The sequence below is a fragment of the Lithobates pipiens genome, unplaced genomic scaffold, assembly GCF_037356315.1.
Source record: "Lithobates pipiens isolate NorthernLeopardFrog02 unplaced genomic scaffold, aLitPip1_a1.2 Scaffold_16, whole genome shotgun sequence".
Lineage (NCBI taxonomy): Eukaryota > Metazoa > Chordata > Amphibia > Anura > Ranidae > Lithobates > Lithobates pipiens.
Window position 1 is genome coordinate 487,935,057 of NW_027507748.1, and position 72,089 is coordinate 488,007,145.

Here is a 72,089-nt window from a genome sequence, read left to right on the forward strand (position 1 = left end):
AGTTACATTTGCACTATTGAAGAAAATGGCAAAGTAAGCTTTTACTTCCATGGGCTTGACTGACTCTGGGATGACTCTAATCTTAACTTCCAAATCTTCCAAATCTGCCACTTTAGCCAGGTAATTTTATCCTCGCATATATTATGGGCATCAACTAGGTCATTAAAAGTTGCAAATTCCCCCATTTTATCCTCAATATGTGTGACTATCTCTTACTTCATGTACTTCAGCTTTAAACTGTTTCATCTGTTGTAACATGTCAGAGTGGATATTGCTCCTTAGTGACACCAGCATGTCTTTAAGCAAAGTATCAATAACGGGCTGATTGTTGGTATCAATAACAGGCTGGTTGATGTTCAATTCTATGGAGTATTGAAACTCTAAAGTATCATCCAGAGATTTGCATGTGCCACTCACCTTTCCTGCTGGTGAAGCCTGGTGTGGCAGCTTTTGCTTGGTCTTTACTGGGCTGTTAGTACTGGAGGAAGCTTGGGATTAAGCATTGGAAGCCCTCTTGAGATTTGTGGAACCGGCTTGTCCTATCCCCCACTGCTCGCCTTCTAAGGAGGATTGACTGGAGCAGGATCCCGGGGAGCTGCCAGCACCATTTTGGTTGCTGTGTTGGTGTGGTAGAGGGAAGAAGTCAGTAATTTTACCTGCCACTCCCCCATCTTTTCACTTATGGGATGATCATCCAGCAGGTAAAACTGCTGCTCTGGCGTGTCCTGCCTCACTGTAAAGAGCTCTGGTGGGTCTGGGTACTGGATAGCTCTATGTTTAAATGTCGATCTGCCTCACTCACCGGCCACATCCACTGTATCTTTTAACAACAGGGCCTAAAATCTTAACATTAGTCTTTATTCAGAAAGTTCAATATTCAGACTGGAGCATCAGGAGTTAAAAGTCTTCTTCCTATTACTCTGGCTGCAGCTCCTCTCTGAGATTATGTAATATGAAAAATACATACCAGATGGTGCAAAGCTAAGAGTAGCATTAAAAGTACATTTAATAAAATAAAAGACAAATGGCCACTCACAAGCCTAAGGAATGAGAGAACACGTATTAAGATAGTTAGGGCTGACTTTGTGGTATTCTTCACTGCCTACTTTCACTGTCAAGATGTGGAGGAAGATTGCCCCCAGGAGCTGCTCAAGCTTACATGTGTAGATCAAGATTACATTGGGGAACTCAGCAGATGACATCACATGCTGGGAGAAGATGAGAGGGTGTGGCTACTTGATTCGAAAATGCTGGCTTCTTTTTCAAGCCTTTCTTATGGGAGTGGTGCAAAACAATTAAGGAACTACAAGGCTCTGAAAAATCAAAACAAAGCTTTATTGTAAATGAAACCTACATTATAATAACATTGTACATTGAACGCAGTTTCTGATAATGGGAGTTGTTTTATATAATGTTACACATGCATTTACTATAAAATTTTATGTGTGGTCTCTAACAACCTTTTGCCTAACTACTACTTGTCTTGCTTTGAGAAAAGCCTTAACTGAATGTCTATACTTCTGGCTTTCTGGATGTCATGGAATGAGATGACTCTGCATTATGACACAATAAACTTCATCCATCCCTCCTTTTGCTTGATAAGCAACCTGCATTATCTCTAATCACTGACTATATTTATTTTTAATGAGAAAACTCAGGGAGAGAAATGTTATTTCAAAGGAGTCTGTGTTCACACCCATTAACCCTTTTCCTGGCTCCTCTTCCTGAACTCATCATTCATGTTCCTTCTCTATCCATTCACTCTCTCTCTCCTTCCCCTCTTACCTTCCATAACCCCCCCCCCCCCCCCCCCCCCACACACACCTCCAGGGACAGTTACAGGCAAAGTAATCTTAGCACTGATATTTTGTCAGGGGTGTGCCATTTTGGGCATCGGCTACATTGGTTAGGTTACCGTTTTACCTTTTCAATGGTTGTGTTGATATGCATTTATACATGCCTTAGAGTCAAGGAGAATAGCAATGAGTCCAAGGTCTATTACCATTTTTATTTCCAACCATGCTGATCAATTTCATATCATAAATAGTCAAATTGTGGAGGTAGACCCACTTTGCAGGCCAATTCTTATTAAATGAATTCCAACCTAATTATACATTAGATTTTGGACAGAAAACAACCTAATTTTGACCCCCATCAGTGCCCTTGAACCTTGTATAGAGAACATTTTCTAAATTACTTAAAATGTACGTGTTGGCGGATGCTTGGCAGGAGATTCACCCAAAGTCTCAAGATTACGCATAATATTACCATCCTCACCAAACATGCATGTTTCCTAGTTTCCTACTAGATCCAGCCAGCACCCTGGTGAGATCATGATGCAATATGGTTATTTTTATTCTCTATACATGAAAGACCAAAGGCTAGTAGATGGCCCTTCATAGACTATCTTTTGAGTGATCCAGATCTTGTTTCAAAGAGTCAAAAAGCTCTACAGGAGTACTTTAAACGTAATGCTAATCCAGTGCCTGGAGCAGACATGATCTGGAGTGAACATAAGGCAGTAATATGGGGCACCCTTATTCAAATAGCCTCTCAGAGGAAAAAAGCAAGGATTGCCCAAATCTAGAGACCCTGTACCAACAACTTGTGATCCAACATACAAAAAAAAATTATTCCCTCATCTAAACATCAATTGGAATGCATGGAACCCGATCTGCTGGTCCAAAAGAAATCTTTAACTCAAGGATAATAATCGTGTCTCAATGATAGCCATTTAAGAAACCCTGAGACTATACCAAAACCTATTTGCCTCAACGTTGGAAATAGGGGACCTACTAATAACACTAGTAGCACCTATGTACACTTTATGGAGACCTAATTTTAGTCAATCTCAATTGGACACATTCCTTTCTAAAATGTATCTCACTACACTCAACCGCACATAGATGCAGTGTAAGCTCTGATCATGGGCACATAATAAAAAAAAGCAATAAAACAACTCAAAGTCAACAAACGCCCAGGACCGGATGGCCTCATTGCATCCTACTACATATAATTTTGTGATATCCTTGCACCACATTTTGACCTTTCTTTTGAACTGCAGACTAAAGGTGGGTACACTAAGTTTGCCACCAGTATCTGCATTAGAAAAAAGTTAGCGCTCCATGGGTTAATAATTTGATGAGACCCAAAATGAATAAAAGCAGATTTTTTCAGTGCATGAAAGCTTGTAAAAAAGTACCAGGTCACATGGCAGTTAGAAGCCAACAACATCCGGAATGCCAGTAGTGGGGCAAGGGGGGCAGCAATAACTGTGCTGTCCCAGATATAATCCAAGAGGGAGTATATGGGACCCACTTGTTGGAGATGGAACTACAGGCTGACACAGAGATGGAGCTGTCACAGGATGCTAACAGCCTGGAAAGGCATGCTACTATAGTGTCTCCTTCACTGATCCTGCAATGGACCGATCAGTTGCCCCAGCGGCCTGAGCCTGGAGCTGGAAGCCAATGGAGCCATACAGTGGACAGAGCATGCTCATCTGGATGTCGGGCGGAAGCTGCCAAAGATGGAGGTGCAAAAAAAACAAAACCAGCGTGGAACGCAGGCTCAGTGGTTGCCGTGACTATGCATTTCACATGCATGCACTTTATCAAAGTCCTGCATGATGCTGAAACTAAACTCAGATCACACGTCATGGGCAAACTTCAGGCCTCTTTTGCCTTTTCCCTCCAAGTCCTTAGATCTATTCAAAGGGTCTGCCAATGGTTTACTTGATCTAATTTAAAACCAAGGGTATCCAAAAAATTCTTATTCAATCCACATATTTGTATCTCTAAGCCCCTGTACACACGGTCGGAGAATCTGTCGGAATGCGTCGGACCGTGTCGTCAGATAATCCGACTGTGTGTGGTATGCATCGGACTGATTCCGTCTGAATCTCCGTCCGACCCAATTTTCCAACATGTTGGAAATATTTCCCGACCAATTGGGCCGGTCGGACCTAATCCGATCAGGTGTATAGCATTTTGATCGGACCAAGTGCCACGCATGCTCAGATCAAATTCCTACATCAAAGCTATTGGCTACTAGCCTGAATGTAGTCCCATCGTAACGAAATTAGGTCATCACGTTCTGAAAGATCGGATTTTTCGCCAACTTGGCCCGACCGTGTGTATGCAACAGTTTCGGACACAATCCGTCAGACTAAATCCGACGGACAAAATCCGACGGATTTGGTTGGCAAAATTTCCAACCGTGTGTACAGGGGCTAAGAGTGTCCTGCTCTCTCCCAGGGGATTTTCGTTATAACATCATATCTTCATCTATCCTGGATGACAACAGCTTAGATCTGCATCCACTATACCCGATATATAGGCAAACCTCTATTCTGTGGCTGCCTCTGACTGAGGGATCTCTATATCTTTGATACTAATGATTTATGGTTGTATCCTGTCTCCTATAAGAATCTATTTTGATACATTATCCCCTGTCTGAAAATATCACACTTAGACACTCGTGATCACTAGCCTACAGGTGGTTCCTATGTGTCCTCGCCTTTTGATTTGCTCTGACTTTTGAGCCCCTCCCCGTTTTTTCCTTTATTGGAAACTACTTTTTTGATCACTGATTGACTAATCCGTGACTCCTTTGCAAGATAGTGAGACCCCTTTCTCTTCCTTGCAACCACTGAACCCCAAATGTGTCCTGAAGAAGTGTACAATGAAACGCGTAGACGCATTAGGCCTCACATCATATATAGACTGCTTTTTGTATATATGATTTTTATTTATATTTTTTCATGTCTCTGTTCTTTGTATTACATGTATATTTCAATAAATGCAAATTTTTTTGTATATTTTCACTGTTTGTTGTGCCTTTAAAGTCCGACCATAGGTTTTCCTCTTTTAGAATCCTTTTTCTTTATTTAGGTAGGCTGCTTTCATTGCACTTACACCTAGCTACTATAGTTTATAATCCTGAACACTGATTAATATAATCCAGGGAGATTCCTATGGTGGGACAGAGCAGGATTTTACAGGGTATACAATATGCTAACATTACAAGTCATGTTGAGCTTTAATGCCCCAACAAACAACACATAATATTCCCTCCACAGAGATATGATGTTATCTTCAGATTCACAATTTTGTGAAATTGATATTGAAAAACATGGGCATGGACCTTTAACTCTCACCCCTTTGCACATACCTCTTGCAGTTACCCACTACCTAAAGTTATGCTGTCCCTGACTGAGAACAATAATTCTGAAATTTTGATGCTCTTATCTACAGTATATTTGACAATGGGAAAAATATATTTTCAACAAAGCCACAGTAGCTGGCTCAGATATGGTACAACATAGTTCATGGCTCAGTGAACTCCCCTTTTCTAGAGGCTAACTATAAACTGCTCCTTAGGCGGTACATTGGTACATTGTACCCTTCAGGGTAGCCATATTTGCACAGAGTGTATCAATTGATTTATACTGTCTTGGGAGACAGTCTTCCCAAAAACCCTTTTGAAGCCTTATTGAATCTTAAGCCACCAGCATGCACCTTCAATCAATTCAAATTAATATCCTTCATTTTCACTGGAGCTAAGCAAACTCTGGCGAAAGTATGGAAATCAGGTACCGCAAGTACTATCACGCAGGTGATACAAAAATATCAAGGTACTTGTTCAATAAAAAAAAACAGCTGCTATATTACATGCCAATCTCAAAAAAGCTTAAAAACATGTAATTATTATGTCAATATTTCTATATGTACTCTTCAACTTTTTTACGTTTCTGGATCAGGGTTTAATCTCATATACAGAGATCTGTCTTGGCTCATTTTCCAACTCCCCATCCCGCCCCTTCCCTTCTGCTTTCCTATCGTCTTACTCTCTTTGCTTTCTTTTCTAATCTTTTTAACCTATATTTTGGTCTCACAATCAATATTCTTATAAGCCCACGTACACACGGTCGGAGATTTTGGCAACCAAATCCGTCAGATTTTGCCTGCCGGATTTAGTCCGACGGATTGTGTCCGAAACTGTTGCATACACACGGTCGGGCCAAGTTGGCGAAAAATCCGATCTTTCAGAACGTGATGACCTCATTTCGTTACGATGGGACTACATTCAGGCTAGTAGCCAATAGCTTTGATGTAGGAATTTGATCTGAGCATGCGTGGCACTTGGTCAGATCAAAATTCTCTACACATGATCGGAATATGTCTGACCGGCCCAGTTGGTCGGGAAATATTTCCAACATGTTGGAAAATTGGGTCCGACGGAGATTCGGACGGAATCAATCTGATGCATACCACACACAGTCGGATTATCTGACGACACGGTCCGATAAGACGCATTCCGACAGATTATCCGACCGTGTGTACGTGGGCTAAGAGGTGTCCCCTGATAATGATTTATTATTTATATAAATTCACCCCATGTTTGGAAGCAACCAAGATGCTGCATACTCATTATTATAGAAGCTAACAACGACACACCAGAGGGAGATATTCCCCACCCACACTGTTCCACACACTAGAATTATATAGTATATATCTACATTATATTTTATTATTAAGAATTACTATTTATATTATAATTTTGAATATCTCCCCAATAATTCAGAAGCCACCTGCTCCATCATACACCTCTATGAGACTGAAAAATGGCATGCTCTTGTAATTGTGTTTTCTATTTTGCTAGTCAATATGAATTTATTGAAACAACAAATAGTTTATTTACATTATGCAGTCATACATCTCACCAATTAAATTAATACTTTTACTTAACACTCAGCTGAAACCATGTGAGCTACAGGACTTTATGTTGGTAACAAAATAACAGTTTACAGCTCTGCAACAGCAGCGGGATGTGCAATTGCTATTTCTAAATGAAGTACAAGATGTACTCTACTGCTAGAGAGCAGTCATCTCCCGAATCAATGTAGGTGTTAGCAGTTTGGATTTCAGACTCTAGTAAGTGCTGTCAGTTCAGCAAGTTATGTTGCCTTTCAGTCTCAGCTTCTAGAACATCAGTATCATTTACTATGGCTTAGCTAGCTCTTAAATTTCACCTAGGACATCAGACAAATCAGTAAGTAAAACAGAAAGGCTTGAGTGTTTTCTAAGTAGTCATGTTCAGTAGTTTTAATGTCATTTGGCCCTGGAGACAATTTGCAATGTTAAGCACATTTCACTTAAAGATGCTTGAAAAAAAACAGCAAGTAATACAAACTTAAAATTCAGTTATGGCTGTTAAATGTTTTTAAATAAGTAATAAAGCCATATCATTTAGGAAAAGTACACAGATGGGGTGTGCTAGAACAAAATCAGCAGAATTTGCAGATCATTATTGCTATAAATTCCACTGGTCTTTGGAAAACTGGCTCTCCCAAAAATATAAAGGGTGCTCTAACAAAGGTAAAGGTAACTTTTGGACAAAGTGTACTTGTCCTCCCTGTTTGGCCCCTTGATTTAAACTAAATTTTAGTTCCTTAACCACTTACAGACCGGACCATTTTGCTGGTCAAAGACCAGACCACTTTTTGCGATTCGGCACTGCGTCGCTTTAACTGACAATTGCGCGGTCATGCGACGTAGCTGCCAAACAAAATTGACGTCCTTTTTTCCCCACAAATAGAGCTTTCTTTTGGTGGTATTTGATCACCCCTGCGGTTTTTATTTTTTGCGCTATAAACAAAAATAGAGCGACAATTTTGAAAAAACGCATTATTTTTTCCTTTTGTTATAATAAATATCCCCAAAAATATATAAAAAAACATTTTTTTTCCCTCAGTTTAGGCCGATATGTATTCTTCTAAATATTTTTGGTAAAAAAAATCGCGATAAGCGATTATTGATTGGTTTGTGCAAAAGTTATAGCGTTTACAAAATAGGGATAGTTTTATGGCATTTTTATTAATAATTTTTTATTATTTTTTTTTAACTAGTAATGGCAGCGATCAGCAATTTTTATTGTGACTGCGACATTGTGGCGGACACATCGGACATTTTTGACAAATTTTTGGGACTATTGTCATTTATACAATAATCACTGCTATATAAATGCAGTGATTCCTGTGTAAATTACACTGGCAGTGAAGGGGTTAACCAGTGGGTGGCAGTGTAGGGGTTAAGTTTTCCTAGGGGTGTGTTACTAACTGTGGGGGGGGTTGGGCTTTCATTTAGTGAACACTGATCCCTGCTCCAATCACATGGAGCAGAGATCATCGTCCCTAGTTGCTAGGCAGAATGGAGAAATGCTGTTTACATGGCATTTCCTCCATTCAGCCGTCCCGTGAGACGATCGAGGGTATGCCCGCGGCGATCGAGTCCGCGGGACCTGCGACCAGACTCACGGGGGTCCCGACCGGCACGTGAGCGCGCCGGCGGCGGCGCACTCGCGATAGCAGGGCGGCATGAAAGATTGAACGTACCTGTACGCCAATATGTCTGCCCGTGTCATTCTGCCAACGTACATCGGCGTGCGCTGGTCGGGAACCAGTTAAAGTGAAGGGGCACCCAAACAAAAAAATGCATTAATAAAAAAAAAAACAGGTACGTTTCCTTATTAAAAGTCAGCAGCTACAGTGTTTGTAGCTGCTGACTTTAAAAAAAAAAAAATTATTGGACGGAATGCCCCTTTAAGAAATCCCTAACTAACTGTTTCTTAAGCGCCTTAAGAAATGTTAATTGTTTTTATTTTTTATGAAGCATAAACCATGATACATAACTACATGACCAGTGACAAGCTGAAATGTGTGTGATATATGCTTATATGCAATTAATTGGCCATAAAAGTGGTATGGGGGTCTGGGTACTGCCCTGTGGGACATGTATCAATGCAAATAAATATTTTTTCTTCAGCAGCAGTGATTTTAATAATGCTTAAAGTGCAACAATAAAAACAAAAAATGTCTGTAGCATGCATAGATAGATAGATAGACTTTATTGTCATTGTATACATACAAAATTTATCCGGATACTCATTACAGCAGTAATAAAACACTTCTCAACAAAAACCACACATGCATACTCCTAGAACATGCCCTCATATGTGTTTAAATATAACAAAAACAAAATATAAAATATTATTTAAAAAACTAAATTGAATTCCACATAAAATTCCTAAAACACTGTACCTGATGGGGTTATGGACAATACAGCCCTAGGGAAAAAAACTATACATAGAACATGCTTCGGAAAAAGAAATGACTCACGGTTGCTATTGTCAGCATCCATCTATTGAGAAAAATAAGTGACAAGTGTCCCTTCCCCACAACCCTAGCTGGTCTGTAGGCAGGGGGCCCCAGATCCTGCCCTCTGCATGTGAATGAATATGGTCACCCATTCACCAAAAAAAGTGTCAAAAAGTAATAAAAACACAGAGACAGTTTTTGACAATCCCTTTATTAAAAATAAAAAAATAAATGTCCACTGATGTAAATCCATTGTCAATCACGCCGACCGCTGCACCCCCCCAAAAAAAAACCTCTCCCACAATCCATGAAGGCTGGCTACCTACAGCAGGCTCCGCTATTTGACCGTTCTCATATAGGTAAGGTTGGGGCCACCTGGCGACATCACCTGGTGGCACCACTCTCCTTGTGATGTCATGGACCAGTGCATGCTGGTTTGGTGATGTCACAAGGGGGCAGTGCCACCAAGTGATGTCGCTAGTTGGCTCTGCCCCTTACCTATATAAGAACTATCAAACAGAGAAGCCTGCAGTAGGTGACAATCAGCCTTCATGGGCGGTGGCCGGCGTGATTGACAATGGATTTACTTCGGGAGACACTGTTTTTTTTCTTTTTTAATAAAGGAATTGTCAAAAACTCTCTCTGTGGTTTTATTATATTTTGAAACATATTGTGGTGAATGGATAAATGTACTATGTTAAAGGGGGCTTCTAGATTCAGATAAGCCCCCTGTTCACATACCCCCACAACCACAGCCCAGGGTTGTAGGGAAGAGACCCTTGTCCCCATCAACATAGGGTCAAGGTGCTTCGGGGCAGGGATTCAAGCCTCCCCACCCCAAAGCACCCACCCCCCATGTTGAGGGCATGTAGCCTAGTATGGTTCAGAAGGGGGCACTTGTTTGTACCCCCCTTTCCTGACCTGTCATGCTGCATGCTCGGATAAGGGTCTGGTATGGATTTCAAGGCCATTTTTTTCATTATTATTATTATTATTATTATTATTATGGTGTGGGGTTCCTCTTAAAATCCATACCAGATCAATCCTTGTACAACTTCCTTTAGATTTACCAAAACTATGGAATAGGATGACACATCAATCTATATATGCAATCTGTATCCAATCAGGCAGGCCCTTGCATCAGGAGTGTCCAACCTGCGGCCTCAGAGAGTTTAGCATGCGACCTGGCCCCCTCTGGAGGGATGCTGGGCAGCTTACACTGACAAGCCATGCAAATGCACATGTGGAAGGATGCCAGGATTCCGTGAAAACCTAGTTGATGGGTGCAGGGTGTGTTCTAATGAGGTCATCTGGTAAACGGCTTTCTGTGTATTACTGGCTTCCAAATCTATACAAAGATGTATCCAAAGTTTTCGAAGAAACACAGCAAGGGCTAAGGTAAGGCCTTGTTCTGAAAATCGAAGAAAACTGGATTTTAGAAAAAATGATGAAGTAGGCATTTAAAGTGGTTATAAAGGCACAAGTTTTTATTTTACCTTCATGCTTTCTATGCATGAAGGTAAAACAAACCTTGTGTGTGCAGCAGCCCCCCAATACTTCCCCGAGGCCCCTCTTCAAATCAGCAATGCCCACAAAAACCTTGGTAGTTCGAGGACTTCCTCTCCTGATTGGCCTTTGGCAGCACCAGGAGCCATTCCCCCCACTACAGTCAACCACAGCCAGTGAGCCAATCAGGAGACAGAGAGGATGGGGCCGCAGATCCATGTGTGAATGGACACACAGAACTGCAGTTCGGGAGCACGACTGCTTGGGTGTTCCCAGAACAAGCTGCTTGCTGTGGGGCATCCGGCAGGAGCACCGGTGTGGGACCCGAGTAGAGGAGGATCCATTCTGCTCTGTGCAAAACCATTGCACAGAGCAACTAAGTATAACATGTTTGTTATTTTAATGTAAAAAAAAGGGGGTTAGTAACACTTTAAACTTTAAGGCAAACTATAAACCAATAACTCCTCTTGGGAAATCTGTTGGGGGAATTCCAATAACCTGAAAGTGGACTGAAGTAAAAACTGCAATGGACATTATTGTCAATACCAGCAATTATGTTGTTGGGGGATATAGTTGCGGCTTGCCCAAATAGGAGAACTTCATTTTGTAGTTTACTTATTCAAAGGTGAATAGCTCCTTTACTTATTTTGGATTTACTCTGCCTGCATGATTTATTAATTCCTATGCTACTCTATACTCTTCTGGGCAGCATGTGTACTGACCAGTCAAACAACTATATAAAGCCTTGGTGTGCATGCCCAGCAGACTGTGAATTTTTATTGTGCAAAGGTATTGTGATGCGGGACCGGACCACACAGTGAAGATGTCCAAAACATAGCTGAAGTGTGTTACACTGAGTGGGAAGCCTAAAAGGATGACTTTACTAAAAGTGAAGCTGTCCTTTAACAGGGAGTACATTTTTTATTATTATAAAGATTCCATTTTGATTCACCTGAACCACTTATTTTGCACTTTAATTGTGTTAACTTTATAGTGTACTTAAATGATGTAATCAACCTATACAGCACCCACGGTTGTGATTGTAACATGTTTAACTATTGTGTATATTAAAGTGAGTACAGACATTTTGGGTTTATTTATTTTTGCGAAAACACATTGGATGTTAAAGTATAACTAAAGACAAAAGACAAATCGTTTTTTTTTTGTTTTGTTTTTTTTGTTTTGGTTAGAGTGATGAAGGATTTGAACACCTGACAGTTATTATGGCTGTCTGTGCCCCTCTTCAGGGAAATTCATCCTCTCTATTAGTCCTGTTTACTGTTATCATCGAAGTGAAAATTCTAAATTTTGAGTTGACTTGACACTAGATCAGTAATAGAGGGGTAATCTTTCAATGGGGACACCAGTTCTGGTGACCCTGGTGACACCCTGGGATTTCCTTATGTCCTGTACACATGGTCGGACATTCTGACTACAAAATCCGTCTGATTTTTTCCAACGTATTTTGATCAAAACTTGTCTTGCATACACACAGTCGCACAAAGTTGTCTGAAAATCCGATCGGTCAGAATGCGGTGACGTAGAACATGTACGACGGGACTATAAAGAGGGCAGCAGCCAATAGCTTACGTCTCGTAATTTATTCTGAGCATGCGTGGCACTTTGTCCGTCGGAATTGTCTACACACGATCAGAATTTAAATGATCAGATTTTGTTGTCTGAAAATTTTAGATCCTGCTTTTAAACTTTGTGTGCCGGAAATTCCGATGGAAAAAGTCAGATTGAGCCCACACATGATCGTTTTTTCCGACAACAAGATCTGATCGCACATTTTCTGTGTGTACAGGGCATATCTTTATAAGGATTTACTCTCACTTCCCATTTTAGCTATGGGACAGGAAGTAAAGAGAAATCTACTCAATGAGGCACAGATGGCAAATAATCTGACAGGGGTTATAACCATTCCTTACTGTCTCCAAATGGAAAAAAGAAAAGAAAAAAAGTTTTGTTTAAATGTAGTTTTACTTTGCTTTTACTAAGATATGTAAACCTTTGCAAATAAACTGATATTAGTAAATGTTCAAGCTGAGGTCTGAGCTAATGAAAATGTTACCCTACAGTGGGACCCCTCTACAACACAAGGGTTAACTGAACATGGTTTCATAAGGCCAGTTCACAACAACCTAACCTATCAACACACTAGTTTCACTGAGCCGTTGGGGTTTATTTACTAAAGGCAAATAGGCTGTTAACATTGAAAGGGACTTTTTTTTTAGATTAATGAATAGGGTAAAATAAAAAATAATTTATATCCAATCACGTGCAAGGAAAAAAACTTTTTTTTTTTTTCTTACTCATGATTTGTTCATGGAAGTCAGCAGAACTTTGTTTCATTAGCTAATTTAAGAGAAAATCTCCCTGAAAATTAAAAGGCATATTTGGCATTAGTAAATCAATCCCAATTTCTCAAATTCATCAAGAATATGGTCTTTTCACAGACCACTCTGCCATCCTGTGCAATTCAGTGTGGTGCGATTTTCAGCTTATTCGTCTGAATGAGCTGAATTTGCACTGGATCGCTCCAAGAGTAGTGCAAGCACTACTTTTCAAAAATGCACTGTGTTTGCAATCTGCGTTTGGGGTGTCCTTAGGAATACATTGACACCCACAGCAGATTGCACAACCAGTGCCTTTTTAACGTGCTGTGTGAAAAGCGAATGGAAAGTAGGTTTCCCTCGCCATGCTCTAGTGTGAACAAGCCCTAAAACAGTACAGATAATCATAAGTGAAATACAAATAGTTAGTTTTCTAAATAAATAGCTCAAGCAATTATGTTGTTTATTATAATGTCATATATTCTTTTCACTTACTCTTGGAACACTAAACCCTAAATGAACAAATATGCATGCCCATATAAAAAATAAAATGTATCTGTATTATATATAAGTTCTAGAACATTAAAGCTTTTTACTGTTAACAGAGGTCTAAGATAAACAGGCACGGAAACACAAGTAGAAGGACTACTCTGGCAGTTGACCAGGACAGTCTCAACTGCAGCCACTGTACTTGACCTGACATTATGTCACTGATTGATATTGATTTTTGTATAACAGCTGTAGGGCTTAGATATTTACCACTATCTGTAATGACTAAAGATTATTTATAGTTAGTAGAGCCCTGTAAATATTCTGCAAGCTTGGTCATGGCATCATAACATTCTATGCACTCTTCAACTGTTTTTATTGAACCACTTACTAATATAACAAGACAAAAAAAAAAGCTGTTCCATGGGGACTTGGAATACCCTAGGAAGATAAATTGGACATGTATATGTCTTTTGCCATGTATATTGCCTCTTGTGCGGGATTTAGGAAATGTACTAGATAGCTTTATCAATTCATATTAACATTGCACTGGCTGCTTATGAAATCATTGATTTTAAACTAACATTGCTGAAGTGGACTGCTGCAGTGATATTAGTTTGTCATCTCATACAGGTGTATTGATGTAGTTGATATGGTCTCTTTGGCCACAGGACATTGAATGTGTCCCCCAGTATGCAGGCTACATATACATCTGCAGAATGAAAGACTAAAGCTGCAAATTAATACAGGCTCCACAAAAATATGAAAATTGTCCAACGTAAAATTTATTTTTGGCTGCATAAAAAGTGAATTAAATAATACTAAACCTTTGCTTGATTAGTTAGATGTTACATTGTTGTGTTTTACAACTAACACATTTTTGTTATCCACAAGGCTTGACTGAGACATGGGTACAAATGATGGATTTTGCCCTGTTCTGCTCCACTCTTAACACACAAGTTATACCACAACACAGCATTAGCTTACAGAGGATGTACAAAAGTACTACACAGATATGGAAGAACAAGTGGTTGTGTAGACTTTGTGTATATAACTATTTGTGTCAGTTAAATCCATTCTATCCAAAAAAAAATTCATTACAATAAAATGCAAAAAGTACACAAAAAATGCTGTAGCACAGTGGTCAGCAACCCTCTCCTCAGGGCCCACTAACAGGCCAAGTTTTATGTATTACCTTGGGGAGATGCAGACTAGAATACTGCAATCACTGAGGAGCAAATTATATCACCTGTTATGTATTTCAGTTATCTTGCAAACCTGGCCTGTTAGTGGGCCCCGAAGACAGGGTTGATGACCACTGTTATAGCACCAACAGTGTATGAATGCCTAAAGGATTTAAAGGGGTGTATTTTAAAGATGCCAGTAATTTGTATACAGTATATGTATATTGTATATGACTGGGAGAGCTATTCATTATCTGAGACACTTCTTGGAACCTGGTCTTCCCCTCCTGGGCTTCACACTGGGATGATGTTGATATGACACCAGTCTTGCTCTTAAGCCTTGGGGCCTAAGAATGTGGAGTGCTTCCGGGACTTTTCCTTCTGTGAGGCTTTTTTGAAGATATTGGCTACTGTGGTGTGCTACAGGCCTAGAGGAAGATGACTGCAGAGGTCCTCCACTTAGAGTTGTTGTGAGACTTCAGAGTAGGAGAGTAACACAGAAACCTGTGCATTGCAGTCCTGTCTTAAACTACAGTTCTGAGATACCACAAGAACTTCAATTGTCAAGGAGTCAACCTAAAAGATTCAGTGTCCAGCCAATATAACCCAATGAGGATTGGAAACAGAAAGGCAAGCATGAAGATCAGGGGCTGCATTTTGAGAAGAAACATGCAGGTATCCTGTGCTTCTTCCAGCCTGCTTCCCAAATCTTTATGTACATGCAATAAACAGAAAAAGGAGCTGAGTGCTGTTCCTCTAGGTAATATCCTGCCAACATCCTGAAATTCAAATACACCAAATATATAGCCCCAATGGGATTATTAAGGCAGACTCATGGGTAAAACACATGTAAAACGCAAATGCCATATTTTTTTTGCTGAAAAAATCCCCAAAAGGTTAATGTGCAAAGATAGATACAAGATACAATAAAACAAACTATTACATACAGTTGTGGTATACTATTGAGATTTGAGATACCCTGCTACTCTCAGTGTTTAGAGCACCGGGCTGGCCTTTCAGGGCATAAGACCTGGTCAATCAAGGTGTTCACAGGATACAATCTAATACATTTTGGAAATAAAGTTCTCCTTCTTCAGGAGCAGAAGAGGGTATAGCAATCTAGAATTTGAATTAGCATTAATGGAAATGTAGATCTCGTACAGTGCACCATAGTAATACAGATAAAAAAATAACAGGCTGCTACAGGCATCATACTCACATTGTACAATCATGGTTGAACATAAATTTAAAAGACAATGGCAGGACCTCAATAGGCTGCTCCCCATCACCCCCCCCAGGGGCTGTCCGAGGAGGATGGGGAAAGGGGATCCTATTGTGCAATTACTGTTACAATTATTGTGCAATGTGTAGCCTGCACAAGGTGGCAGGATCTAAAATGAATGTGGGAGGGGGCCAGAGAGCAAGGATGAACAAAAAGAGGGGGAAAAGATATGACAAAAAAGGGAGAACGAAGACAAACAGTGAGGAGGAGAAGAGAAAAGGGGAGAGGAAAGAGAAAATGAAAAGGGAAAGGAGAAATTGTATCTTGTATCTATATTTTCATGTTGACCTTTTGGTCCTTTTTTAACTGTTTTATAATAAAATTTGGCATTCACTTTTTACATGTGTGTTACCCATGATTCTGCCTTTAAAGTCCCATGAGAGGGTTATAAATTTGGTGCATGTACAAGCAATAAGTCTTCAAAACCTAAAGAAAAGTGACTGGCACCCATAATTTCAATCAACAAGAACTTCACCTTGAGAGGAATGTGCCTGGGGCGTTTATCACTAGATAAGTGGGTTTGGGATATTTGTTATGTAACTATTGGGTAGCTGAAGAGTAGTTTTATTATAAAATGAATCTGACAGATTCACAATAGCATTACATTGTAAAGTTCATGATATTGTATTTTCTGTTCTTTGGGGATTTTGCAGTCCTATTGGTAAGAAAGTAGATGGACAAATGTTTCCATAATAAAACTTTGGCTACAGAAAAAAGGTAATCGATCACATGAACCAGTCTTCATTGAGGCTTCAATGATTAAGCCCACTAAGGGGTGAAACATGTATGGGGGACCTCTTCTGCATGTGGAGAGCAAAGCTGAAGCCACATTATACTACCTGGTTCAGTTTTGGTCAGAGTGAGTTGGCGTCCTGAGTGTGAGTGGTTGTCTTTTTTTCTGTAGCACACTGTAGTCTGATAAGCTGTTTTAAGCAATCTGCACTTCTTTACATGTCATGTTGGGTAATATCAGTGATAGGAGCATAAGACCCCCATACACAATATCCATTTTTTTTTGTCTGATTTCCTTCAGATTTACCAAAACCATGTAGTGCAAGGGCCTGCCTGATTGCCTACAAATTGAAACTCTTTAGCTTTGACCTCATATATGGTTTTGATAAATCCGAAGGAAAAAATCTACAGAAAATTTTTATAGTGTGTATTCAGCTTTAAAATAGTGCTTGTTATGTTTGTCCACACATACCTTTTGCTGATTTGTGACAGCAGTAAATCCCTGAGTATCTCTAAATCCTTAAAGTTTAACTCTATTTTTTTGAAAAAAAAAAAAATCCCCCCTGATACATACATTGTAAATATTTAAGCAAATACCAATATAGATATCTACCGTATATACTCGAGTATAGGCCGACCCGAATATAAGCCGAGGCCCCCAATTTACCCCCCAAAAAACTGGCAAACTTATTGACTCGTGTATAAGCCGAGGGTGAGACATGCCTGTCCATCCCTGTGTGTGTGTCCGTCCATCCCTGTGTGTCCGTCCATCCCTGTGTGTCCGTCCATCCCTGTGTGTCCGTCCATCCATCCCTGTGTGTGTGTGTGTCCATCCATCCATCCATCCCTGTGTGTGTGTGTCTCCATCCATCCATCCATCCATCCCTGTGTGTGTGTGTCTCCATCCATCCATCCCTGTGTGTGTGTGTCTCCATCCATCCATCCATCCCTGTGTGTGTGTATCCATCCATCCCTGTGTGTGTGTGTGTCTCCATCCGTGTGTGTGTGTGTGTGTGTGTGTGTGTGTGTGTGTGTGTGTGTGTGTCCAGCCTACCTGTGTCCCGAGCCTTTGTCCCGAGCCTCCGTCCCGTGCCTTGCCTCCTTGCCTCCGTCCCGTGCCGTGCCTTGCCTCCGTCCCGTGTCGTGCCTTGCCTTGCCTCCGTCCCGTCCCGTCCCGTGCCGTGCCTTGCCTTGCCTCCGTCCCGTGCCCTCTTCGTCGGCGCCTCGGCGGCCATTGTAAAATTCAAAAGCCGCGCCTCCGCCTTCGCCTGTGATAGGCGGAACACTGAATTTCCCAGCAGCCTGTGTTCCGCCTATCACGGACATCGTATCATCCTCGTCCGTAGTACGAGGATGATACGATGTCCGTGATAGGCGGAACACAGGCTGCTGGGAAATTCAGTGTTCCGCCTATCACAGGCGAAGGCGGAGCCGGAGGCGTGGCTTTTGAATTATAGAATGGCCGCTGTCTGTCTGCTCGACACGCTGATCGAGCGGGCAGACAGCGATGACTCGAGTATAAGCCGAGGGGGGCACTTTCAGCCTCAAAAAAGAGGCTGAAAATCTCGGCTTATACTCGAGTATATACGGTACTTGATATCCCTTTTCTTGAAATATACACTAATTCTAGTCCCTTGCTTCTTCCTGCAGTCTCTTTCTCACGTTCTGGATGTTATGGTCTTTCTGCTATATTCACCTGATCAATCCTAGTGTTGTAGTAAGAGAAACACTGCTAGGAACCAATGTGGACCAAAACATAATTTTTTTGCAAAGAATGCCCCAAAGAAGAAAACCATGACTGAATTGGCTATGCATGCAGGTAGCCTATGTATTACTAGACTTGTGCACTGCCAAAAAATGTGTTTGTTCTAGTGTTCATTTCATTTGTTTTGTTTTTTGGGTCATTCGTTATGTTTGAAATTTGTTATTTTGAATAAATTTGTAACTTCAGAAAAATTCTAATTCATTATATTCCATTCATTTAGATGCGGTATTCGTAAATTCGAAAATTCATGAATTTGAAATTCCGAAAATGTGAAAATCCAAAATAATAACTAACTAATAGGGATGAGCCTGATGTTTTAGCTGAACAGGGAACAATATGTGGCTTTTGTGGAAAATGTGAAAGCCGCGGAACGCCGTTAAAGTCTGTGGTATACTAATGGCGTGTACACACGGCTGTACTTTTTGTCGGACTGAACTCCGAAGTACTTTTCGCCGAAATGGACTTGCCTAGACACGTTCACATCAAAGTCCGACGGATTCTACTGAAACACTGGAATAGAATAAGGAAGTTCATAGCCAGTAGCCAATAGCTGCCCTAGCGTCGGTTTTCGTCCATCAGATTAGCATACAGACGAACTGATTTTTTGACTGGACTTGAGTCCATCGGAAAGATTTGAAACATGTTCTAAATCTTAAGTCCATATGATTTTCTGACAGCAAAGGTCTGATGAAGCCCACACACGATCGAATTGTCCGGCGGATTCGTTCCGTCGGACCTTTACTGTCGAAAAGTCCGGCCGTGTGTACATGGCATAACATGAAAAACCAAAAGTACTAATTTTAAAGGCTTATGCCAAAAAAAGTGTTTGGGGACCCGGATACGCCCCAGGGGGCATGTATCAATGCAAAAAAAGTTTCAAAATGGCTGTTTTTTTGAGAGCAGTGAATTTAATAATGCTTAAAGTGAAACAATAAAAATAAATATTCATTTAAATATCCTGTCTGGGGTCCCTTTGTTAAAGGGGGCTTCCATATTCCATATTCCGATAAGCCTCCTGGCTGCAAACCCCCATCACCACCAGGCATGTGGGTATGAGGCCGTTGTCCCCATCAACATGGGGACAAGGTGCTTTGGTGGGGGGATATCCATACCAGACCCAAAAGGCTTGGTAATGGACTGGGGGGAGATCCATGCCGTTTTTTTCAATGATTTTGATTTATATTGCCAGGACCCGACGAAACATTACAGCCCCAAGTAGTTTTAAATTACATTTTTTAGAAATGTAATTTTGCTGTGGTACTGTTATAAACACGTGAAAGATGTGCTACTTTACAGACATACTAAGGACACCGCCCAGGCACGATATTTAACCACTTCAATACAGGGTACTTTCCCCCCTTCCTTCCCAAGCCAATTTTCAGCTTTTAGCGCTGTCGCTATTTAAATGACAATTGCACGGTCATGCTACGCTTTACCCAAACAACATTCTTATCATTTTCTTCCCACTAATAGAGCTGTCTTTTGGTGGTATTTGATCACCTCTGTGGTTCTTATTTTTTTGCTAAACAAATCAAAAAAGACTGAATATTTAGCAAAAAAAGTTTTTCTTCTTTTCTGTTATAAAATTTTGTAAATAAGTATGTTTTCTCCTTCACTGATGGGCACTGATGAGGCTGCACTGCCGGGCACTGATAAGGTGGCACTGATGAGCATGAATGAGGTGGCACCAATGAGGTGGCACTGATGAGGTGGCACTGATGGGCACTGATATGTGACACTGATGGGCACTGATAGGTGGCACTGATATGCAGCACTGATGGGCACTCATAGGCAGCACAGGTGGGCACTCATAGGTGGCGCATATGGGCACTAAAAGGTGGCACTGAGGGGTACTTATGGGTGGCACTGATGAGCAATGATAGGTGGCACTGTGGGCACTGATGGGCATGGATGGACACTGATGGACACTGATGAGTGGCACTGATTGACACTGATAAATGACACTGATTGGCATCCATCATTGATTAGGCACTGGCAGGTATTTCTGGTGGGCACTGATTGGCATCATGTGTGGGCACACATTGGCATCGTGTGTGGGCACACATTGCCACCCATGGCCACCGGGGATGCCATAGCTGGTGGTCATCAGTGGTGGCCTGGTGGCATCCCTGGTGATCCTGGGTGGGCATCCGAGGGGGGATAAACAATCAGTGCAGAGCCCCCTGTCAGAGGAGCAGCTAATCGGCTCTCCTCCACTCACATCTGTCAGATGAAAGTGAGGAAAAGCCAATAAATGTCTCTTTCTGTATACATCGTGATCAGCCATGATTGGACACGGCTGATTACGTGGTAAAGAGTCCCTGGTGTTCCGGTGTTTCAGACTGACATGCCGCAACAATGATCATCGCAATGCGTGCCCCCATGGGCACCTCTGACAGGGGGCTCTGCACTGATTGTTTATCCCCCCTCGGATGCCCACCCAGGACCACCAGGGATGCCACCAGGCCACCACTGATGAGCACCAGCTATGGCATCCCCGGTGGCCATGGGTGGCAATGTGTGCCCACACACGATGCCAATGTATAGCTGTCAACGGCGATATGCTGCGCGTGGCGGCTCCCTTGCGCATGCGTGGGAGTGACGTCATTGTGGCTTCACCGAATGACAGCGGCGGAGCAGCGAGACCCATGGAGAAGATGGATGCGCCGGACTACAGGGGACAGCGGTGACATCGCTGTCTCCTGTGTCAGGTAAGTGACACATAATGGACTACTATGCATAGTAGTCCATTATGCTTTACCTTTGCAGGGAATGAAAGCGGAAGTAAACTCATCAGGGTTTACTTCCTCTTTAACATATAACAGTACTCCAAGCTACAACAACAATATGCAAAGGTCAGCAGAGTTGACTCAGTAGTTAACTACAGTAGGCAACTACAGGAATAAGTGTAGGAGAAGAAAACCGGAATCCCAGTTGTTTGTGTAGGACAGCTTTATCCTATGGGGCACATTAGGGAATCAGGGACTGGCAGCACAAGGACAAGTTTTGAAAAGTAAAGGTATTACAAACATACATAGCCAATTAGAATCGCTTAAAAATTATTATTTTTTTATTTGGAAATTAGCTCTTTTTAATTAGAACTTTTTTTTTACTAAATCATCTCCTTTTTTTACCTTCTTTAAAATATGTGATCAGTAGAAAAGTGTTTCTGAAAAGCTGCTTACAGTGGCAGTTTTTTTTTTTCAGTACAGAGACTCTAAAATGCACAATATACTGTATAACTTATGTGGGTTATATTCTCTTGTGTGTGTGTTCAGCCTTCTGGATGGATGATGATTCAGTGAATGATGTTTAGCTGAAACAGAAGTATTGCACAAATTTTTCATCTAATGTTGACAGCTGTATTTTTTGTTTTACAGTCACAGGAGCTTCTAGTGTGTTCAAACGAACATCAGATTCTGCGTTCTGCTGTTTGAAGGTCCACTGGACTTTAATTATAAGCATATGAAAGAAAACCCATGCTTAAAAAGATATGCAAGCTTTGATTTTTTATGAGAATTTTTTCTGAGAATGAGACATTTGGCTGTCATACTGGTCCAATGGTATCAATAGTTTCTATATCAATTAATTCAAGCAAGTGTAGATTAGGAGTTGTAATTCCAGTTACTGGCTGGCTGCCTTCTGGTTCCAAGTTAGTCATTCTGAAAGGAATCCATAGACCAACAGAAAAATTCATTTTCAGTACGGAGTTCGGGAATGACTATCTACATGTCTTCTTTAATCCACTAAAATAAAAAAAAGACTGAGACTACGCTAGTTGACTGAAGGGGATAGTTGACGTTGCTATGGTCCATTAAGTACTTTTCACCAGAAGAGTTTAATATTGTAGTGGAGTCTGGAGGCACCTAGTTGTACCTTTTCATTCCTGTTCCAAAGTCAATCACGTCCTACAACTACCTACAGTATGTACAGTGGTGTGAAAAAGTGTTTGCCCCCTTCCTCATTTCCTGTTCCTTTGCATGTTTGTCACACTTAAGTGTTTCGGAACATCAAACCAATTTAAACAATAGTCAAGGACAACACAAGTAAACACAAAATGCAATTTGTAAATGAAGGTGTTTATTATTAAAGGTGAAAAAAAATCCAAACCATCATGGCCCTGTGTGAAAAAGTGATTGCCCCCTAAACCTAATAACTGGTTGGGCCACCCTTAGCAGCAACAACTGCAACCAAGCGTTTGCGATAACGTGCAATGAGGCTTTTACAGCGTCCTGGAGGAATTTTGGCCCACTCATCTTTGAAGAATTGTCCTAATTCAGTTACATTAGAGGGTTTTCGAGCATGAACGGCCTTTTTAAGGTCATACCACAACATCTCAATAGGATTCAGGTCAGGACTTTGGCTAGGCCACTCCAAAGTCTTCATTTTGTTTTTCTTCAGCCATTCGGTGGTGGACTTGCTGGTGTGTTTAGGATCATTGTCCTGCTGCAGAACCCAAGTTCGTTTCAGCTTGAGTACACGAACAGATGGTCGGACATTCTCCTTCAGGATCTCTTGGTAGACAGCAGAATTCATAGTTCCTTTTATCACGGCAAGTCTTCCAGGTCCTGAAGCAGCAAAACAGCCCCAGACCATCACACTACCACCACCATATTTTACTGTTGGTATAATGTTATTTTTATGAAATGCAGTGTTCCTTCTACGCCAGATATACTTGGACACACACCTTCCAAAGAGTTCCACTTTTGTCTCATCGGTCCACAGAATGTTGTCCCAAAAGTCTTGGGGATCATTAAGATGTGCTGTGGAGAAATTGAGACGAGCTTTGATGTTCTTTTTGCTCAGCAGTGGTTTTCTCCTTGGAACTCTGCCATGCAGGCCATTTTTGCCCAGTCTTTTCCTGATGGTGGAGGCATGAACGCTGACCTTAACTGAGGCAAGTGAGGCCTGCAGTTCCTTGGACGTTGTTGTGGGGTCTTTTGTGACCTCTTGGATGAGTCGTCGCTGCGCTCTTGGGGTAATTTTGGGCGGCCGGCCACTCCTGGGAAGGTTCACCACTGTTCCATGTCTTCGCCATTTGTGGATAATGGCTCTCACTGTGGTTCGCTGGATTCCCAAAGCTTTGGAAATGGCTTTATAACCCTTTCCAGACTGATAGATCTCAATTACTTTCTTTCTCAATTGTTCCTGAATTTCTTTGGGTCTCGGCATGATGTGTAGCTTTTAAGGATCTTCTGGTGGACCTTACTGTGTCAAGCAGCTCCTATTTAAGTGATGCCTTGATTGTGAACAGGTGTGGCAATAATCAGGCCTGGGTGTGGCTAGAGAAATTGAACTCAGGTGTGGACAGCCACAGTTATAGTATGTTTTAACAAGGGGGGCAATCACTTTTTCATACAGGGCCATGATGGTTTGGATTTTTTTTCACCTTTAATAATAAACACCTTCATTTACAAATTGTATTTTGTGTTTACTTGTGTTGTCCTTGACTATTGTTTAAATTGGTTTGATGTTCCGAAACACTTAAGTGTGACAAACATGCAAAGGAACAGGAAATGAGGAAGGGGGCAAACACTTTTTCACACCACTGTAAGTAAGCATAACAGCAGAATGAGTGTATGGCAGGGTATGGCTGAGCATGGAGGGATGGCTGAGCATGGATGGATGGATGGCTGGATAACAGTGCTGTGGGCACTACAGATCCAGCCCACAGGGCTGCTGTCATCTGCTCTCTCCCCCTCTCATCTCACAATGTACCGATCAGTACACAGAGAGGAGAGAGGAACAAGTGAAATGCTCCGTCATTTAACGGAGCGATCACGTGGTAAATGGCCACGATCCTCTAGACCCAGCGGTCATGGATCTTCTTGGGTGTGTGCCCCAGGGGGTGCGTGAAAGCGGAATTCTGGGAGGACGTCGTAGTATGCCCTCCCGGAGTTGAGCAACTGCCCTATAGCCGTCATTCATTGCTAAGTGGTTAACAAAAAATGTTCTATTGGAGTATTTTCAAATTATCCTATTTAAAAATATGTAGAAGAATACATATTGGCCTAAACTGATGAAGAATTTTTTTTCTTTTGAGACATTTATTATAGCAAAAAGTACAAAATATTGTGTTTTTTTCAAAATGTTGTAGCGCAACAATTAAAAACTGCAAAGGTGATCAAATACCACCAAAAGAAAGCCCTATTTGCGGGGAAAAAAATACATACATTTTGTTTGGGTACCATGTTGCATGACCGCACAATTCTCAGTTAAAACGAGGCAGCGAAGTGAATAAATTGTTATTTATTTAATGTTTGGGAGACTATACTTTAATTGATCATTTTTAGCTACAAAATATCTACAAAACAGACTCAGGAAAGTAATCAAGTCAGTGTAGTTGATAAAAATACTAATTACTTTATGCCAGAAAGCTGGAGGCACTGCCGTATATTGATTAATTAAATTTACTTTTATTAAAAATAATTAAATAATCAATATAGCTGTCTTGAATAATCGTTCAAACTTCCTGAAAAAAAGAGTTTCAGTACTCACCTATTCATATTTTATCTGGTCACTGACATTCAGAAGAACATGATCTTTGTGCTCCAACCGCATTTCACCATCTCAGAACAACAATCAGAACATCCCAAAATAAATCTATGAAAACTTTTTTATTTCTCCATTGCAAATAACCCTAGCGTCACTCTTGTACTTTGTCAGTGTTCACAACCAAAGCACACATCACAATAAATTACTCAAATGTAAGCCATGTATACATTTTAAAAAGATTAATATCCCAACTAAAGTTTAAACTCAATAGCGATATTCCGACTGTGTGGTCTCCATCGGACTGTTTCCGTCGGAGTATCCGACGGACCAAGTTTTCCAACTTGTTGGTAAAATTTTCCGACAAAATGCTCCGATCGGACATACTCCGATCATGTGTAGAGAATTCCGATCGGACAAAGTGCCACGCATGCTCAGATCAAATTCCTACACCAAATCTATTGGCTACTAGCGTGAACGTAGTCCCGTCGTAACGAAATAACGTCATCACGTTCTGTTTCCGACAACTTTGTCTGACCGTGTGTATGCAACAGTTTCGGACAAAATCCATCAGACAAAATCCATCTGAAAAAATCAGACGGACAAAATCCGGCAGATTTGGTTGTCGGAATGTCCGACCGTGTGTACAAGGGCTTAGAGGTATGTGTCATCAGGATTGTCTAAGTCTGTTCTTCCATTTTTTGAGGACTATGTAGTGCAATCCACATGCAGACTGTGAAAGAGGCTAGAAGCAGATTTGTTTGTACACAATTTGGGGATTTAAACATTACATCAAGCTGAGCAATGTAAAATGTGGAATTGGTAGATAAAGATAAATGGGATTACAAACACTCAAAGTTTTGCTTTGACTTTTCCCCCCAAGGTGTCACATACATTGGCGAAGGTTAAGTTGGTTAGAGAGCTTCCCTTACATTTTCTATCAAATAACCCCTCAAATTGGTGGCCCAGGCTTGGCAGAACGAAGAGTGACACTGAACAGAATGCTGAATTGCAGATCAGGCGTGGGAATACACAGGAGCAGAAGGCAAAACTGTAGTCAGGATGAGCTGGAGTTTCCAACAGATGGGCAGCACAGGTAGCTGGAGAGCAGAACAAAGTCAAAGTTTGAGCTAATGTGGAGGTTAGAGGGGCAGCAGAATTAATAAGTCAACAGGCAGAAGCTGAAGGCAGGACAAAAGCCAATGTCAGCAGTGAAAGTGTGGGAGCTTTAATAAGTGTAGACTAGGGATAAGCTTTGAGTTCGAGTTGAACTCATGTTCGACTCTAACATTGCCTGTTCACCTGTTCGGCGAACAGTGAACAATTTGGGGTGTTCGCGGCAAATTCGAAAAGCCGCAGAACACCCTGTACAAGTCTATGGGAGAAATCTAAAGTGCTAATTTTAAAGGCTAATATGCAAGTTAAATTCAAAGATTATTCTCACGCTACCGTATGAAAAGAAAGTATGTATGTCAGAGGAGGGAGGTAGGGGGAAATATATATATACAGTGGTGTGAAAAAGTGTTTACCCCCTTCCTCATTTCCTGTTCCTTTGCATGTTTGTCACACTTAAGTGTTTCGGAACATCAAACCAATTTAAACAATAGTCAAGGACAACACAAGTAAACACAAAATGCAATTTGTAAATGAAGGTGTTTATTATTAAAGGTGAAAAAAAATCCAAACCATCATGGCCCTGTGTGAAAAAGTGATTGCCCCCTAAACCTAATAACTGGTTGGGCCACCCTTAGCAGCAACAACTGCAACCAAGCATTTGCGATAACGTGCAATGAGGCTTTTACAGCGTCCTGGAGGAATTTTGGCCCACTCATCTTTGCAGAATTGTCCTAATTCAGTTACATTAGAGGGTTTTCGAGCATGAACGGCCTTTTTAAGGTCATACCACAACATCTCAATAGGATTCAGGTTAGGACTTTGGCTAGGCCACTCCAAAGTCTTCATTTTGTTTTTCTTCAGCCATTCGGTGGTGGACTTGCTGGTGTGTTTAGGATCATTGTCCTGCTGCAGAACCCAAGTTCGTTTCAGCTTGAGTACACGAACAGATGGTCGGACATTCTCCTTCAGGATCTCTTGGTAGACAGCAGAATTCATAGTTCCTTTTATCACGGCAAGTCTTCCAGGTCCTGAAGCAGCAAAACAGCCCCAGACCATCACACTACCACCACCATATTTTACTGTTGGTATAATGTTCTTTTTATGAAATGCAGTGTTCCTTCTACGCCAGATATACTTGGACACACACCTTCCAAAGAGTTCCACTTTTGTCTCATCGGTCCACAGAATGTTGTCCCAAAAGTCTTGGGGATCATCAAGATGTGTTGTGGAGAAATTGAGACGAGCTTTGATGTTCTTTTTGCTCAGCAGTGGTTTTCTCCTTGGAACTCTGCCATGCAGGCCATTTTTGCCCAGTCTTTTCCTGATGGTGGAGGCATGAACGCTGACCTTAACTGAGGCAAGTGAGGCCTGCAGTTCCTTGGACGTTGTTGTGGGGTCTTTTGTGACCTCTTGGATGAGTCGTCGCTGCGCTCTTGGGGTAATTTTGGGCGGCCGGCCACTCCTGGGAAGGTTCACCACTGTTCCATGTCTTCGCCATTTGTGGATAATGGCTCTCACTGTGGTTCGCTGGATTCCCAAAGCTTTGGAAATGGCTTTATAACCCTTTCCAGACTGATAGATCTCAATTACTTTCTTTCTCAATTGTTCCTGAATTTCTTTGGGTCTCGGCATGATGTGTAGCTTTTAAGGATCTTCTGGTGGACTTTACTGTGTCAAGCAGCTCCTATTTAAGTGATGCCTTGATTGTGAACAGGTGTGGCAATAATCAGGCCTGGGTGTGGCTAGAGAAATTGAACTCAGGTGTGGACAACCACAGTTATAGTATGTTTTAACAAGGGGTGCAATCACTTTTTCACACAGGGCCATGATGGTTTGGATTTTTTTTCACCTTTAATAATAAACACCTTCATTTACAAATTGCATTTTGTGTTTACTTGTGTTGTCCTTGACTATTGTTTAAATTGGTTTGATGTTCCGAAACACTTAAGTGTGACAAACATGCAAAGGAACAGAAAATGAGGAAGGGGGCAAACACCTTTTCACACCACTGTATATAAAACAATAATATGAAATATAGTATATCTGGTAATGTCTAGTCCATACACATCCACCAATCGATATAATAGTCCAGTAGTACTATTCTTTTTGTTTGAGAAGAATTTTCCAGGATATAGGCTCAATATATATATATCTGCTGACATTTACCATATAAAAAGTATTTCTGTATGTGCAAAATAGCATAGGAAAGTGCAGGTGCTTCTCTGTGCAAAGTTATCTGATGTGCCAAATCTTCCACATGTGCAACCGTGTTCCTATCCTCTTCGTGGCAAACCACATCAATAAGCAATGGCCCCTTACCTTGTGGTAAAGAGGTAACCGCATATAAATACACTGGCTATTTCCCTTCTTTTTTCTGTCCTGCGATCTGGGATGTATATACCTGGACCCCCGAGATTATCTTTGAACTGTCTTTGTCTCCTAGCAGCAGCAGGAACAGCTCAAAAGAAAGAAGGAGTGCCACATTGTGTAGTATATTTAAAATCAGCAATGCATTTATTAATGTAAACAGAGGTACTCACATAAAACCAAAACAGTAGTGCTTATCTCTGACGAGCGCCAAGCTTGTTTGCCTGTATCAATCTAGAACGCCTATCTCGTCCCTACGCGTGACGTCAGGCCACATGACTTCATCAGGGGGTTGTTTCCATTTCTGTTACATCAGAGGGGGGTGGGGTCACCCTCAAATCTTTGGGGAAGCCAGACTTTACCCCCTGCATCAGAGGGGGGCGGGGTCAGGTGACGGATGGCCTCACCCTCCTCATATAAGGAATGTCAGGCTGCTGGGATCACCGCAGTGTCTCCTCCAGTGGAGACAGAAGATGGATGGATTCGCTGCGCTGGAGTCAGAGATCACCCATTGCTGGATCAGATCAGCCATCACTGGACCTTGGAGAGAGGATCATCCGTCGCTGGATAGCAAGAGTGGATTACCACCGCTGGAATCTTTTTTAAATTTTAAAATTTTTAAGAAAGGACATTTTCAAAAGTGTGTTTGTCTTTTTTAACATTCTTTTACACTTTCTTTGTGAAATGGTAGGGGTAGTTTTGCACCCGCTTATCATTTCAAACAGTTGGCCAGGATCTGGGGGTCCCCTTGTTAAAGGGGGCTTCCAGATTCTGATAAGCCCCCCCACCCACAGGCCCCCACAACCACCGCCCAGGGTTGTGGGGATGAGGCCCTTGTCCCCATCAACATGGGGACAGGGTGCTTTGAGGGATCACAGACCCCCAAGGCATCTTCCCAATGTTGAGGGCATGTGGCCTGGTACGGTTCAGGAGGGGGGGCACTCTCTCATCCCCCCTCTTTTCCTGCGGCCTGCCAGGTTGCGTGCTTGGATAAAGGGATTTTTAGGGGGAACCCCACGTCATTTTTTTTTTAAATTTGACACGGGGTTCCCCTTAATATCCATACCAGACCCGAAGGGCCTGGTAATTGAATTTGGGGGAACCCCATGCTTTTTTTTTTTATCAATGACTTTCAATGACTTCTCTTTAATACGGTGAGCCGACAATTCATTATAGCAGCGAGTGATTTTAAATTACTTTTTTTCCTGCAGAAATGACACTTTGTGCAGGGACAGTTCTAAGCACAGGAAATATGCGCCCCTTTACAGGCATACTATACACACCCCCCAGGTATGAAATTTAAAGGAATATTACACTTTTATTGTTTCACTTTAAGCATTATTAAAATCAGTGCTCCCGAAAAAACGGTTGTTTTTAACACTTTTTTTTGCATTGATACATGTCCCCTGGGGCAGGACCCAGGTCCCCAAACAATTTTTAGGACAATAACTTGCTTTAAAATTAGCACTTTCGATTTTGAACGTTCGAGTCCCATAGACTTTAATAGAGTTCTAAAGTTCACACAAAGTTTAGGTCTGTTCGCAGGTTCTGGTGCGAACCGAACCGGGGAGGGGGGGGGGGGGTATTCGGCTCAACCTTAGTGTAGACATGAATATTTGGGCAAGGCTAAGGGTAAGGCTAGGAGAATGACCTTTCTGACACTTGCAAAAAGAATACATCAGATTAATATGTGAACATTAGCAAATTGGCCAGATCCTTAGATTGGGAAAAAGTAACATCCTCACATGATATTTTTTCAAAAAACAAATTGAAAAAAGATGTTCTGGTGACAAGTGAACATATAACAAATAAAATAGGCAATGTAGGTAGGCAATGTACTTGGCTAACATATATCAGTGAAGGTGAGCATCAAGTCCACTAATATATTAAAATGGTCTAATTTGAACACTACCCACGTGGCAGGCAGGCCTAAAGTGAGAGACAGTTGTTCTGTATGTGAAAGTAATAGCGGGTCATCAGGTTCTGCAGAAGTAAGCGGTGTTTTGGCCACATCATCTAGAGGCAGGGTGGACTGACTTTTCTAACTTGCCATGCAGCCACAACACATGTTGGAGCTTGCATAGAATGTGCTGGGGCTTTTGCCTTGCATCAATAGTATGCTATCTGAAAGGACCTTCAGCATAGCAGGAAAATTTGTTATAGAGAGACAACTATGCTTGTCCCCTGACAAGGTGGACCATCTTTGTAAACTAACCACTGTTTATTATGGCTGCTGAGCCCTAACACCGTGGTCAGATTATGTGCCTCCATCATCCACAGCTCTCCTCTCTGCTCTCCCCCATTCTCTCGCTCCTCTCCCTCTGCCTGTCAGCTCTGTCCACTCCCCTGCCCTCCATTCCTGCTGCTATCATAATTACAATATAAACATACTATCCCCTCTGTAAACTAACATTACGTGCCACAGTGTCTGTGTTATATAAAAAAGATGGCGATCTGTACCTTATATTAGAGTGTCTCCCAGTGCTCACATGACTCCTCGGCTCTCTCTCCTCACTCCTTCCCAGCTAACATCAGCGCTATAGCTGTCAGCTGGGGAGAGGAGAGAGCCAAGGAGTCACATGAGTGTTGGGAGATGCTCTGATATAAGGTACAGATTGGCAACTTTTTTATATAACACAGACACTGGGGCACACTAAATGTAAGTCCTTAGCAATCCATTGTGATTCAAATTATAATGAGAGATAATCTTCTAGTGTTATTTTTTCATGCAAAAATCTTCTTTGTGCATATCCCCATGCATTTCTAAAAGGCTCTATTTCAATCGTGCTCCCACCTGAGGGCATGTGACTTTACAACAAAGTAAAGTCAAAAACGCTTTTTGTCCTTCCAGGACCTTAAAGATGAAACCTTTAACTCACCTTCTTCATCCTTAATCCTGCTGCATGAGTTCCCTTAATATATACCAGGTGAAGCCATAGATAAAAGGAAGAAATTGCTGACAATAGTTCTTACAGTATAATGTTTAAAATGAATCCTTTTATTCACACTTCATTAAAATCTACTCACGTTTAAAACGTGTTTGCAGATCACCACACTTTAAACAGCAATTGCATAAATGCCATTATATGAGACACTGCATGGCTCTGCATTGTGTATTGTCTTTCTCTTCCAGACTCTGAATGTTGTGACGTCAGTATGATCCTCCCTTATATGTTATGTCACAGGGTCGAGAAAATGATGTACTCTATTTATATTTGTAATATGATGGAGGATTTTTTTTGAGCTTAAGGCCTCTTTCACATTGACGTCCCGTTCAGGCCCGCCTGTCAGTTTTTCAGGCGGACCTGAACGGGTGCTCCATAGAGCTCTATGGAGCGTCGGATGTCAGCGCTCCGATCCGAAAAAGTGTAACGGAGGAAAAAGCTATTTTTCCATCCATCTGCGGATCGGATCGGGTGACGACGGGCACTGCGGTCCGTCGTCATCCGATCTCCCATAGGGGAGAGCGGCGCTGTGACAGGTCCGTCCCTGCGCAGTGTGCAGAGACGGAGCTGTCATCTCCCTGCTCAGCGGGGATCGGCGGAGTGATCCCCGCTGAGCAAACGGATATCCACGGGGCGGATCAGAACTGATCCGCCCCGTGTGAAAGGACCCTTACATGTTTTTTTTCATAATGTTTAACACTGATATTGGTTTTGTCACAGAAGTTATTGTATGGTTATATGCATATATACATCTTTATATATACACAATCAGGTTTATACATTACACCAGGCACAATTATTTATTAATTAGGGAAAGGTAGTATGGCACAATTTTTGATTTATATAGATTTGCATTCTAATAGGGGACTGTGGTATCAGCGGCTTAAGATAATAAGTATATTGTTGCTTGCAAGGTTTTATGCATTATTACTACTGAAGAGGTTACCAAACTTTTCTTAGATGCCCACCTAACCAATTGCCCCCTTGGTCCTGTTCCTTCACAACTACTATGGTCACCCTCTTCTTTATCTTATGTTATCTCACTCATATCTTCAATCTCTGTCACCCTCCATTCCCCTCTAAAGCATGCATAGATCACCCCACACTTAAAAAGCCTTCATTGGATCCCACCAACCTTACCTATCTCATTGCCCTCATTCACCTCTACATTTTTAGAATGCTTAGTCTACAACCATCTGAAGTCCTACCTCCCTGAAAAAAAAAATCTTGATCACTTACTGTATGGCTTTTGCTTGCAGCACTCAACGGAAACTGCCCTACTAAAACACTAATGATTTACTAACTGCTAAAAACAATGGCTACTACTCCATACTCATACTACGAGACCTCTCTACAGCCTTTGATACTGTTGACCACCCACTCTTTCTTAATAAACTCCACTCCATTGACCTTAAAGATTCAGATATTTCCTAGTTCTCCTCCAATCTATCACAGTGCTCCTTCAGTGTTACCTATAAATCTGTCTCCTCCTCTCCACTTCCTGTTTCTATAGTGGTCCCCCAAAGGCTATGTTCTTGGACCCCTTATCTTCTCTATCTACTACTCTTCTCTTGGTCACCTAATAACTTCCCACGGCTTCCAATACCATCTCTATACTGATAACATCCAAATCTATCTTTCTTCTAATCACCTCAGTCCTTTAGTCTCCTCTCACATTACTAACTTACAAACTGACATATCAGCGTGGATGTCACACCACTTCCCTAAACTAAAATTCTCTAAAACAGAGCTGATATTATTCCCCTTCCTCCTCCACAACTTTTCCATCAAGATCAATAATACAACTATCAGTCTCATAAGTCTCTCCCCTCATAGGAACTAGGTGTAATCATAGACTCTGGCCTGTTCATTCGGCCCCAAATCCAATCACTGTCAAAAGTTTGTAGACTTCACCACTGTAACATCTCTAGAATTTGCCCCTCTTTTTTAACAAATTAAACCACCAAGTTACTTATTCACTCCCTTATCTCTTGCCTTGACTATTGCAATTCCCTTCTCATAGGCCTACCTCTCCATAAGCTATTCGATCTTCAGTCTATCATGAATGCTGCTGCCAGACTCATCTACCTTACTAGCTGCTCAGTGTCTGCCCCCTTATTCTGCCAATTCCTCCACTGGAATTGATTCCATCCATGACTATTATTTACTATGTGACATGTGATCACACAGAAATCACGTGGTATCTGGGCTGCTCATAGCAACTCCACACTGAGTGCTGCAATTCAATAGACATAGAAGTTGAAGAGTATGTCTCGGTGCCTGGGGGACACGCTCACCAGCAGTAAATATACTGCTGGTGGTTGACAAGCTTCTTGCATGGTATGGATAAAGTCTGCACAATTTTCATGGCTTTTTCTTTTAAGAAGTACTCTTATTTGGATGTCTTAAATAAAACCTGTCTAATGAATTCCTGTAAAACTACAATCTAACAAAAGTGTTTATATATTGTGCATTGAGTCTGTACAATGTTTTTTTCTATTCCTTAATTTGAAACCTGCTTGTTGTCTCCCTGTTAAACTGTGTCCCACTAAAGAAACATACATAGTGGGCATGTGCCAGACAACTTTTCTGCCTTTTTTTCTGTGAAATAATACCCTCTAATATTAATTTCTTAACCACTTCAGCCCCAGACCAATTGTCAGCCTAAGGACCAGAGGTCTTTTTACAATTTCGCACTGCACTGCTTTAACTGGTAATTGCGCGGTCATGCAATGTTGTACCCAAATTAAATTTGTGTCCTTTTCTTCCCACACATAGAGCTTTCTTTTGATGGTATTTGATTGCCTCTGCGATTTTTATTTTTTGCGATATAAATGGAAAAAGACTGAAAATTTAGAGAAAAAATATATTTTCTACTTTTTGTTATAAGAAAAATCGAATAAACTCAATTTTAGTCATACATTTAGGGCAACATTTATTCAGCCACATGTCTTTAGTAAAAAAAATGTCAATAAGCGTATATTTATTGGTTTGCGCAAAAGTTATAGCGTCTACAATCTAGAGTACATTTTCTGGAATTTACACAGCTTTTAATTTATGACTGCCTATCTCATTTCTTGAGGTGCTAAAATGGCAGGGCAGTACAAACCCCCCCCAAATGACCCCATTTTGGAAAGTAGACACCCCAAGGAAATTGCTGAGGGGCATGTTGAGCCCATTGAATATTTTTTTTTGTCCCAAGTGATTGAATAATGACACAAAAAAAAAAAAAAGTTTACAAAAAGTTGTCACTAAATGATATATTGCTCACACATGCCATAGTTATATGTGGAATTGCACCCCAAAATATATTCTGCTGCTTCTCCTGAGTACGGAGATACCACATATGTGGGACTTTGTGGGAGTCTAGCCGCGTACGGCACCCCGAAAACCAATCACTGCCTTCAGGATTTCTAAGGGTGTACATTTTTGATTTCACTCCTCACTACCTATCACAGCTTCGAAGGCCATAAAATGCCAAAATAACACAAAACCCCCCCAAATGACACCATTTTGGAAAGTAGACACCCCAAGGAAATTTCTGAGGTGTATGTTGAGCCCATTGATTATTTTTTTTGTCCCAAGTGATTGAATAATGACACACAAAAAAAAAAGAAGTTTACAAAAAGTTGTCACTAAATGATATATTGCTCACACATGCCATAGTTATATGTGGAATTGTACCCCAAAATATATTCTGCTGCTTCTCCTGAGTACGGAGATACCACATATGTGGGACTTTTTGGGAGTCTAGCCGCGTACGGCACCCCAAAAACCAATCACTGCCTTCAGGATTTCTAAGGGTGCAAATTTTTGATTTCACTCCTCACTACCTATCACAGTTTCGAAGGCCATAAAATGCCAAAATAACACAAACCCCCCCCAAATGACCCCATTTTGTAAAGTAGACACCCCAAGGAAATTGCTGAGGGGCATGTTGAGCCCATTGAATTTTTTTTTTTGTTGTTGTCCCAAGTGATTGAACAATGACACAAAAAAAAAAGAAAGTTTACAAAAAGTTGTCACTAAATGATATATTGCTCACACATGCCATAGTTATATGTGCAATTGAACCCCAAAATATATTCTGCTGCTTCACCTTAGTACGAGGATACCACATATGTGGGACTTTTTGGGAGTCTAGCCGCGTACGGCACCCCGAAAACCAATCACTGCCTTCAGGATTTCTAAGGGTGTAAATTTTTGATTTCACTCCTCACTACCTATCACAGTTTCGAAGGCCATAAAATGCCAAAATAGCACAAACCCCCCCCCCCAAATTACCCCATTTTGGAAAGTAGACACCCCAAGTTATTTACTGAGAGGCATGTTGAGTCCATGAAATATTTTATATTTTGCCACAAGTTGCAGGAACATTACAATTTTTTACCCCAAAATAAATTCTGCTGCTTCTCCCGAGTATGGGGATACCACATGTAGAAGACTTTTTGGGAGCCTAGCCACGTACGGGACCCCGAAAAGCAAGCACTGCCTTCCGGATTTAAATATAAAACGCTACAAAAAAAAACTGTTAGCTATCGCAGGGATCAGGCCTGACTCTGCGAACGCTGCAGTTATGTGTTTAGTGTTTTGTAAGTGACAGTGATCGATCAATAAAAGTGGTCAGCCTTCGTGCCGCTAAGTGGTAATAAGTGACTAAAGTGGAACAAAATCCAAAATCAGATATAATGAAACACAGATGCTGTGAAAAAGAGCCTGAGTGATATAAAGTGCAAATGCTAACTAAAAAATGCAGCAGGACAAAATAGTGAGCACAAACTATCAAATAATGAATATAAAGGGGTGGGTCCTGCGCAAATCGTGCCACTCAAATAAAATACACAAATTCAAAATAATATAAATATGTGCATACATACAATGGCGTGAAAAAAATAATATAGTCCAAAAAACAGCACGCATAAAAATATATAAAAAATATATAAAAAAATGGAAAAAAGGTTTAATGATAGAACAATAATAAAATGTCCGCTACTCAAGGCTCCCAGAACTCTCACCTTTAAACGAAGTGAATAAGCAAATCAAACAAACTCCACGATTCTCTTATTTCATTCATAAATAATAAATAATAGCCATCAGGAAATCCAAAGGAGGGATGCAATGATACAATTCCGCCACTAGAGGGCCAGTCCCAGCTTCCAGAATAGGTGAAATGGATCCCCATGAAGAAGTCACATGACGTAACGCGTAGGGATTGGCCAGAGGACGAACCGGAAGTAGAGTAAGGCGGGAGGAAGTTGTCATTATACCCTCTTCCTGATTGTGCTTGTTTTTGCAATTAAAATGTGAGAGTCTTTACTGCTTTTTAATAAATCTACCTGCCGTTTTTTAAACTACTACACTATGGAAGTCTCCTGTTTCTCTCTCTCCCCCTCCTCTCTCTTATTTTGAGCCATACACTGTGAAATAGAAGTGAAGATCCATTTCACCTATTCTGGAAGCTGGGACTGGCCCTCTAGTGGCGGAATTGTATCATTGCATCCCTCCTTTGGATTTCCTGATGGCTATTATTTATTATTTATGAATGAAATAAGAGAATCGTGGAGTTTGTTTGATTTGCTTATTCACTTCGTTTAAAGGTGAGAGTTCTGGGAGCCTTGAGTTGCGGACATTTTATTATTGTTCTATCATTAAACCTTTTTTCCATTTTTTTATATATTTTTTATATATTTTTATGCGTGCTGTTTTTTGGACTATTTTTTTTTTCACGCCATTGTATGTATGCACATATTTATATTATTTTGAATTTGTGTATTTTATTTGAGTGGCACGATTTGCGCAGGACCCACCCCTTTATAGTGATCGATCAATACTGCACTTGGGTGGGCTGGGCGGAGGGGCAAAACGCAGGTGCTAGCAGGTATCTGGACTGATCCCGCTAACAATGCTTTTTTTGGAACCCTAAACTGCTGGGGATGCTAGTATAGATCTGATCAGATCAGATATTGATCTGTTCAGATTCTATACCACTACGGGAGGTTTATGCTTTGCGCGGGGGTGTTAGCGGTACTGGCACTAACCTAGCGCTGCCTGGGGCGACGCAGACCCTGACCCTAAAACCTAATTGATATCACTCGCCGGGTGATCAGGGGGTTAAACCTTTATTGGGTAATAAATGGTGGGTGCCCTGATGCTATAAAAAGCAAACTAACTAACCAGAGTCACCTGTAACACTTATACGGTGATCATTGGTGAAAGGGTTAACTAGGGGCAATCAGGGGGTTCAAATTTTTATTAGGTAGTATATGGGGGTCCCTGGCGCTATATAAAAACCTGACGGGGAACCTAAATAACTAACTGGCTAACCAGCGTCACCAGTAACACTTATACGGTGATCGCTGGTGAAAGGGTTAACTAGGGGCAATCAGGGGGTTAAAACCATTATTGGGTAGTATATGGGGGTACCTAGTGCTATAAAAACCTGGCGGTGAACCTAAAAAAATAACTAGCTACCTAGCGACACTAGTGACACTAATGCAGCGATCAGAAAAATGATCGCTTAGTGACACTGGCAAAAGGGGGTGAAAGGGTTAACTAGGGGCAATCAGGGGGTTAAAACCATTATTGGGTAGTATATCGGGGTACCTAGCGCTATAAAAACCTGGCGGTGAACCTAAAAAAATAACTAGCTACCTAACGGCACCAGTGACACTAATGCAGCGATCAGAAAAACGATCGCTTAGTGATACTGGCAAAAGGGGGTGAAAGGGTTAACTAGGGAGAATCAGGGGGTTAAAACCATTATTGGGTAGTATATTGGGGTACCTAGCGCTATAAAAACCTGGCGGTGAACCTAAAAAAATAACTAGCTACCTAGCGACACTAGTGACACTAATGCAGCGATCAGAAAAATGATCGCTTAGTGACACTGGCAAAAGGGGATGAAAGGGTTAACTAGGGGCAATCAGGGGGTTAAAAACGTTATTGGGTAGTATATCGGGGTACCTAGCGCTATAAAACCCTGGTGGTGAACCTAAAAAAATAACTAGCTACTTAGCGGCACCAGTAACACTAATGCAGCGATCAGAAAAACGATCGCTTAGTGACACTGGAAAAAGGGGGTGAAAGGGTTAACTAGGGGCAATCAGGGGGTTAAAACCATTATTGGGTAGTATATCGGGGTACCTAGCGCTATAAAAACCTGGCGGTGAACCTAAAAAAATAACTAGCTACTTAGCGGCACCAGTGACACTAATGCAGCGATCAGAAAAACGATCACTTAGTGACACTGGCAAAAGGGGGTGAAAGGGTTAACTCTAGGGGCAATCAGGGGGTTAAACCTTTATTGGGGGGGTAGGGGGCTACCCTGGACCTTACACTAACTGCCCTGACAGTTTTTACTGTCACAACTGACACTAAATGCAGTGATCAAAAAATAAATGATCACTGCAATCAGTGACACTGTGACTGGGAGGGGGAGGGGGGGGCGGGGGGATAGGGGGGCGATTGGGGGGGTGATCGGGGGGTTTGTGTGCCTATGTGTGCCTACATGTTAGTGTAGTGTTTGGTGCACTTACTTTCAGTGTTCTCCTCTTAGTCCGGTCAAAAATACCGCCCCGAGGAGAATGACATCACTTCCTCCCTGCCTGTGTTTACTATACACAGCAGGGGGAAGCTTCTCATTTGCCAGGAGCGATCGAGAGGGGATGGCCAGAAACCAACGCCATCCCCTCATCCCGGATCGCTCCTGCAGCGAAACGGACTGCCGCATTCAGCGGGAGGGGGTCCGACCGGACCCCCCACCCGCTGGAAGGTGAGCACATACATGTACGTGCTTGTGCCTGTCGGTGCCATTGCACCCACCAAGAGTCACTTTGAGGGCTTACAATGTTGTGGCAACACCAACACCTTAGGCCCAAATTTCTGCTCCTACTTGCAAACGGAAGGAGACAACACGAAGGGAGATGAAAAAAGACAGACGGCAAAAAAAATTATACAGGGGTGATAATCCTTCCCTATGTTTTCCAAAAAGCTTAAAAATAAATTTTTTGACTGGAGCTACACTTTTAAAAATGTGCCAGTTCAAAATTACAAACAGATTCTACTTAACACAACAAACCTACACAGTCCCTGTCTTTCACCGCCTGTATACTGCTGTTCTGAGTATATAGGGCCTGGACGCCTCACGCCTCACGTCTTTCCTTTTTTTTTATTTGGGTACGGGGTTCCCCTTAATATCCGTACAAGACCTAAAGGGGGTGGTAATGGACAGTGGGGCTACCCATGCCATTTTTCTCACTGATTTTCATCCATATTGCCGGAACCAAACATTACATTAAAACCGCAAGCAGTTTTTACTGACTTTTTTTCCGTTAAATGTATTTTGTGCAGGGACTATTCTAAACACGGGAAACACGTGCCACTTCACAGGCATACTATAGACACCCCCCGGGCACGATATTTAAAGGAATATTTCACTTTTTTTTTTCACTTTTCGTCATTAAAATCAGTGCTCCCGAAAAAACTGTCATTTTTAAAAAAAAATGTTGGCATTGATCCATGTCCCCTGGGGCAGGAGCCGGGTCCCCAAACCCTTTTTAGGACAATATCTTGCATATTAGCCTTTAAAATTAGCACTTTTGATTTTGAACATTCGAGTCCCATAGACTTTAATGGGGTTCTAAAGTTCGTATGAATTTTCGGTCCGTTCGAAGGTTCTGGTATGAACTGAACTGGGGGGTGTTCGGCTCATCCCTACCCTGGAGGGAGAATTGACCCCTCAGGCCCCTATGGGCCCTAACATCTCTGACTACAGCGATCTAATAACATTACCCGGATGGGTAGGCTCAACCTCTGGGCACTTGCTGCCCAAAGGCGCCATATAATTGCCAAAATACAATACATACAATTTATGGGTGAAGGATTGCTGAACTTCCGATAGCAAGGGGACCATTCGCCCAGACTTTAACCTCCTGGTGTAGAGGTCACTGTTCCTTAGCATATACCTCTCATCAGAGAGGCTCCAGCGAGCTACTGGTCCTGGCGCAGTCGGAAGCGCCTCTTTATTTAATCTTACGTAATGCTCCTCTATCTCCTCAGCCTATGCTGGGGGGGTTTAGAACTAGACTCACCAGTGAGATTACCTCTCTGATTCTCCTCTTCTTATTTTTACTTTCATTTGCCGAAGCTGTCCCTACGTAACAAATTGACTATATGTTAGCCCTGGTTTGTCAATACTACTTTTACTTGGTACTAGACTTCTATCCGAAATAAGAGCGACAGGCTCCCCTTTGAAAACTTCTGGCCCACCCTCCCCTTGTACCGGCGCTACCCCTCTCCTGCCCAGCTAGGTGGATTAGCAGGCCTGTTTACACTTCCGGAAGCCATGTTGTGACTAACCTGCCTCACTCTCTTTCTTTCCTTCTCATCTCATCCCCTTTCTCTCCCCCCTTTTTTTTTATTTCCCCTCTCTACCCATACCCTTCCCTTTCAGATTTCCTGCACTACCTTCTCCATCTTCACGTGGCCCGCTTATAGGACCAGTGCAATCTATTTACGATATATAGTAGATCATGTCACCTAATCCAATGCGTTCAGCTCCTCTCTCCCTTAAAATTTATTCTCTTAATGCTAAAGGACTGAACATCCTGGAAAAGTGCAGCAGCATCCTTGCTGAAGCAAACTGACTTAGGGCGCAAATCCTTTTTATCCAAGAAACACATTTCAAATCTTAAGCAACATTACGCTTCCATAGTCCCTGCTTTCCCACAGCCTATCCTGCCACCTGCCCAGACTCCAAGACTAGGGATGAGCCGAACACCCCCCGGTTCGGTTCGCACCAGAACTTTCGAACGGACCCCAAATTGAAAAGAACTTTAGAACCCCATTGAAGTCTATGGGACTCGAACGTTCGAAATTAAAAGTGCTAATTTTAACGGCTAATATACAAGATACTGTCCTAAAAAGGGTTTGGGGACCTGGCTCCTGCCCCAGGGGACATGGGTCAATGCATAAAATGTTTTTAAAAATGGCCGTTTTGGCGGGAGCACTGATTTTAATGACGATTAAAGTGAAAAAAAAGTGAAATATTCCTTTAAATATGGTGCCTGGGGGGTGTCTGTAGTATGCCTGTGAAGTGCCACGTGTTTCCCGTGTTTAGAACAGTCCCTGCACAAAATGACATTAAACGGAAATAACACCATTTAAAACTGCTTGCGGTTTTAATGTTATATCTGGTTCCTGCAATATGGTTGAAAATCATTGAGAAAAATGACATGGGTAGCCCTCCCTGCCCATTACCAGCCTATTTGGGTCTTGTACGCATATTAAGGGGAACCCTGTACCCATATTAAAAAAAGGAAATGCGTGTGGCCCCCAGGCCCTATAAACTCAGAACAGCAGTATACAGGCGGTGCAAACAAGACAGGGACTGTGTAGGTTTGTTGTGTTAAGTTGAATCTGTTTGTAATTTTCAACTGGTACATTTTTAAAGTGTAGCTCCAGTCAAAAAAACTATTTTTAAGCTTTTTGGAAAACATAGGGAAGGGTTATCACCCCTGTATAATTTGTTTTGTCGTCCATCTTTTTTCATCTCACTTGCTGTTGTCTCCTTCCGTTTGCAAGTAGGAGATGTTTGTAAATTGGATGTTTGAAAGTAGGGGCCTGCCCTATATGCTCTGCAGAAATGGCGGAACAAGGTGTTGGTTTTGCCACAACATTATAAGCCCTCAAAGTGACTCTTGGTGTGCGCTGGAGCGCCTTGCTGTGAACGATTATATCAAGAATTGTAATTACATGCCATTGTTGAACAGTGGTAGAAAAATTGACCTTTAGTGGTTGTGGTGCTGGTGCCACAACACTATAAGTCCTCACCGTTACTCTGGGTGGGCACAGGAAGGGGCCCTCCTGTGAAATATTATATCAAGAATTGTAATTACATGTCCCTGTTAAACAGGGGCAGAAAAATTTGGCCTTAGGCACTGCTGCTGGTGCCACCACACTGCAACCTCTCCCATATACTCTAGTTTTTTTTGCAGGAATTAGCCCTGCTGCAAAGCATTGCATCAAAAATTGTACGTAAACGCCCCTGTTAAACAGGGGCAGAAAAATTGGGCCTTAGGCACTGGTGCTGGTGCCACCACACTGCAACCTCTGCCATATACTCTAGTTTTATTGCAGGAATTAGCCCTGCTGCAAAGCATTGCATCAAAAATTGTAATTAAATGCCCTGTTAAAAAGGGGCAGAAAAATTGGGCCTTAGGCACTGCTGCTGGTGCCACCACACTGCAACCTCTGCCATATACTCTAGTTTTATTGAAGGAATTAGCCCTGCTGCAAAGCATTGCATCAAAAATTGTAATTAAACGCCCCTGTTAAACAGGGGCATAAAAATTGGGCCTTAGGCACTGGTGCTGGTGCCACCACACTGCAACCTCTTCCATATACTCTAGTTTTATTGCAGGAATTAGCCCTGCTGCAAAGCATTGCATCAAAAATTGTAATTAAACGCCCCTGTTAAACAGGGGCAGAAAAATTGGGCCTTAGGCACTGGTGCTGGTGCCAGCACACTGCAACCTCTCCCATATACTCTTGTTTGATTGCAGGAATTAGCCCTGCTGCAAAGCATTGCATCAAAAATTGTACTTAAACGCCCCTGTTAAACGGGGCAGAAAAATTGGGCCTTAGGCATCACCCAGAACCAGAAATGTTCTTCCAACATATCAGCGGAGGAGGAAGAGGATAGACAATCAACATAACAGGACAGTCACTCAGCATCAGCATAGGCAGTCTTGAAGGGATGTGATATTTAAAAAAAAAAAATATTCTGTTACATCAGCTTCAGGTGCTTGGTAGCTGTGGGTGATCCAAGACTGATTCATCTTGATGAAGGTCAGTCGATCAACTAATTCGGTGGACAGGCGCACCCTGTGATCGGTAACAAAGCCACCAGCAGCACTGAAGGTGCGTTCCAAAAGAACGCTGGATGCAGGACAGGCCAGTAGCTCAATTGCATACTGTGCAAGCTCTGGCCAGTGATCCATCCTCAAGACCCAGTAAGCCAGAGGATTTTCGGTGGGAAAGGTGTCCAAGTCTGACCTTGCCCCTAGGTATTCCTGCACCATGTAAATCAGACGCTGGCGATGGGTGCTGGAACCGATCATACCTTGGGGCTGCGGACTAAAAAATTGTCTGAAAGCATCAGTCAGACGGCCACCTTCTCCACCGCTCCTTCTGACCGATGCCTCAGCAACACGTTGTCCAGGACCAGGAGTTTGTAACCTCCCAGTCTCTGGGAACGCGTTGCACAGACCTTTCTGCAAGGCCTCCCGGAGATGTCTCATCCATCCATGGCAAGATAAGGTCGGCAACCTTACCCTTTTACCGTGGATCAAGGAGAGTGGCCAGCCAGTAATGGTCCCTCTCCTTGATCCGAAGAATACGAGGATCCTTCCGCAGGCTTTGCAGGATCAGGGAGGCCATGCAGCATAGGTTAGCTGAGGCATTCGGTCCGGAGTCCTCTGGGTCACTAAGGACAACATGATCCGCAGCTACCTCCTCCCAGCCACGTACAAGTCCACGTGTTTCTTGGGACTGTAAATCATCCCTACAAGACTGCTGCTGCTGCTGCTGCTGATGCTGAGTGCCATCCTCCACCTCCATGCTGACACAATCATCCTCCTCCTCCTCTTCCTCCTCCTCATCCTCTTCCTGTGTGATGGGTGGCACAGCAGGAACACTGTCTGGATAAAGGGGGCCTTGAGAGGCAAGGAAGTCCTCCTCTTCCTGCCTCTGTTCTGCCTCAAGTGCCCTGTCCATTATTCCACGCAGCGTATGCTCCAAGAGGTGGACAAGAGGTACAGTGTCACTGATGCATGCACTGTCACTGCTCACCATCCTTGTGGCTTCCTCAAACGGTGACAGGACAGTGCATGCATCCCTGATCATGCCCCACTGGCGTGGTGAGAAAAAACCGAGCTCCCCTGACCCTGTCCTGGTGCCGTAGTCGCACAGGTACTCATTGATGGCCCTCTGCTGCGTATGCAGCCGCTGCAGCATGGCCAACGTTGAGTTCCACCTGGTGGGCATGTCACATATAAGGCGGTTCTTGGGCAGGTTCAACTCCTTTTGGAGCTCAGCCAGCCGAGCACAGGCATTAAATGATCGGCGGAAATGCACACAGACTTTCCTGGCCTGCTTCAGGACATCCTGTAAGCCGGGGTACTTGCCCAAGAACCGCTGCACCACCAGGTTAAGGACGTGAGCTACACAGGGCACATGGGTCAGTTGTCCCTGTCGGAGGGCGGAGAGGAGGTTGGTGCCATTGTCACAAACCACCATTCCTGGCTTAAGCTGGCGTGGCGTCAACCACCTCTCGGGCCTGCCCCTGCAGAGCTGAGAAAACATCCGCCCCAGTGTGGCTCCTGTCCCCCAAACAAACCAGCGCAAGCACGGCATGGCATCGTTTTGCCTGCGTACTTGCGTAGCCCCTGGAACGCCTACGAAGCACCGCTGGTTCTGAGGACAGAGCACTGGAAGAAGCCATGGAGGAAGAAGAAGAGGAGGGGGTGGAGGAGAGAGGTGTGTCACAACCAATAGTAGCATTTTGGAGGCGTGGTGGCCGAACAACCTCCAACACTACTGCACCTTGTCCTGCATCCTTCCCAGCTGCCAGAAGAGTTACCCAATGGGCCGTGAAAGACAGGTAACGTCCCTGTCCATGCCTGCTGGACCATGAGTCAGCGGTAATATGCACCTTACCGCTGACCGCTCTGTCCAGCGAGGCAAGGACATTGCCTTCCACATGCCGGTAGAGAGCCGGAATCGCCTTCCATGAGAAAAAGTGGCGTTTGGGGACCTGCCACTGAGGAACCACACATTGTACAAACTCACGGAAGGGGGCCGAGTCTACCAACTGAAAAGGCAGCAGTTGAAGTGCTAGCAATTTAGCCAAGCTAGCATTCAACCGCTGGGCATGTGGATGGCTGGGAGTGAACTTCTTTCGCCGGTCCAGCAGCTGGGGCAGGGACATTTGCCTGCTATAATCGGACGTGGGTGTACCGCTAGCAGAGTTCCCGGAAGCACTTGGCTGTGACACACCTAATTCTACACCTTCATTCCTCTCAGAGCAGGTTTCAGAGATGACTGAAGGTCTAGTGGGGTTGGAGATGTCAGCTGATGAGGAGCAAGGAGAGGTCCGCTTTGTTCTTTGGTGTGGGTCTTTGAGGTACGCTTGCCAACGAGCTGCATGGCAGGTCAACATATGTCTGGTCAAGCATGTGGTGCCCAAGCGGCTGATGTTTTGGCCACACGAGATACGCTTGAGACATATGTTGCAAATAGCAGCGGTGCGATCTGATGCACTCGTCTCAAAAAAGGCCCACACCAAAGACCTTTTAGAATAACGCGCAGAGGCAGCGCCCTGCACAGGCGGAGCTCTGCGGTGTGATTCAGTCGGTGTGCTGCCCCTAAGCTGGCCCCCGGAGGGCATCCTGCCTCGTTGGACATGTGCCTCCTCCTCCTCCTCCTCCTCCTTCTCTCTCCTTCCAGGCACCCACGTGGAGTCAGTGCCCTCATCATCCCCTCCCTCTTCATCGCTGTAGCAAACCTGGCAGTATGCTGCAGCTTGTGGAACATGACTGCCAGATTGCTGTCCTTCTTGAGCATCCCCTCTCTCTGCGCTCACGCTACTGCCTTCCTCTAGCTGAGTGTCATCATCAGAGCCCACAAAACACTGGGCATCCTCCTGGAGCATGTACCCAACACTGTGCTCAATGAGTTCAGGAGACTCCTCAGGAGGACGTGGTGGGTCTAGGGAAGGAGTCACTGATGATGACATTGAGAGGAGGGAAGACGATGCGTTGGCAGCTGCTTTGCTAGTACCCTGAGACTGGGTGAGAGAGGATGAGGAGGATGAAGAGGGCTTGGTCATCCACTCTACCAAGTCGTTGGCATGTTGCGATTCAACATGTCCAGCTGCCGAAAAGAAGGACAAGCGTGTCCCATGGCCACGTGCTGATGACAATGCACCGCGTCCACGACCAGCACTGTTGTCTCTAGACACAGAGCCTGCTTGCCCATGAATTTGGCGCGAACGGCCCATAACGTTCGGAATTCGCCGAACGGGCGAACAGCCGATGTTCGAGTCGAACGTATGTTCGACTCGAACACGAAGCTCATCCCTATCCAAGACTAAGGGGGTTTCCATTCTGCTCCCTAAAACATTAGCGTTTAATGTTAAAGACCAAATGTGAGATCCAGAAGGCAGATTCATCTTCCTGAAGGGTCTGTGGAGAAACAAGCCAGTGACATTGGCTAACGTCTATTGCCCCAACTCCAGACAAGTCACATTTATGCAGGAGATTGTGGTGAAACTGACGCTTTTCCAAATGGGTCTTCTAATATTAGGAGGCATCCTTAACGTACATCTAGAGCCCTGGACAGATATGTCCATGGGTACTTACTCCCTGCCCTACACCAAATGAAGCTCCAACTTGCATCCCTGACATTACATAACACTTGGAGGACCCTTCACCCCCGAGATAGGGATTATACCTATTTTTCACCCCCACAGAATGGGTACTCAAGACTGGATTACCTATTTATAACATAGGCAGACCTATCATACCTCCATAGCACATCTTTTGAGAACATGACACTGTCCGACCATAACCCTATCACCATCACCTTTGGTGGAGATCACCGAAATGATGACCTCCACCAAAACTTGGAAACTAGATGCGTCTCTTCTTACAGACCCGGGGTACCTGGCAGGTCTTATGCCGCGTACACACAATCTAATTTTCCGGCGGACTAGGTCCACCGGACCACAATACGCTGGTCAATTCGATTGCATGGGGCTCCAGCGGACTTTTTCATCGTAAAGTCCGGCGGACTTAGAAAGTAGTTTTAACTCAAAATTTGTCCACCGGACTAGGCTTTCAGAGGACAATCCGTTCGTCAGTGTGCTAGTCCGGCGGACTAAGAATGACACATGCTCTGAAGCAAGTACGAGAAGGAAGCTATTGGCTACTCGCTATTGAACTTCCTTTTTCTAGTCCCGTCATACGTGTTGTACGTCATCGCGTTAGAAATCGCCGGACTTTCCGCGCGTCTGTGTGTGGCAAAGTCCATTCGTTATAAAGTCCGCTGGATTGTTTACCGGATTGCTTGTCGGACCAATTCAGTCGAACAATTCGATCGTGTGTTTGCGACATTAGACAGGAACTGAGCGTTTTCTTTCTCCACAATGACACACCAGATGTCTCTCCCATGGCACAATGGGAGGCTTACAAATGTGTCATCAGAGGCCAGTTGCTTTCGGCCTCAGCATGGAGAAAGAGACCCAACATAAATGCACATTAGCACTTACAACATAGCAGGAGTTGATGGAAGCACATATATTTCTACTAGAAGATATTTTTAAAAGGGAACGTCAATGTATCATCTTAACCCGAAAACTGTTCTATGAACAGAGTAACAAACCAGATAGGTTATTAGCTAGAGCCACTCAACAATGCAAACTAGCCTCCATTATCCATCACATTGTGAATTCTTTGGTTAGGGCATATACTAAAAACGAAGACATTGTACATCAAGTCCATTCCTTCTACAGTAGTCTATACAACTTGCGTTCAGGGGAACTAATTAAAGATTTCCTATCTAAGTACAGTCCCTCTACTCTGTCGGCAGATGATTCCCAGGCCCTAGAGGTCCCCCTGATGTCAGAGGAACTAGAGGCACTTAAATCCACAAAACTAGGTAAAAGTTCAGGCCCAGATGATTATACAGCCCTACATTATTAGACCTTTGGCCCTTTAAGGCCAAGTTCAGGTCCATTAAGGCCCTGAACCAGCATGCCTGGCTCACTTCCTCTCAACAGGAGGGCTTCTTTCTGGCAATGGATGTGGAGAAGGCATTCGACAAGGTGGCCTGGGATTATACAGATGCTGTTTTAACCTTGCTGGGGCTCCATCCCCGTATGCAAGCTTTTATCTCAGCATTATATGCTAACCCCAGAGGTGTCAATAGCCACCTGTCAGATGCCTTCTCTATCCATAATCGAACCAGGCAAGGATGCCCTTCTTTCCCTCTTGCTTTATATACTCATGCTAGAACCCCTACTACGCTGCATCTGAGCCAACACAGATATCAAAGGTATACAAATTCGGGACCGAGAATTTAAGATTGCGGCCTTTGCTGACGACATTCTACTCTTCCTATCTTCAAAAAAAAAAATTATACCTAAAAAGTGTGTACTGCAAATAATAATTAGGAAATCATTTGAGTAGTGCTCAATAACATTAATAAGTGGTCTAAATAAAAATCAACACTATACATATAACACCCCGTGATAACGTACTATATAAATAAAGTCCATTGATAAAGTGCAGGAAAAAAAAAACACAGAAATGAATATTCATCCAATCCTTCAATCTTCCACCGCTGTGTCTGTGATTCCTCTCCCAATGAAATCGCACTCACCAGATGTTGCCTCCCACTCTCGTGGCAAAAGAGCAGATAGACCCCACAATCACACGGTTACTTCCAACCAGGCATGTCCATATGTGAAAAGTAAACAAAAAAAGTGCTCCACATAGCGTGATACTATAAAACTAATTTATTAAAATATTTCACAACCACACTTCAATGTTTCCACTCACATGTTTTAAACTTGGTGCCAGCAAAATGAAACCTCTCACAGCAAACTTTGTGCAAACAAATTGTGGTGGTGCACTATGGTGGCGGTGGATCCGAAGTGTGCCTCAACTCTCACCCACTCCATGATCACCATTCGTGAGGAAGGTATGCAAGTCCCGAGCAGTCTAACACCCACTCTGACCAATTTTGACCGGCTCCGACTGTTTCCGATCCACTCCGATCGGTACCGTCCGATATCAATGAAATCTATGTCCGTGCTGTAACGCTCCCGACATGTTTTGTCATACCGACTTCTTCCTAGGGATTGACCACACGGACACCAACTCTCCCTTATATGCATTTCCTCCTGGAAGTCATGGCTAGCTTAGAAGTCGTGCCTGCGTACATTCCATCCAACCGATTGCTTCCATCTATGCTTTTTGCCCACACTAGTTGACCCACGCCTTGGTGCACGCATGCATACATTCCATCCAAACGATCGCTTCTGTCTATACTTTTTGCCCACACTAGTTAACCCGCGCTTGCGCAAAAAGCTCACCTAGTGTCAATCTAAATTTAAAAACTGACAGTGGATGACCTGTCCTTAGAAAATCTTAAAAACTGTATATCCAGTTGCCGACCGCTGCACGACGATGTACGTCGACAGAATGGCACGGGCAGGCATATGGGCGTACCTGTACGTCCCTGCCTTCCCGCGGGTGGGGGGCCCGATCGGGCCCCCCCTGGTGCCAGCGGCGGTCGGAATCTGTTCAGGAGTCATCCGGGATGAGGGGGCGGCCATTCGTTCATGGCCACCCCCTCGCGATCGCTCCTGACGAATGGAAGTGCAGCGTGACATCACTTCCTCTCCTGTAATGTAAACACAGGCAGAGGAAGTGATGTAATCTCTCCTCCGTGTCGGTATTTTTCGTTCCGGCACCGATGAGAGAGGATCGGTGAGTTGCACCAACACTACACAATACAGTAGATAATGCCAGGCACACTCTCACCCCCCCTTCACCCCCCGATCACCCCCCCAATCACCCCTGCACCCCCAGTCACAGTGACATCAATTGCATTTTTTTTTTTTGCATTGGTGTCATTTGTGACTGTAATAACTGTTAGGGCAGTTAGGGTTAGCCCCCTTTAGTTCTAGGGTACCCCCTTAACCCCCCCAATAAAGGTTTAACCCCGTGATCACCCCCCGTCGCCAGTGTCACTAAGGCTGGGTTCACATTGCAGCGGTTTATGAGAACGGATGTGATTCGCACCGCACTGCAGTGCAAATCACATCCGATCTCTGTGCGATTCGAGTTCAGCCATACAGATAGTATGGCTGAATTCGCATTGCACCCGCCGCACCCGCCGCACCCGCCGCAAACTCGCACCGGACCCTTTTTTTGGTCGTGGCGTTCCCGCATCGCTCCAGTGTGAACCCAGCCTAATAAGCGATCGTTTTTCTGATCGCTGTATTAGTGTCACAGGTGACGCTAGTTAGGCAGGTAGGTATTTAGGTTCGCCGCAGCTTTTTATAGCACCAGGGACCCCCATATACTACCGCATAAAGCCCCCTGATTGCCCCCTAGTTAACCCTTTCACCAGTGATCACCATATAACTGTTACAGGTGACGCTGGTTGGTTAGTTATTTTTTTATAGTTTCAGGGCACCCGCCATTTATTACCTAATAAAGGTTTAACCCCCTGATCACCCGGCGGGTGATATAAGTTTGAGGGTCAGATAAGGTCTGCGTCGCCCCAGGCAGCGTCAGGTTAGTGCCAGTACCGCTAACACCCACGCACAAAGCATACACCTCCCTTAGTAATATAGTATCTGATCAGATCTATATTAACGTCGCCAGCAGTTTAGGTTTCCCAAAACGCATTGTTAGCGGGATCGGCCTAGATACCTGCTAGCATCTGCGTTTAGCCCCTCCGCCAAGCCCAGCCCAGCCCACCCAAGTGCAGTATCGATTGATCACTGTCACTTACAAAACACAACACACATAACTGCAGCGTTCGCAGAGTCAGGCCTGATCCCTGCGATCGCTAACAGTTTTTTTTGTAGCGTTTTGATACAGTCGCTGACAGCCTAGGTGCTTTTTTACCTGTGAGTCTCACTAGTGTACCCCTAAATTTAGGGGTGTCTACTTTCCAAAATGGGGTCATTTGGGGGGGGGGGGGGTTTGTGCCATCTTGGCATTTTATGGCCTTCAAAACTGCGATAGGTAGTGAGGAGTAAAATCAAAAATTTACACCCTTAGAAATCCTGAAGGTAGTGCTTGGTTGTCGGGGGCCCCGTACGCGGCTAGGCTCCCAAAAAGTCCCACATATGTGGTATCCCCGTACTCAGGAGAAGCAGCAGAATTTATTTTGGGGTGTCATTTCACATATGCCCATAGCATGTGTGAGCAATATATCATTTAGTGACAACTTTGTGAAAAAAAAAATAAAAAAAATAAAAGTTTGTAATTTTCCCGCAACTTGTGGCAAAATATAAAATATTCCATGGACTCAAAATGCCTTTCAGCAAATAGCTTGGGGTGTCTACTTTCTAAAATGGGGTCATTTGTGGGTGTTTTGTGCCATCTTGGCATTTTATGGCCTTCAAAACTGTGATAGGTAGTGAGGAGTGAAATTACAAATGTATGCCCTTAGAAATCCTGAAGGCGGTGCTTGGTTTTCGGGGCCCCGTACGCGGCTAGGCTTCCAAAAAGTCGACCACATGTGGTATACCCATACTCAGGAGAAGCAGCAGAATGTATTTTGGGGTACAATTCCACATATAACCATGGCATGTGTGAGCAATATATCATTTAGTGACAACTTTGTGTAAAAAAAAAAAAATAATAAATTTTTGTCATTATTCAATCGCTTGAGGCAAAAAAATTAAATATTCAATGGGCTCAACATGCCTCTTATCAATTTCCTTAGGGTGTCTACTTTCCAAAATGGGGTCATTTGGGGGGGTTTTGTACAGCCCTGCCATTTTAGCACCTCAAGAAATGAGATAGGCAGTCATAAACTAAAAGCTGCGTAAATTCCAGAAAACGTACCTTAGTTTGTAGATGTGACAACTTTTGCGCAAACCAATAAATATACAGTTATTGACTTTTTTTTTTACCAAAGACATGTGGCTGAATACATTTTGGCCTAAATGTATGACTAAAATTGAGTTTATTGGATTTTTCTACTAACAAAAATTAGAAAATATCATTTTTTTTCAAAATTTGCGGTCTTTTTACGTTTATATCGCAAAAAATAAAAATCGCAGAGTCAGTCAAATACCTTTAAAAGAAAGCTCTATTTGTGGGAAAAAAAGGACGCAAATTTTGTTTGGGTACAACATTGCATGACCGTGCAATTACCAGTTAAAGCAGCGCAGTGCCAAATTGTAAAAAGACCTCTGGTCATTGACCAGCAAAATGGTCCGGTCTGAAAGTGGTTAAATAGCTATAATAATCATTCATAGATACATATTTTTTATTTTAATTCATTATTAGCAAATTCACATATTATTCAACATATAAGCATAAATAATGAATAAACTGATCGCTTCCCATAGTTACTAAGACTAGTATTCCAACTACATTTCACCATAGGCTACTCAAACAAAAATAACTAAAATAAAATAAAATACATCCTGTATATCCTCAATTGTCAACATGAATATATATAGCAATTCTTGTGTCCCTAGTGAAGTATATTCTATCCAGGTATGTGTACCTCCTCAGCATATCCTAATTCTCTCTTAAAAATTATTAATAAAGCAATTGAGGTCTACATCAATATTTAACCCTCTCGGGGTCAAACAACGCATCAAAAAAATCCAGCGGGTCTCTCTTTGAGATAAATTTCTAACTCTATTGGACCCCCTCCAGGACTGGTGAATAATGTCAATTCCACAAAATTGCAACAATGAAGGATCATGATTGTGTCTCTCTCTAAAATGCAGAGAAGACACTATGAAACTCGAACCCTCTCCTTATGTTGCCCATGTGTTTTGCTATACGGACTTTTAAAAGTCTTTTTGTTCTACCCACATAAAACAGTCCACATGGGCACCACATGAGGTAAACAACATACGAAGAATTACAAGTAATGAACTCATTAATGTCAAATGATTCACCATTCCCATTAGTAAAGCTAGTTCTACCCCTATTGCTAATATTGACTGTCCTACAACATACACACTTTCTACAGGCATAGAACCCTTTCAGGTCAATTTTCAAAGTCTGTCGGTCTGGAGGATCCAGAATTTTTTTAACTATTCGATCCCCAAAATGTGGGGCCCGCCTATAGATGAATGTGGGTTGAACTTGCAATATTTGCCCTAAATGCCTATCCCGGCACAGAATGTGCCAATGTTTTCTATAGATGTCCTCTATTTCTTTATATTGGTAATGAAAGTCGGATAGGAATCCTAACTGGTGTTAATTATTAGCCCCCTGTACATTAGCTTTCTTTTTCAGACAATCCTCCCTTGGGACATCCGAAACTTCCTGGATGATTTTATTTAAAGACTCCTCTACATATCCTTTGTGTAAAAGTCTGCTTTTCAGCAGATCAGCTTGTTGATAATAACCAGTCACTTCAGTACAGTTACGTCAAACTCTCAACATTTGTCCCCTGGGTATATTTTTAATCCAGGAGGGATGATGTCCACTTCTAATAGATAAGTAGCTGTTACGGTGTGTAGCTTTAAAATAGACCTTAGTGCTTAACTTATTATTCTCATATTCAAGAAATTAATACTGTTCTCAGTAATCTGATAGTCCAATTGAATATAGTTCATATTCAGAGTATTGACAAAATCCACAGCAGACTCATGTGACCCCTCCCAAACAATCAGAAGGTCATCAATGAATCTCCTGTAGAACTTCAATTGTGGATGACCCTGCAAAACATGCGTTACATCAGAGGGGGGTGGGGTCACACATATGTAATTGGGGAACCCCTGGCTTCCCTCACAAGCATCAGAGGGGACTGGGTCAGGTGACGGGTGGCCCCACCCTCCTAATATAAGAAACGTCAGCGCTGGGATCCCCGCAGTGTCTCCTCAGTGGAGACAGAAGACGGATGCATGGATGGACTGGGTTGGACTGAAAATCACCTATCGCTGGATCAGATCAGCCATCGCTGGACCCTGGAGAGATGATCATCCATCGCTGGATAGCAAGAGTGGATTACCACCGCTGGAATCTTTTTTTTTTTTTTTTTAATAAAGGAATTTTTCAAAAGTGTTTGTCTTATTTAACCATTTTTTGCACTTTCTTTGTGAAATGGTAAGGGGGTACTTTTGTACCCCCTTACCATTTCAAACAGGGGGGGCCTGGATCTGGGGGTCCCCTTGTCTGATAAGCCCCCTGCCCGCAGACCCCCCACAACCACCAGCCAGGGTTGTGGGGATGAGGCCCTTGTCCCCATCAACATGGGGACATGGTGCTTTGAGGGGTCACAGACCCCCAAAGCATCCTCCCAATGTTGAGGACATGTGGCCTGATATGGTTCAGGAGGGGGGGCGCTCTCTCGCCCCCCCTCTTTTCCTGCGGCCTACCAGGTTGCATGCTCGGATAAAGGATCTGGTATGGATTTTTAGGGGGACCCCCACGTCAATTTAAAAAAAAAATTGACACGGGGTTCCCCTTAATATCCATACCAGACCTGAAGGGCCTGGTAATTGAATTTAGGGGAACCCCACACTTTTTTTTATCAATGAATGAATTGTCGGCCCCCGTAATACAGAGAACACTCATTGAGTGTTCTCTGTATTATGGGAGCCGACAATTCATATAGCCGCAAGTGATTTTAAAAGACTTTTTTTCTTGCAGAAATGACATTGTGCAGGGACATTTCTAAGCATGGGAAACATGCGCCCCTTTACAGGCATACTATAGACACCCCCCAGGTACGAAATTTAAAGTAATATTACACTTTCATTGTTTCACTTTAATCATTATTAAAATCACTGCTCCTGAAAAAACTGGAGTTTTTAAAACTTTTTTTTGCATTGATCTATGTCCCCTGGGGCAGGACCCAGGTCCCCAAACCCTTTTTAGGACAGTAACTTGCATATTAGCCTTTAAAATTAGCACTTTAGATTTCTCCCATAGACTTGTACATGGTGTTCCGGTTTTTCAAATTTGCCGCGAACAGCCCAAATTGTTCACTGTTCGCTGAACAGGCGAACAGGTAATGTTCGAATCGAACATGAGTTGGACTCGAACTGGTGATTGCTGGTTTGCATTTTTAGGTTCTTTTTCGGGCTTTTCCTTGTAGCTTTTTAACACCTTTTTTCTGACACCTTTTAAACTGTTTTTTTTCCTTGCTTCCTTCAGTCTACTAATTAAGGGAAGTGGTTAATTGGTAACAGGTGCTTGAGGCCTATATAACCTTTTGTCAAGCTCATTGTGAGCCTGCTCATCTTTGAGTCTGCTGGAATTCTGTCCAAGTGGAACTGGTCTAAGTGGTGAGTTAAAACCAGGAGTTGAAAACAGGAGGTCATAGTACCTGTGTAGTGTGAGTACCTGAGTGTTGTCTGAGTAGTGTGTGGATCGTTAGTACTTGTGTATTGTGGGTGCACGTTGGTCTGCGAATACCTGTGTATTGTCTTGTTTAGTATTGGTGTCAGGAAGCTAGTTGTTAGGTGATTTGGACTGGGTATAATCTCTAATCCTCATTAAATTAATAGGTACGATGCCCGGCGGGTGTGGAGAGGTGACTCGATGTACATCTTGCGGGATACATGTGTTCCTTGATCATCTGATTGAGGGTGAATACTGTTGTGCAAAATGTAAGCACATTGTTTCCCTGGAAGCCCAGGTTCTGAATCTGGGGAAGCAACTGTCAGCACTGAGAAGACCCTCCACACTAAAGGAGAGCCAGGAACGTACAGGCAGGGCCCAGCACAGAGTTGGGTGGAGACAAAGAGCTGCAGGCACTAGAAAATAGTAGATGGGTGACAGTCAGGAAGGGTAGAGGGAGAAGTGCCAGGGAGGCTGATCCAGGGCTGGAGCATCCCAATAAGTATGCTCCATTGAGTGACATTGGTGATCTTAGTCAGGGACCAGCACTGCTGGAGCTGAGGGACTCTCCTAGCTGCCGGGGGAAGAACTCCTCCAGTGAGAGTGGGGGGGGGGCAAAAGGAAAGACAGATTCTGGTGGTAGGGGGCTCAATTGCAAAGTCAGAGGCAGATGGAGTGTCCTAAAGAACGATTTTAGGGACTTGGGAGCTAAATTGAGGAAAAGGACCTCCAAGGTAGTATTCTCAGGAATGCTACCGGTACATCGAGCCATACCAGAAAAGCAGAGGGAGATTAGGGAAGTAAACACGTGGCTGAAGAGCTGGTGTAGTAAGGAGGGGTTTGGGTTCCTGGAGCACTGGGACGACTTCTCAGTCGATAACCGGTACTGTAGAAGGGACGAACTGCACCTAAATGAGGGGGATGCAGATCATCTGGGAATAAGGGTGGCCAAAAAGTTAGAGGGGTTTTTAAACTAGGCGATGAGGGGAGGGTCCAGAGATAGAGATAGTCAGCGTGGAACATATTCCAGAGGGTAATATTAGGGGCATTAGCGGTAGGGTAACCAAAGCACATAAACTCAAGGTAAGTATAGTAGCAAGTCCTAGTTGCAATCTCGGAACACCCAAGAGGATAGTATGTGACCGATCAAAATATATTAATGCATTAAAGTGTTTGTTCACCAATGCCAGAAGTCTGCCAAGCAAAATAGGTGAGTTGGAAGCTAAATGTACGCTAACTAAACCCCTACTTTTAACAGAGTGTTAGACAGTAGGGATGGCCGAACGGTTCGCCCGGCGGTCGTTTCGCAGCAAATTTCGGCTGTTCGCGGTCCGCCCGATCGGCGAACTATTGCCGCCGTTCGCCCGGCAGACTTCCGTGTTTCCTGTGTAAAAGAACTTTGACCTATGATGACACATCCATCATGGGGTACAGGACAGCCAATTGAGACATTACAGCACATGGACACTTGGACATTCCCCCTAACTTATAAATAGATCCGGCGGCCATTTTACATTCTTTCTTCTGTCACTATAGGGAGAGGTTGCTGTGTGGAGCAGGGAGAGATTGCAGTGACCCAAATCGCTAGCTATTTGGTACACAAAAGTTCTTTTCAGGACTGGTATAGGTGTTAGGTGTAGTTCAGGATATAGGTTTGAGGCAGTGCTGTGCTAGTGATTGTTGCAGCAGCCTGAGTGTCTTTTGTCAGTGTAGAGAAAGGGACAGGACGCTGTGTGCTGCAGGGACAGTCAGTTTAATCATTAGCTGTTACTATTAGGTCCACAAAAGTGCTATTTAAGTTATTGTTCCAGCAGCCTCTGTTTTGTCAGTTTATATAGGGACAAGCAGGAAGCTGTGTGTGAGGCAGTGAGGGACAGTCAGTTTAATCAGTAGCTCTTACTATTAGGTCCACAAAGGTTCTTTTCAGGACTGGTATGGTAATAGGCTTGTACACGTATAATATTCTTTTTTCCAAATATAGAAAGAATATTATACTTGACTGCTGCCCTTCTGCTGCAGTCTGCTAATCAGTCACAACCTACTTGTTCCTCAAAGGTCCTTATAAGGACTGGTAACTTGGTCTAGGGTGCTACAGTACATAGGGTTGAGTGAGGTACAGTCTGCTAGTCCATAAGGACTGGTATAGGTCCACAATACATAGGGTTGAGGTGCACTACTGCTGACCGCTGCCCTATACTGCAGCAGTCCTTCATCAGTATAGGGACTGACGTACAGTCTGCTAATCAGTCACAACCTTCTTGTTCCACAAAGGTCCTTATAAGGACTGGTAACTTGGTCTAGGGTGCTACAGTACATAGGGTTGAGTGAGGTACAGTCTGCTATTCCATAAGGACTGGTATAGGTCCACAATACATAGGGTTGAGGTGCACTACTGCTGACCGCTGCCCTATACTGCAGCAGTCCTTCATAAGTATATGGACTGACGTACAGTCTGCTAAGCAGTCACAACCTACTTGTTCCTCAAAGGTCCTTATAAGGACTGGTAACTTGGTCTAGGGTGCTACAGTACATAGGGTTGAGTGAGGTACAGTCTGCTATTCCATAAGGACTGGTATAGGTCCACAATACATAGGGTTGAGGTGCACTACTGCTGACCGCTGCCCTATACTGCAGCAGTCCTTCATCAGTATAGGGACTGACGTACAGTCTGCTAATCAGTCACAACCTACTTGTTCCTCAAAGGTCCTTATAAGGACTGGTAACTTGGTCTAGGGTGCTACAGTACATAGGGTTGAGTGAGGTACAGTCTGCTATTTCATAAGGACTGGTATAGGTCCACAATACATAAGGTTGAGGTGCACTACTGCTGACCGCTGCCCTATACTGCAGCAGTCCTTCATCAGTATTGGGACTGACGTACAGTCTGCTAATCAGTCACAACCTACTTGTTCCAAAAAGGTCCTTATAAGGACTGGTAACTTGGTCTAGGGTGCTACAGTACATAGGGTTGAGTGAGGTACAGTCTGCTATTCCATAAGGACTGGTATAGGTCCACAATACATAGGGTTGAGGTGCACTACTGCTGACCGCTGCGCTATACTGCAGCAGCCCTTCATCAGTATAGGGACTGACTTACAGTCTGCTAATCAGTCACAACCTTCTTGTTCCACAAAGGTCCTTATAAGGACTGGTAACTTGGTCTAGGTTGCTACAGTACATAGGGTTGAGTGAGGTACAGTCTGCTATTCCATAAGGACTGGTATAGGTCCACAATACATAGGGCTGAGGTGCACTACTGCTGACCGCTGCCCTATACTGCAGCAGTCCTTCATAAGTATATGGACTGACGTACAGTCTGCTAAGCAGTCACAACCTACTTGTTCCACAAAGGTCCTTATAAGGACTGGTAACTTGGTCTAGGGTGCTACAGTACATAGGGTTGAGTGAGGTACAGTCTGCTATTCCATAAGGACTGGTATAGGTCCACAATACATAGGGTTGAGGTGCACTACTGCTGACCGCTGCCCTATACTGCAGCAGTCCTTCATCAGTATTGGGACTGACGTACAGTCTGCTAATCAGTCACAACCTACTTGTTCCAAAAAGGTCCTTATAAGGACTGGTAACTTGGTCTAGGGTGCTACAGTACATAGGGTTGAGTGAGGTACAGTCTGCTATTCCATAAGGACTGGTATAGGTCCACAATACATAGGGTTGAGGTGCACTACTGCTGACCGCTGCGCTATACTGCAGCAGCCCTTCATCAGTATAGGGACTGACTTACAGTCTGCTAATCAGTCACAACCTTCTTGTTCCACAAAGGTCCTTATAAGGACTGGTAACTTGGTCTAGGGTGCTACAGTACATAGGGTTGAGTGAGGTACAGTCTGCTATTCCATAAGGACTGGTATAGGTCCACAATACATAGGGCTGAGGTGCACTACTGCTGACCGCTGCCCTATACTGCAGCAGTCCTTCATAAGTATATGGACTGACGTACAGTCTGCTAAGCAGTCACAACCTACTTGTTCCACAAAGGTCCTTATAAGGACTGGTAACTTGGTCTAGGGTGCTACAGTACATAGGGTTGAGTGAGGTACAGTCTGCTATTCCATAAGGACTGGTATAGGTCCACAATACATAGGGTTGAGGTGCACTACTGCTGACCGCTGCCCTATACTACAGCAGTCCTTTATCAGTATAGGGACTGACGTACAGTCTGCTAATCAGTCACAACCTACTTGTTCCTCAAAGGTCCTTATAAGGACTGGTAACTTGGTCTAGGGTGCTACAGTACATAGGGTTGAGTGAGGTACAGTCTGCTATTCCATAAGGACTGGTATAGGTCCACAATACATAGGGTTGAGGTGCACTACTGCTGACCGCTGCCCTATACTGCAGCAGTCCTTCATCAGTATAGGGACTGACGTACAGTCTGCTAATCAGTCACAACCTACTTGTTCCTCAAAGGTCCTTATAAGGACTGGTAACTTGGTCTAGGGTGCTACAGTACATAGGGTTGAGTGAGGTACAGTCTGCTATTTCATAAGGACTGGTATAGGTCCACAATACATAAGGTTGAGGTGCACTACTGCTGACCGCTGCCCTATACTGCAGCAGTCCTTCATCAGTATTGGGACTGACGTACAGTCTGCTAATCAGTCACAACCTACTTGTTCCAAAAAGGTCCTTATAAGGACTGGTAACTTGGTCTAGGGTGCTACAGTACATAGGGTTGAGTGAGGTACAGTCTGCTATTCCATAAGGACTGGTATAGGTCCACAATACATAGGGTTGAGGTGCACTACTGCTGACCGCTGCGCTATACTGCAGCAGTCCTTCATCAGTATAGGGACTGACGTACAGTCTGCTAATCAGTCACAACCTACTTGTTCCTCAAAGGTCCTTATAAGGACTGGTAACTTGGTCTAGGGTGCTACAGTACATAGGGTTGAGTGAGGTACAGTCTGCTATTCCATAAGGACTGGTATAGGTCCACAATACATAGGGTTGAGGTGCACTACTGCTGACTGCTGCCCTATACTGCTGCAGTCCTTCATCAGTATAGGGACTGACGTACAGTCTGCTAATCAGTCACAACCTACTTGTTCCACAAGGGTCCTTATAAGGACTGGTAACTTGGTCTAGGGTGCTACAGTACATAGGGTTGAGTGAGGTACAGTCTGCTATTCCATAAGGACTGGTATAGGTCCACAATACATAGGGTTGAGGTGCACTACTGCTGACCGCTGCCCTATACTGCAGCAGTCCTTCATCAGTATAGGGACTGACGTACAGTCTGCTAATCAGTCACAACCTACTTGTTCCTCAAAGGTCCTTATAAGGACTGGTAACTTGGTCTAGGGTGCTACAATACATAGAGTTGAGTGAGGTTGCTGACTTCCTCCTGGGGCTGCTTATTATGAGGGGCTCCCACCATCCCTGTGCTGTGCTGACTTACTCCCGGGGCTGTACCTCTGCTGTGCATATTATGAGGGGCTCTCCTACCATCCCTGTGCTATGCTCATTATGAGGGGCTCCCATCATCCCTGTGCTGTGCTGACTTCCTCCTGGGGCTGCTTATTATGAGGGGCTCCCACCATCCCTGTGCTATGCTGACATCCTCCTGGGGCTGTACCTCTGCTGTGCATATTATGAGGGGCTCCCACCATCCCTGTGCTATGCTCATTATGAGGGGCTCCCACCATCCCTGTGCTGTGCTGACTTCCTCCTGGGGCTGCTTATTATGAGGGGCTCCCACCATCCCTGTGCTATGCTGACATCCTCCTGGGGCTGTACCTCTGCTGTGCATATTATGAGGGGCTCCCACCATCCCTGTGCTATGCTCATTATGAGGGGCTCCCACCATCCCTGTGCTGTGCTGACTTCCTCCTGGGGCTGCTTATTATGAGGGGCTCCCACCATCCCTGTGCTGTGCTGACATCCTCCTGGGGCTGTACCTCTGCTGTGCATATTATGAGGGGCTCCCACCATCCCTGTGCTATGCTCATTATGAGGGGCTCCCACCATCCCTGTGCTGTGCTGACTTCCTCCTGGGGCTGCTTATTATGAGGGGCTCCCACCATCCCTGTGCTGTGCTGACTTCCTCCTGGGGCTGCTTATTATGAGGGGCCCCCACCATCCCTGTGCTGTGCTGACTTCCTCCTGGGGCTGTACCTCTGCTGTGCATATTATGAGGGGCTCCCACCATCCCTGTGCTAGGCTCATTATGAGGGGCTCCCACCATCCCTGTGCTATGCTGACTTCCTCCTGGGGCTGCTTACGGTGCAGATGTCAGTGCTGTATATCACGGTGCAGGTATCATTGCTGTATGTCACGCTGCTGATGTCAGTGCTCTCTATCACGGTGCTGCTGTCAGTGCTGTATGTCACGGTGCTGGTGTTAGTGCTTTACGTCACGCTGCTGATGTCAGTGCTCTCTATCACGGTGCTGGTGTCAGATGACTCTATCACGGTGCAGGTGTCATTGCTGTATGTCACGCTGCTGATGTCAGTGCTCTCTATCACGGTGCTGCTGTCAGTGCTTTATGTCACGCTGCTGATATCAGTGCTCTCTATCACGGTGCTATTGTCAGATCACTCTATCACGGTGCAGGTGTCATTGCTGTATGTCACGCTGCTGATGTCAGTGCTCTCTATCACGGTGCTGCTGTCAGTGCTGTGTGTCACGGTGCTGGTGTTAGTGCTTTATGTCACGCTGCTGATGTCAGTGCTCTCTATCACGGTGCTGGTGTCAGATGACTCTATCACGGTGCAGGTGTCATTGCTGTATGTCACGCTGCTGATGTCAGTGCTCTCTATCACGGTGCTGGTGTCAGATGACTCTATCACGGTGCAGGTGTCATTGCTGTATGTCACGCTGCTGATGTCAGTGCTCTCTATCACGGTGCTGCTGTCAGTGCTTTATGTCACGCTGCTGATGTCAGTGCTCTCTATCACGGTGCTATTGTCAGATCACTCTATCACGGTGCAGGTGTCATTGCTGTATGTCACGCTGCTGATGTCAGTGCTCTCTATCACAGTGCTGCTGTCAGTGCTGTGTGTCACGGTGCTGGTGTTAGTGCTTTATGTCACGCTGCTGATGTCAGTGCTCTCTATCACGGTGCTGGTGTCAGATGACTCTATCACGGTGCAGGTGTCATTGCTGTATGTCACGCTGCTGATGTCAGTGCTCTCTATCACGGTGCTGGTGTCAGATGACTCTATCACGGTGCAGGTGTCATTGCTGTATGTCACGCTGCTGATGTCAGTGCTCTCTATCACGGTGCTGCTGTCAGTGCTGTATATCAAGGTGCAGGTGTCATTGCTGTATGTCACGCTGCTGGTGATCATCTCCTGCACCCTCTTCTTTGCCTACCCTGACCTTTCCTCTCCTCCATTGCCTTAATGCGCTCCACAGTCCTGAATTGTCACAACATTTTCACATATAAAAAAAGAATGCTTGTAGTTGTCGATCCCAGATTCACCTCATACATGTGTTATATCATTGGCCATGTGGTGGGACTATGTTTGCACAGCTATTAATTATTTTGTGGCTGCAAATTTGACCTGTAGGTTTGCAAAGTTCACCTCCTATTGAAGTCAATGGGGCCCGCTGTGAACGTTACGGTTCGCGAACTATCGGCCGCGTTCGCAGTCCGCGTTCGTGAAACGTCCCGTCGGAAGTTGGTCCATCACTATTAGACAGTTTCATTTGATTGGTCAGCAGACTGGTTGGTGAGTTGAGCTATGGAATTGTCTTTGTTTTATATGTATATGCTCTCCATGGGCTCCTCACTGTGAAGGCCAGTTATGGGTGTGGGCAGTGACCAGTTTTTTGTTACTGTTTGTATATATGGTCCGGGGACACACTGGGCACCTTTGCTGCCATTGTGCTCTTTCTGGGTGTCCAGTGTGCTCTTGTTCCTTTATGGGGGCTTGGGCAGTCTACAGGCACCTGTCCCACATCTATCCATTCCATGCATGTGCTTCCACTGTGGAGACACTTATACATTTGTAGTGTTAGGACTGCAAGCAACACAAGATGCTGTGACGAGGCCTTGCAGCTTTCACATGTGTTTGCAAATGTGTGCTAACTAAACCCCTGCTTTTAACAGACGGTTAGACAGTAGGGATGAGCCGAACACCCCCCGGTTCGGTTCGCACCAGAACTTTCGAACGGACCCCGCGTTCGTAACGAACGTTAGAACCCCATTGAAGTCTATGGGACTCGAACGTTCGAAATGGAAAGTGCTAATTTTAACGGCTGATATGCAAGATACTGTCCTAAAAAGGGTTTGGGGACCTGACTCCTGCCTCAGGGGACATGGGTCAATGCAATAAAAAGTTTTAAAAGCGGCCGTTTTGGCGGGAACACTGATTTTAATGACGATTAAAGTGAAAAAAAAATGAAATATTCCTTTAAATATGGTGCCTGGGGGGTGTCTGTAGTATGCCTGTGAAGTGCCACGTGTTTCCCGTGTTTAGAACAGTCCCTGCACAAAATGACATTAAACGGAAATAACACCATTTAAAACTGCTTGCGGTTTTAATGTTATATCTGGTTCCTGCAATATGGTTGAAAATCATTCAGAAAAATGGCATGGGTAGCCCTCCCTGCCCATTACCAGCCTATTTGGGTCTTGTACGCATATTAAGGGGAACCCCGTACCCATATTAAAAAAAGGAAATGTGTGTGGCCCCCAGGCCCTATATACTCAGAACAGCAGTATACAGGTGGTGCAAACAAGACAGGGACTGTGTAGGTTTGTTGTGTTAAGTTGAATCTGTTTGTAATTTTCAACTGGTACATTTTTAAAGTGTAGCTCCAGTCAAAAAAACTATTTTTAAGCTTTTTGGAAAACATAGGGAAGGGTTATCACCCCTGTATAATTTGTTTTGTCGTCCATCTTTTTTCATCTCACTTGCTGTTGTCTCCTTCCGTTTGCAAGTAGGAGATGTTTGTAAATTGGATGTTTGAAAGTAGGGGCCTGCCCTATATGCTCTGCAGAAATGGCGGAACAAGGTGTTGGTTTTGCCACAACATTGTAAGCCCTCAAAGTGACTCTTGGTGGGCGCTGGAGCGCCCTGCTGTCAACGATTATATCAAGAATTGTAATTACATGCCATTGTTGAACAGTGGTAGAAAAATTGACCTTTGGTGGTTGTGGTGCTGGTGCCACAACACTATAAGTCCTCACCGTTACTCTGGGTGGGCACAGGAAGGGGCCCTCCTGTGAAATATTATATTAAGAATTGTAATTACATGTCCCTGTTAAACAGGGGCAGAAAATTGGGCCTTAGGCACTGGTGCCATCACACTGCAACCTCTGCCATATACTCTAGTTTTATTGCAGGAATTAGCCCTGCTGCAAAGCATTGCATCAAAAATTGTACTTAAACGCCCCTGTTAAACAGGGGCAGAAAAATTGGGCCTTAGGCACTGGTATCATCACACTGCAACCTCTGCCATATACTCTAGTTTTATTGCAGGAATTAGCCCTGCTGCAAAGCATTGCATCAAAAATTGTACTTAAACGCCCCTGTTAAACAGGGGCAGAAAAATTGGGCCTTAGGCACTGGTGCCATCACACTGCAACCTCTGCCATATACTCTAGTTTTATTGCAGGAATTAGCCCTGCTGCAAAGCATTGCATCAAAAATTGTACTTAAACGCCCCTGTTAAACAGGGGCAGAAAAATTGGGCTGCTGGCATCACCCAGAACCAAAAATGTTCTTCCAACATATCAGCGGAGGAGGAAGAGGATAGACAATCAACATAACAGGACAGTCACACAGCATCAGCATAGGCAGTCTTGAAGGGATGTGGTATTTCAAAAAAAATTATTCGGTTACATCAGCTTCAGGTGCTTGGTAGCTGTGGGTGATCCAAGACTGATTCATCTTGATGAAGGTCAGTCGATCAACTGATTCGGTGGACAGGCGCACCCTGTGATCGGTAACGAAGCCACCAGCAGCACTGAAGGTGCGTTCCGAAAGAACGCTGTATGCAGGACAGGCCAGTAGCTCAATTGCATACTGTGCAAGCTCTGGCCAGTGATCCATCCTCAAGACCCAGTAAGCCAGAGGATTTTCAGTGGGAAAGGTGTCCAAGTCTGACCTTGCCCCTAGGTATTCCTGCACCATGTAAATTAGACGCTGGCGATGGGTGCTGGAACCAATCATACCTTGGGGCTGCGGACTAAAAAATTGTCTGAAAGCATCAGTCAGACGGCCACCTTCTCCACCGCTCCTTCTGACTGATGCCTCAGCAACACGTTGTCCAGGACCAGGAGTTTGTGACCTCCCAGTCTCTGGGAACGCGTTGCACAGAGCTTTCTGCAAGGCCTCCCGGAGATGTCTCATCCTCTGCTCCCTCTGCGATGGCAAGATAAGGTCGGCAACCTTACCCTTGTACCGTGGATCAAGGAGAGTGGCCAGCCAGTAATGGTCCCTCTCCTTGATCCGAAGAATACGAGGATCCTTCCGCAGGCTTTGCAGGATCAGGGAGGCCATGCAGCGTAGGTTAGCTGAGGCATTCGGTCCGGAGTCCTCTGGGTCACTAAGGACAACATGAACCGCAGCTACCTCCTCCCAGCCACGTACAAGTCCACGTGTTTCTTGGGACTGTAAATCATCCCTATAAGACTGCTGCTGCTGCTGCTGATGCTGAGTGCCAGCCTCCACCTCCATGCTGACACAATCATCCTCCTCCTCCTCTTCCTCCTCCTCACCCTCTTCCTGTGTGATGGGTGGCACAGCAGGAACACTGTCTGGATAAAGGGGGCCTTGAGAGGCAAGGAAGTCCTCCTCTTCCTGCCTCTGTTCTGCCTCAAGTGCCCTGTCCATTATTCCACGCAGCGTATGCTCCAAGAGGTGGACAAGAGGTACAGTGTCACTGATGCATGCATTGTCACTGCTCACCATCCTTGTGGCCTCCTCAAACGGTGACAGGACAGTGCATGCATCCCTGATCATGCCCCACTGGCGTGGTGAGAAAAAACCAAGCTCCCCTGACCCTGTCCTGGTGCCGTAGTCGCACAGGTACTCATTGATGGCCCTCTGCTGCGTGTGCAGCCGCTGCAGCATGGCCAATGTTGAGTTCCATCTGGTGGGCATGTCACATATAAGGCGGTTCTTGGGCAGGTTCAACTCCTTTTGGAGCTCAGCCAGCCGAGCACAGGCATTAAATGATCGGCGAAAATGCACACAGACTCTCCTGGCCTGTTTCAGGACATCCTGTAAGCCGGGGTACCTGCCCAAGAACCGCTGCACCACCAGGTTAAGGACGTGAGCTACACAGGGCACATGGGTCAGTTGTCCCTGTCGGAGGGCGGAGAGGAGGTTGGTGCCATTGTCGCAAACCACCATTCCTGGCTTAAGCTGGCATGGCGTCAACCACCTCTCGGCCTGCCCCTGCAGAGCTGACAAAACATCCACCCCAGTGTGGCTCCTGTCCCCCAAACAAACCAGCGCAAGCACGGCATGGCATCGTTTTGCCTGCGTACTTGCGTAGCCCCTGCAACGCCTACGGAGCACCGCTGGTTCTGAGGACAGAGCACTGGAAGAGGCCATGGAGGAAGAAGAAGAGGAGGGGGTGGAGGAGAGAGGTGTGTCACAACCAATAGTAGCATTTTGGAGGTGTGGTGGCGGAACAACCTCCAACACTACTGCACCTTGTCCTGCATCCTTCCCAGCAGCCAGAAGAGTGACCCAATGGGCCGTGAAAGACAGGTAACGTCCCTGTCCATGCCTGCTGGACCATGAGTCAGCGGTAATATGCACCTTACCGCTGACCGCCCTGTCCAGCGAGGCAAGGACATTGCCTTCCACATGCCGGTAGAGAGCCGGAATCGCCTTCCGTGAGAAAAAGTGGCGTTTGGGGACCTGCCACTGAGGAACCGCACATTGTACAAACTCACGGAAGGGGGCCGAGTCTACCAACTGAAAAGGCAGCAGTTGAAGTGCTAGCAATTTAGCCAAGCTAGCATTCAACCGCTGGGCATGTGGATGGCTGGGAGTAAATTTCTTCCGCCAGTCCAGCAGCTGGGGCAGGGACATTTGCCTGCTATAATCGGACGTGGATGTACCACTAGCAGAGTTCCCGGAAGCACTTGGCTGTGACACACCTAATTCTACACCTTCATTCCTCTCAGAGCAGGTTTCAGAGAGGACTGAAGGTCTAGTGGGGTTGGAGATGCCAGCTGATGAGGAGCAAGGAGAGGTCCGCTTTGTTCTTTGGTGTGGGTCTTTGAGGTACGCTTGCCAACGAGCTGCATGGCAGGTCAACATATGTCTGGTCAAGCATGTGGTGCCCAAGCGGCTGATGTTTTGGCCACGCGAGATACGCTTGAGACATATGTTGCAAATAGCAGCGGTGCGATCTGATGCACTCGTCTCAAAAAAGGCCCACACCAAAGAACTTTTAGAATAACGCGCAGAGGAAGCGCTCTGCGCAGGCGGAGCTCTGCGGTGTGATTCAGTCGGTGTGCTGCCCCTAAGCTGGCCCCCGGAGGGCATCCTGCCTCGTTGGACATGTGCCTCCTCCTCCTCCTCCTCCCTCCTTCCAGGCACCCACGTGGAGTCAGTGCCCTCATCATCCCCTCCCTCTTCATCGCTGTAGCAAACCTGGCAGTATGCTGCAGCTTGTGGAACATGACTGCCAGATTGCTGTGCTTCTTGAGCATCCTCTCTCTCTGCGCTCACGCTACTGCCTTCCTCTAGCTGTGTGTCATCATCAGAGCCCACCAAACACTGGGCATCCTCCTGGAGCATGTACCCAACACTGTGCTCAAAGAGTTCAGGAGACTCCTCAGGAGGACGTGGTGGGTCTAGGGAAGGAGTCACTGATGATGACATTGAGAGGAGGGACGACGATGTGTTGGCAGCTGCTTTTCTACTACCCTGAGACTGGGTGAGAGAGGATGAGGAGGATGAAGAGGGCTTGGTCATCCACTCTACCAAGTCGTTGGCATGTTGCGGTTCAACATGTCCAGCTGCAGAAAAGAAGGACAAGCATGTCCCATGGCCACGTGCTGATGACAATGCACCGCGTCCACGACCAGCACTGTTGTCTCTAGACACAGAGCCTGCTTGCCCTCTTTTATCGGCTCGCGCCTGTCTGCCTCTCCTTGCTGGCCTTCCAGACATGGTAATGGCCTGAAGGGAGTTGGGTAAAACAGTAGTTGGGTAGTTTATATTGTGCTGGAGGCACACAACACCCACTAACTCCTGCAGATGCCTTTTTTATAGAACAGCAGAGTTAAAGGGGTATATACAGATGTAGACTGTGCTGTGCTGGAAGCACACACAACTTCCAATAACTCCTGCAGATGACAATCGGGCCCAAATAGAGAACAGCTATGTAGGTGGATTATAGCGGTATGTACTGGGTACAGAGCACGCACACAGCACGCACTATCTCCTGAGTGACACTACTGACTGCAAGCTCTATTGTTAAAGATGGACCACTAGCTATATAGGTGAGGTGAATATCACGGTGTATACTGCGGTCAGGGCATGCAGACAATAACCAGAAAACAGCAGAGTTAAAGGGGTATATACAGATGTATACTGTGCTGTGCTGGAAGCACACACAACTTCCAATAAGTCCTGCAGATGACAATCGGGCTCAAATAGAGAACAGCTATGTAAGTGTATATAGTGGTATGTACTGGGTACAGAGCACGCAGACAGCACGCACTAACACTACTGACTGCAAGCTCTATTATTAAAGCTAGATCACTAGCTATATAGGTGAGGTGAATATAGTGGTGTATACTGCGGTCAGGGCACAGACAGTAACCACTACACAAGAGCAAGATAGTAAATCAGCCAAAAACGATTGGTGTGTAACTGTGTTGAAGGTACACAGAACACCCACTGCTTCAGACGCCAACACACTGCACGAGGCCGCCTTAATGGCGGCCTTATATAGTGTGGGGCGTGCACTACACAGCCTGAGCTATGATTGGCCACAGGCAGGATGCCTGTGGCCAACCATGGCTCTCCTCGCTGCTGTCTCACGATTGGCCAAGCATGCGGGGTCACAGTGCATGCTTAGCCAATCGTGAGACAGCAATGCATTGCGCCATCGCAGTGCATTGTGGGCCACACGAATTTTGCCGCGAACGGCCCAAACGTTCGGAATTCGGCGAACGCACGAACGACCGATGTTCGAGTCGAACATGCGTTCGACTCGAACACGAAGCTCATCCCTATTAGACAGGTTAATTTGGTTGGTCAGCAGACTGGTTGGTGAGTTGAGCTATGGAATTGTCTTTGTTTTATATGTATATGCCCTCCATGGGTGCTTCATTGTGAAGGCCAGTTATAGTTGTGGGCAGTAGCCAGTTTTTTGTTACTGTTTGTATATATGGTTCGGGGACACACTGGGCACCTTTGCTGCCATTGTGCTCTTGCTGGGTGTCCAGTGTGCTCTTGTTCCTTTAAGGGGGCTTGGGCAGTCTCCAGGCACCTGTCCCACATCTATCCATTCCATGCATGTGCTTCCACTGTGGAGTTCAAAGTTAAACATTGGAGTTTGTTATAGACCATCCAAAGTTAATGAGGAGGTGGATACTCAGCTCCTTGCACAGATGGAAGGGACTGCAAGGGCTGGGACAGTGATAATAATGGGGTATTTTAACTACCCAGAAATTTACTGAGTAATGACACTGCTGGGACAGTTAAATGGAAAACATTTATAAACCTATTAAAGGACAATTTTATGGTCCAGTTTATTGAGGCCCCAACTAGGAATGAAGCTCTGTTGGACCTGGTAATCTCAAACCATGCAGAGCGCATTACTAATGTTCAGATAAAGGAACACCTGGGTAGCAGTAACCATAACATGATTTCATTTGATGTTAGCTGTAAACAAAACTCACATACGGGAAAGATAAATACACTTAATTTCAAGAGAGCAAATTTTCCAAGGATGAGGGCAGCTCTCCAGGACTTAGACTGGGAGAGAATATTGGCATCAATGGGCACAGAACATAAATGGGAATACTTCAAAAAGACCGTTTGTAAAATCACTGCAAAGTATATTCCCATGGGAAATATGTTTAACCACCTCAATACCAGGCACTTAAACACCTTCCTGCCCAGACCAATTTTGAGATTTCGGCGCTGTCGCAATTTTAATGACAATTGCGCAGTCATACTACACTGTACCCAAATGACATTTTTATAATTTTTTTCCCACAAATAGAGCTTTCTTTTGGTGGGATTTGATCACCTCTACTTTTTTTATTTTTTGCTAAACAAATAAAAAAAGACCAAAAATTTTGAAAAAAAATATGTTTTTTTGTTTCAGTTTCAAAACTTTGTAAATAAGTACGTTTTCTCCTTCACTGATGGGCACTGGTGGGGCGGCACTGACGGGCACTGATAAGGCGGCACTGATGAGGTGGCACCAATGAAGAGGCACTGATGAGGTGGTATTAATGGGCACTGATATGTGGCACTGATAGGCGTTGATAGGTGGGACTGATGAGTGACACGGATGGACACTGATAGGTGGCACAAATTGGCACTGATAGCTGGCACGGATTGTCATGGATAGCTGGCACGGATTGGGATTGTCATGGATAGGCAGCACGAATGGGCATGGATAGGCTGCATGAATGGACATGGATAGGCAGCACAGATGGGCATGGATGGGCACTGATAGGTGGCATGGATGGGCACTGATAGTTGGCATGGATGGGTACTGATAGTTGGCACAGATTGGCACTGATAGGTGGCACGGATGGGCACTGATAGTTGGCACGGATGGGCACTGATAGGTGGCATTGTATTGTACTGATGGATGCCAATCAGTGCCAAACAATATTGCATGCCAATCAGTGATGCCCATGGTGGGCATTGATTGGCATGCATTGTGGGCACTGATTGGCATCCATTGTGGGCACTGACTGGCTTCCCTGGTGGTCTAGGGTGGCATACCTGGTGCTGGGCATCCCTGGTGGTCTGGTGGCGTCCATGGTGGTCCAGTGTGGGCATCCTCAGGGGGGCTGCGTTGCTAATCGATCAGCACAGACGCCCCCTGTCAGAGGAGCAGCCGATCGGCTCTCCTCTAGTCGTGTCTGACAGATGCGAGTGAGGAAAAGCCGATCACCGGCTCTTCCTATTTACACTGTGATCAGCCGTGATTGGACACGGCTGATCACATGGTAAAGAGTCTCCGTCGGAGACTCTTTACCGAGATCGTAGTTGCAGTGTGTCAGACTGACACCCCGCAACAACGATCGCCGCGATGCGCTCCCCAGGGGGCGTGCAGCGGCTCAAAATCCTGAGGATGTCCTATGACGTCCAGTCAGGATTTTGAAACCACTTTGCCGCCGCCATTTGCTATGGGCGGGCGGCAAGTGGTTAAAAGGCTAAAAATAAAACCTATGTGGCTCACGGCCAGAGTTAAAAAAGCTATAAACTATAATAAAATAGCTTTTAAAAAAGGAACACTAGTGTCATTTAAATGCTACAAAGAATATAACAGAATATGTCAAAAGGAAATCAAGGATGCAAAACTTCAAAACGAAAGACAGATTGCAAAAGATAGTAGGACAACCCCCCAAAAAATCGTCCAATATGTTAATAGTAAAAAGGTCAAGTCTGAGCATGTAGGTCCTTTACAAAA